Source organism: Carya illinoinensis, chromosome 15, assembly GCF_018687715.1.
Source record: "Carya illinoinensis cultivar Pawnee chromosome 15, C.illinoinensisPawnee_v1, whole genome shotgun sequence".
In the NCBI taxonomy this organism is placed as follows: domain Eukaryota; kingdom Viridiplantae; phylum Streptophyta; class Magnoliopsida; order Fagales; family Juglandaceae; genus Carya; species Carya illinoinensis.
This window is the reverse complement of record NC_056766.1, coordinates 30,575,677-30,647,765: the sequence shown is the minus strand read 5'-3', so window position 1 is coordinate 30,647,765 and position 72,089 is coordinate 30,575,677. Positions and strand designations below refer to the sequence as shown.

General features: G+C 34.3%; 1 protein-coding gene and 1 pseudogene across 1 annotated transcript; both read left to right on the top strand.

Annotated features, from left to right (window-relative positions):
• The first annotated feature begins 36,987 nt into the window (after window positions 1-36,987).
• LOC122295834 (protein SOB FIVE-LIKE 2-like) lies at window positions 36,988-38,554 on the top strand. Its single transcript, XM_043105087.1, has 2 exons — window positions 36,988-37,186; window positions 37,784-38,554. Exon 2 carries the CDS (start codon window positions 37,818-37,820, stop codon window positions 38,301-38,303), a length of 486 nt encoding a protein of 161 aa, XP_042961021.1. The 5' UTR covers window positions 36,988-37,186; window positions 37,784-37,817; the 3' UTR covers window positions 38,304-38,554.
• A 14,462-nt stretch (window positions 38,555-53,016) lies between these two features.
• On the top strand, window positions 53,017-61,083 carry LOC122295356 (annotated as a pseudogene).
• The last annotated feature ends 11,006 nt before the right edge of the window (window positions 61,084-72,089 follow it).

Sequence of the window (72,089 nt, the reverse complement as noted above, 5' to 3'; positions counted from 1 at the left end):
AGATTTATGTGTAGACCTAATACTACTTCTCCATATCCAAAAGCTACAGTATTTCTGATTCTTTATACTTTTGGACGGGGCAGATTTGTAAAGTAGGATGAGATACAAAATTTTTATCTTATCTCATCTCATTGTTACGATTTTTTAAAATTTCTATATAAATAATAATAAACAATTCAAGTTTTTTAAATTTCAATTCAATAATAATATTAAAAAATAATATTTTAAATTTTTATCTAAAATCAAAAATTTTCATCTCACTATCTAAACAATATTTTAAACTTAGTGAGATATGGATTGGGTGTTGTTATTTCTTAATCCTCAGCCGAATAAGGTCGCTTTCTACACGTACATTTTTTTAACCTATCCCATAATAATAATAATAAACTACCTTATATTCTTATATGTGTGTGACAAAAGATGTGGCCAAACTTTTGGCTTTAGGCCAAAAGATAGAGAGATTAGGTTTGAGAATTTATAAGAAACTCATCCTATCGGAACCTGTTGACTTTTGTCACGCAGAGTTGTTCAATTTAGGGGTTAAATGAAAGATGTCTAGCTCGTTTCACTAAATTTGTATAATTAGGTGAAAGATATATGCTAGCTAGGCAAAGAAAAGAAGCATATTATATATATATATATATATATATATATATATATATATATATATATATCAAAGAGAAAAGGAAAGATTATAAAGAGAACGTAATGGGGGGACACCTAACTGGAATGGAAGGAGAGCACGTGCTTTTGTATGAGATTGAAAATTCTACGTAGTACACTGATGTACTTTCATCCTATTATGATGAGTTGATGTTACCTATAAATCTTTAAATTTTTATTTTAAGAAAATAAAGGATGATTTAAGATTAATAAAATAAAAAATAATTTATATAAATTTCAAATAGACAACACTCAGTCAAGCCTTTCTATTTTAAAAAAGTACAAAAAAAAAATTTCTTTTAATGAAATCCACGTTTTACAAAGAACTTATGTGAATCTTATTTATTTAAAGGAAAAATCTATTTGTCATCTTCACACTTCACACACCACACTTATTTTAATTTTTTTTTTATTTTTTTATAATAAATATGTAGTGTGTGAATGATAAATAAAATAATTTAATTAATTTAATAAGAATAAAATAAAATAAAAAATAAAAAATAATATTTTAATATATAAAGTGTGTGGTGTAGGATGATATGTAGCATTTTTCATAATTAAAACTTGTACAATGCATTACTTAAAAAACTATTGGGTTTCTCTCTTTCTTCTCTAAGAGGTATTGTATGTAGGTGATACAACAATAAGTACATGATAACGAGAGTAACATATCACTTATATATGTACGTGATAACAAGCCCACATTTTAATGGACAATGTGGTTGATTTTCATCTTGAATATTTAAACCAATCTAGCTGATTTTGTTTTAAGTAATTATTGATATAAAAAAACTCAAACTACTTTACATTAATTAGTATAACTAGAGATGATGAATTTAGAACAAAGAGTCGCATTTCTTATATACTCGTGGCATGACCACAAATAGACACACACACACATACATACATACATACATACATATATATATATATATATATACGCGTAGGCGCCCCAACACAGACATCTATATCACGTTCTCTAAATATTCAGAAGCACATATCCAGGCAGCAGTAGCAACACAAGCCAGCACAACTGCCAAGAAAAAAACATAAAGAAATCATAATCATTTATCTCACAGAGAGAAAGTACCATCTCCTCCAGAAACCATCACCCCTGGACATGGTTTCCCCTTGAGGAGGGACGTCCTTTCCAGGATGTCCTTGTCGATCTTTCATCAGATTATGACCAGGTGGTTGAGTCTGATACGGACCCAGTTGGTAATTAGCAGGTGAAGGACATGGTTCTCCTGGAAATTTCAAACACCCTTAACATAATCATTTTTTATAAAGAAATATAAGAAGAGAAAATCGGAGGTACCTTGAACCTGGTTTTGATTCATTTGAGAGAGAGAGAGAGAGAGAGAGAGGGGTAATTGTTGATTTTTTTGCTATTTTTTAGCCTCACACGGATGGAAATTAAAGAAAAGCAAATGCCTCAAACTTATAAATAAGAAGTTTAGTCTTACTTTAAGTGTATCAATCAAATTTTTAGTTAATAATTTTTTATTTTAATTAAGTTTATTTTTATAAAATGAAAAGAGGTGTGAGTTAAATTTTTATTAATGGAAAAAGATTTGTGGATGTATTTGAGATGAGGAGAAAAATTATGTGATTGTAATAATTTTTCACATAATAAATTTTCTTCCTTGGATCTTGTAGTTTTTCTCTTATTTAAGAGTTTCCACGTAAATATCTTGTATTATTATTATTTATCTATTTTTCTTATTATTCATATAAAAGATAAATCCTATAGGGATGAATTTGAGAGATCTAAATTTTCAACAATTGGTATCAGAGCCACTAGGTTCTTTTTGTGGGGTGGAGTTTTTGTGTAGTAGTGTAAATACGTACAGTCTCATAAAGTTCTATCTAGGAGATTGAAAATTTTAAACATGTCCATTGTGACCATTCAATCTTTCCTGGGAACTTACTTAGTGAGGTATTATTCATTTCTACGGTAAATTCATCAAAATAATGTCAGGAAGTAGGGCTTCAAATCCTATCAAATTTAATGAGAGAATCAATTTTAACTTGTGACAAGTACAAGTCAAAGATATTTTGATTTAATCAGGATTAAACAAGACGTTGAAGGGCAGACTAACACCTAAAGTCAGCAGTAATACAAACAATTGGTGAAATGGCTAGTACAAGGAGCGGATTCAGCAAGTAGCTCCAAGTCAGTAAATAGAGATACTGATATTGATGCTAATGTTGTATATTTTTTCATGGAAAAATGAACATGTATATCCTTATGTGCTAATTCCTAAAATTGCCATGATAGAGGATGTGTTAATGTTAGTGGATATACAAGTTTATACACATGCATTGGTTTGGCATTGATATAGTGTATGTGGTGAAAATTCATGTCGATGCTGATAAATTTTCAGGAAAGCCAAATATAGAAGTTACATTATAATTTTCATCAAGATTGTTTTTCGACATGGACTGAAGTGAAATGTTTGAAATTGGTTTATTTTAAGTGGGTATGCTTTTATGGTGAAGTATAATAGTGAGAGTTATGAAGATCTTCATTGAAGTAAAACTTGGCTGTGGGACCAGTCAAAGTTGCAAGGTGGAGATTGTTGATTCTTTTGCTCATTTCTTAGTCCCACATGGATGGGAAGTAAAGGAAAGCAAATGCCTCAGGCTTATAAATAAGAGGCTTAACCTCTTAGTTTAAGTGCACTGGTTAAATGCTTAGCTAGTAACTTTTGACTCTAGTTAAAATTTCTCTGATATGCATTTTTGTAAAATGGGAAGATATGTGAGTTAAAGTTTTGTTAGTGGGGAAAGATTTGTGGGTGTGTTTGGGATGAGGAGAAAAATTGTGTGATTGTAATAATTTTTTATATAGTGAATTTTCTTCTCTAGGTCTGATAGTTTTTCTCCTGTTTAGGAGTTTTTACATAAATATTTTGTGTTGTTATTATTTCTCTATTTTTCTTATTATTCTTACAAATGGTAGATTCTAGAGAAGGTGAATTTGAAATGTTCAAATTTTCAACTATAATGCCAAGCTTAGGTTGACAGGATGAAGATTGTGTACAAATATAAAAGTGTTTGATGGTGGAGTGGTTGTAGCTAATTTGTTTAATGCGTTTTGCAAACCTTATTTTTTAGTAATTCTGAAGAACTAGCATCGCGCGTTTAAATCACAAAAAAATTAGCAACTGATATTCTTGAAGAAAATATCCCCCTCAAACTTTGATGCAATTTGTATGGCCATATATATTTTTATTATCAATCCATTCAACTCATGCATATATTCATATTGGGGTGGTTTATAAAATATTTCTCACTTTATTAAAACAGGTTGATTACTGACTAATACAATCGTATATCACAAGAAAACAAAATGGGCGGGTCTACACCCACTCTTGGGGCGCCTCCGCTAGACAAATTAAAAAATAAAATAAAATTATATTATTTTTTAACACTTTTAAATAATTTTTAAAAAAAATTTATAATATTACTAAACAATATTTTCTTAATCATTAAGTTAAAAAAAGAAAAAGAAAAAAAAAAATTTAGCGGGAGCTTGGAGCAGGATCCCTAGCTTTTTCCAAAACATATTCTATGCAATCGGCTGTAAGATAAATGAATATATTTTATCTTAGAAACTCATTCATGTCATAAGAGCATCCACATTGGCTTGGTCAAATTTTACATAATTTGACTAAAAAATCATTCACATTGGATTAGGCAAATCTAAAATAATTTGGACTTTTGCTATAGTGGTTAGTTAAAGATGGAAGACCAATATTCATTCATCAAACATTAAAATATTAATTTCTCATTCCAAACAAATAAATTAAATTAATTAATATAATTAACATTTAACATTTAGAATATAATTATTATTAACATTTAATAATATTTAATAATATTAATTGAATATAATATAATTATTATTAACATCTAACAATACTTTTTTTAATATTAATTTAATTAGAAGATAATTACTATTAGCATTTAATAATACTTTTTTGTAATATTAATATAATATAATATAATTATTATTATTATTAACATTTAATAATACATTTTTTAATATTAATTTAATTAGAATATAATTATTATTAACATTTAATACTACTTTTTTAAATATCAATTTAATTAGAATATAATTACTATTAACATTTAATAATACTTTTTTAATATTAATTTAATTAGAATATAATTGCTAGTAACATTTAATAATACTGTTTTGTAATATTAATTTAATATAATATAATTATTATTAACATTTAATAATACTTTTTCTAATATTAATTTAATTAGAATATAGTTATTATTAACATTTAATAATACTTTTTTAATATTGATTTAATTATAATATAATAATATTATTGTAATATAATATAATTATTATTATTAACAATTAATAATACTTTTTTTAATATTAATCTAATTAGAATATAATTATTATTAACATTTAATTGGTAGAATTACAAAATGTGAGAAAATAAATTAAATAAAAAATTTATTAATTTAATAATATTTTATTATCATATAGATAATGAATAGCTAATTCAATGTGGGGATTAAATTTTAATGGAGTAAGCAAATATAAAAAAGGGTTGTTATTGGCTAAATTTAAAGATGAATTTGGTCAAACCAATACCAATACTCTAAGATACTATTACTTGCATATACTGCCCTTGCATAATTTGTACTTTAGATTTTTACTTTTTACTTAGAAACCCTTATTAATTTTGCTCTTTAACTTAGTACTATTATTTACAGTTTTACCCTTAAAGTACTGGTATTATTTACAATTTCATCCCTAAACTCTATAAAATTATTAATATTTTGTTCTTGTTGTCAACCATTTGTTTTATAATTCATTTTTCCCTATTTCTTACCCATTCCTAGGCTTGTTTGACATCTCAAAACATCTTAGGATATGCTTGAGGAGTCAGATGATACGAGAATTTTGTAAATAATAATAAAATAATTTATAAATATTAGTGAGATAATTTGAGTTGAGTATTTTTTAAAGAGAAAAAAGTTGAATAAAAAATATTATAAATTTAAAATATTGTTAGAATATACTTTTATAATATTATTTTTATTTTAAGATTTAAAAAAGTTAAATTATTTTTAATTTAGTTTTTGTTTAAAAGTTTGAAAAAATTGTAATGATTAGTTTGAAAATGTTGTTATGATTAGTTCGTAAATGTTTGTATGTGAATTATGTTTGGAAATAAAATGAGAATTTTAGAATGAGACTTTTTTCCAAACAAGCTCTAATTCTCTTGATCCCAACTGAAAACTAATTAATGAGATTTACACTCAATTCTTCAATATTAATCTTCCCTTTTCACTACTTTCATTTCCACTATTCTCACATACATAACACAATTTTATTTAATTTCATCTCCTAGAAGTTAGAACATGATCGAAAATTACATTAACTAACTCCTTTTTATTACAATTTTAATGCTTCTTTCTCTTAAACATTAATTCATCAAGATAAATTTAATATATTAAATTTCAATCAAGTCCTATATATTTAACCCTAATGCCTACTTCCATGGTTTCTCTTCACTTAGCTGCTCTTGAATCTAGTTAATTTAAAAATTTATTAATTGGTTACACATAAATCTTACTCCTAAAATACTCTCTTGGACGAAATAATTAACCTAAAAGTAACGCTAAGTACATTACGTTTTTTGTTTAGTCTTCCATTTTAACATCCTAAATTCCATTGACAAGGAGTAGTAATAATACGTCTATACCCATTTTCTATAGAGTTTTGCTACATATAAGTACAATCGCGCACTAATATGTGTACTAACACTGATTTATTCATACTTAAAATTTAAATCAACACTATTTTCAATAAAATCTACTTTTTGACCAATCACATCACATTGGTGCACAGATTAGTGCACAATTTTATTTGCAACTATACTTTTCCTTCTTTCTATATCCTCACTAATCCTTTGAAGCCTCTAATTGGAGTACTATCAAATTATAATTTAACTAACATAATAGACTTTGATTTTTTTCACAAAATTCAATTTAATATATACTTGATATTTCTAACCTAAGGGATGTTTGGAGAATGAGATGAGATAAAAATATATATATATATATATATATATATATATATATATATTTGTAAATAATAGTAAGATGATTTTTGAATAGTAACAAGATAGTTTGAGTTAAATATTTAGGGAGTTTTAGAAAATGAGAGAAAAAATGATGAATAAAAAATATTATGAAATCAAAATATTATTAGAATATAATTTTTATTTTAAACTTTGAAAAGGTCGAGTTATTTTTTATTTAAAAATTTAGAAAAGTTGTAATGATTAGTTTGAAAAAATTGTAATGATTAATTTGAAAGTGTTGGAATTCAAATGATATTTAGGAAGGAAATGAGATAATATGGGATAAGATGGAAATTATTTCCAAACATCCCCTTAAACTTTAAACCTAATGTTTAAGCAGTAACTTGAACATCTAACTACTTGTTCTTATCAAATCGTCATCAATCTTCAATTATAAGCTCAATATCATAATTTAACTCCAAATCTAGGCATAGTTGTAATTACTTTGCATGTGGCGTCCTCGACCCCCACGTCTGATTTGGGAGAAGTTGGGACATTAGAGTGTTGGCCAATTGGCTCTCCCACTCTAACGTATTGTCCAAGTGTGTGCACGTACTCATACAATAAATGTGTGCAGTTATAAAAGCAATAGAAATAAAAAAAGATAGTCCAAAAGCTAAGTTACTAGAAAATTATATACAATCCCAACAAAGAAATCCTCCATATAGTTAATACAGTCATCTAGCTAGATAAATAACAAAAGTCCAATCAAACCTCAAAGGGAAAAATTTCCAAGTCGTCACTCCTCAGGTGGGGCCGGTCCTCTATAACCATCTTCGTCCTCTGTAACAAATTGGTCTACGATCCCATTGAATGATACTGCAGGTCGGAACACCATAGTGAGATTTTGCAATCTCAGCAAGTAAAATCATAGAGTTGACATCCAAAAATACTAACTTAGAAAAACATACAAACACATAGCCAACATTAGAAAGGGATTTCACAAAAGTTTCATTTGTCATTACCCAAAACTTTTACAAAGAAATCACTCAAGCCAAAATTGCATTGAGTGACACTCCCAGCCGGTCGAGTGTGAGTGTTATTTTTATACCCTTCAATCATAAGCGGCCACGTAGACATTTCAGTAAAAAGATTTTTGCACCCACATGCAGGTAATCTCTTTCACTCCCCTCCCTTCTTCTCCCCCCAAAAAACGTTCTGCTCCCCGTCTATCCCTCATATCTCTCCCTCTCTTCTTCTCTCTCTCTCTCTCTCTCTCTCTCTCATATTGGGCTGTAGGATATGCTCTTTGTGCAGTACATGAAACTGTGGCCATCATCAAAACTTATACACGAAATACAGCCAAATATATAACCAGCGCTTAACTCACAACAGAGAAGCTGTAGCTGTGCTTCGTCTGAATTGGTTGTGTCTGCTGGGTCAAAATCTTGAAAATGACTGAGCAAAGCTAGGAAGTTTGAGTGTGATTGTGGAGATGATATACTTATATTTTCTTTCGGTTTCAATTATTCTAAGCAGCAGATTTGAGCCAATTTGGTTTTAAGGGAGAGAAGGGATAATGGGATGTCTACCATTAGTGTGTGCCGAAAGCCATGTGGAATAATAATCTGTCGAAGTTCGATTCCCGAGAATAATTAGTAGAGTGGATTTTTCCTTCATGTGTAGAGCTTGTGATTTCCTTGGTCATTTGAAAAGGAAAAGGAAGTGAGAATTTGTAAATTATAAATCCGATGTTTATATAAGAGGAATAATGCCATTGATGTCATGTACAAGGATAATTAACTAGTAACATGAAGAAAAAATTCAGATGCAAGAAAGAATGGGAGGGGAAAGGAGAAGAATGCATGGGAGAGACGAAGGGAACTCGTCGTTTTTCTTTGGAGGAAGGGGGAAGAAGAATGCGTGGTAGATAGGGCAAGAGGAGGAATTTTGCTGCGTGCGGGTGCAGATGTTTGGTTCCTGCACCTCCTACGTGGCCAATTTGTATTGATGGGTGTAAAAAACATATCCTCACCCGACCGGCCTTGAGGTTTTCCCAATTGCATTTCCATTTAGAAAGCATTCATTTTATTACGGAAAGCACCATGCTCTCCCCTAGGTACCATCCGCACACTCTAGCTCCCTTCATCACACCACAGGTAACGACCGTGTATATGATTTCGTAATGATTGATGCCCAACTCCATGCCTAGCGTGTATGTGACTTGGCATCGTCTAAATCTCTCTAGCAGAGGAGCCACAGAGTCGTATCGAGAGCGTTTCTGTTTTAGTTGAGCCACTTGTCTTCCAGCAATAGCCCAGGTGACGTTACTTAGTTTTATACGATCCTAAGTGATCAGAGGAGCTCCACCAAGATAATGCACCATCTAGGCTCGGGGTCGTGATCCACATAAAGTCCATACAATCATTTTAATTATGCATGCATCATGATCTTCTCTAGAGACCATTTACACACTCTGGCTCCCTTTACCACACAACGGGTAATGACTTTGTATGTGACTTCGTAACGAATGATGACCAGCTCCTGTAAGCCTAGCGTGTAAGTTACTAGACGTCCTCTAACCTCCACCAATAGAGAGGCACGGAGTCGGCATGAGAGTATTACCATCTCGTCTGAGTCTATTGTGACCCAGTGACAACCTAGGGAATGTCACTTAGTTTTACACACTTTCAAGTGACTAGAAGAGATCCACCAAGATAATGCCTCATCTTCGCTTGGGGTTATGATACGCACTTTCAAGTGACTAGAAGAACTCCACCAAGATAATGTCCCATCTTCGCTTGGGGTCATGATACGCACACATTCGCAAAAGCCCATTTGCCTTTTTTACACCAAAAACACAGTTTTCAAGTTCACGACACTAATACCAGCAAAGCACAATAATAATAACAAATAGAATAATAAATATACAATTATGTAGTAGGCAATTATTATATAACATGGCATAATACAATACAACAAACAACACACAAATTTCACAATTTTCACGATTTCAAAGAATTGGGTTTTCCACAACTACATGCAATTCCCAATGCTCTGCCCGACCCTAGGCCGACAATCCATACCAACTACAGTTAGTTTCCTAACACTTCTTAGGCCCCTTGCCACTTGACCATTCATATATACATTGTAGCAAACACAAGGCCAATATTACCATCATTACTATTTCCAAGGTCAGTTCAAAAGTTTACTTACAATGCAAAAAGACAATTTTTGGATGATCAAGAGTGCTGCCTAAGGTATTCAGTGAGTGTGTGCATGTGCATGCCGTTGTGACAGTTAGTCAATTCTAAATGCTATCTAAACATTAACATATAAATAGAGTGACACATGACTTACAGTGATTGTGTCGGGAAGGGCAGAGTACAGCAGTGGTAGTGGCGGTGCACAATGGTGGAGGCAGATCTGGAAAAATTAATTGGGACCTTGTTAGGAACCTGTATAAGCTTCTACTGATGGTAAGGTGATAATATTGCAGATGTAATTTAATAAAGGAAGATCAAATGCCATAAGTTTCATTGAAATTGAAAATACAAGATAGAGATTGTTCGAGACAATCCATCACTAGAAAGTTACAAACAAAATATGAGATTCCAATACAATTCATGTGCCTATATTGTCTGACACTTTGACAGGAAATTCTAACCAACTATGAAAGAGATACAATAATAGCAAGGATTTTCAACTACTGTCACTAACAAAATGTAGCGTTTCCATAGCAAGAAAACACAACGTTTTACATTTCCACCACTGTGGCACCACAACATTAAGAAGAATGCCCTTAACGACAGAAGAGTGACCATTGTAAGGTTCACCTATCGTCTAAATAGATTTCCAATCATTATCATCATTCCAAACCTTAATGGTGTTATTGTAGCTGCAAAAGAACAAAATATCCATAGTCGGATGCCACTAAACCATCTTAACATCTTCAAGATGTCCTTGCAACATCGAAACATACTCGTACTCATTGCTAGGTTGCATTTCCCAAATGGCAGTGGTGGCATTGAAGCTCACAGTGGCCAATAGCTTCCCCAACAGTGACCTAGAATTTCCAATAGTAAGCTTGTCTTCCAGAACTACCTTGTAGGTCCAAGTAGTAGAGTGAGAGGGAGTGTGCTCCCAGGTTCATATGGCCTTGTTGCAGCTACAGGAGGCGAAGATGAAGACAAAAGGAGTCCTAGTGGCCGGATCCCATGCCAGGCTCCATACCCTGTCACCATGGCCTTCGAGAGTTTCGAGTAGCTTCAGGTCACTCATGGCCTACACGATGGCAACATTGATCACCTCATTCGAACATGGCATTGGGTGAACATAATTTGAATAGAGTGAAGCAGAGCAAACAAGGGCTTCAGAAGTAGAGCAAAGAAGAGAGGTGGGGAGGTTGAATAGAGTGAAGGAGAGCTCGGTTTTCATTGAATTTTGGGGAAACAAAGGGTAGATTTGGAATGGGAATTGAGAGGTGGAGGGAGACGTGTGGGGAGATGGGGTCTGATTTTGATAAGAGGAGTCGAGATAATAAAAATAAACACCCTCTGGGTCAAAGGTCCCATATTGGTATGATTCAATTGTGACTGTAGGGAATGGAATAAGGTAAGAGACACAAACAGTTATTTTGATGAAGCCCAAAGGGCGAGATCCCTTGCCATCAAGAACCGTTCTGGGTTTTCCCTACTATGATCAAAGCAGACGACCTTAGAGACTGAAGATAAATCTGTTAGTTCCTTTGGAAACTCTGAGATTTCACCATCACAAATTGGGCTTTCTTCTATAACCACAAAATTTTCTTTTCCTTACGTTGAATTTGCTAATTTCTTTGTTGGATTTGTAGCTAATTCCTTCTTTTCTGTTAATTTTTTTGAGCCACATTCGTCACTCCTCATATCAAGAAAGAGATACCCATCTTCAAACACCCTTGTTTCGCTCAGTGCAACATCATCTTCCGAGAGTAAGTCTTTGTACCTCAATTTTTGTTGCTCCAATGGATATATCTCTCTCCCTTAAGCATATTCAATATTTAGTTTCATGTAGTTAATGGTGTAGGAGGGTTCGACCAAGATCTTCAAATTTTTACCATCCACATACTTCACTGTGAGAATCATTTCTCTAGGTTCTCTAAATGTTTCACCATAGAGTGCCTGATGATAATTCTAAAAACAAATTTGTAGTTTGACATTACTCAACTCAGCCATGAGAATTGGTGGTTCTAGATACCACTTGTTAGGAACCTGTATAAGCTTCGATATTGACGGTAAGGCGATAATATTGCAGATGTAATAAGCTTCGATATTATCATGAAGGCGATAATATGTCATAAGTTTCATTGAAATTGAAAATACAAGATACTGATTAATAATAATAATAATAATAATAATAATAATAATAATAAACTACCTTAGATGTGTGTGACAAAAGATGTTGCCAAACTTTTGGCTTTAGGCCAAAAGATAGAGAGATTAGGTTTGAGAATTTATAAGAAACTCATCCTATCGGAACCTGTTGACTTTTGCGACCCAGAGTTGTTCAATTTAGGGGTTAAATGAAAGATGTCTAGCTCGTTTCACTAAATTTGTATAATTAGGGGAAAGATATGCTACCTAGGCAAAGAAAAGAAGCATATACATACATATATATATATATATATATATATATATATATATATATATATATCAAAGAGAAAAGGAAAGATTATTAAGAGAACGTAATGGGGGGACACCTAACTGGAATGGAAGGAGAGCACATGCTTTTGTATGAGATTGAAAATTCTACACAGTACACTCTCGATGTACTTTCATCCCATTATGATGAGATGATGATACCTATAAATCTTTCAACTTTTATTTTAAGAAAATAAAGGATGATTTAAGGTTAATAAAATAAAAAATGATTTGTTAAATTCTTAAATAAACAAAACTCATGCAAGCCTTTATAAAAAACCAGATCCTATTTTAAAAAAGTAAGAAAAATATATTTCTTTTAGTGAGATCCACGTTTTACAAAGGGCCTATGTGAATCTTGTTTATTTGAAAATTATACATTACATTATTTAGAAAACTATTGATTTCTCTTTTTCTTTTATAAGAGATGTCGTATGTAGGTGATACAACAATAAGTACATGATAACTAGAATAACATATCACTTCTATACGTACGTGATAACAAGCTAGCCCACATTTTAATGGACAATGTGGTTGCTCTTCATCTTGAATACTTTAAACCACACTAGCTGATTTTGTTTTAAGTAATTATTGATATATATAAAAAACACTCAAACTAGTTTACATTAATTAGTATAACTAGAAATGATGAATTTAGAACAAAGAGTCGCATTTCTTATATAGTCATGGGGCATGACCACAAACATATATATACGCGTGGGCGCCCCCACACAGACATATATATCATGTTCTCCAAATCTTTAGAAGCACATATCCAGGCAGCAGTAGCAACACAAGCCAGCACAACTGCCAAGAAAAAAACATAAAGAAATCATAATCATTTATCTCACAGAGAGAGAGAGAGAGAGAGAGAGAGAGAGTACCATCCCCTCCAGAAACCACCACCCCTGGACATGGTTTCCCCTCGAGGAGGGACGTCCTTTCCAGGATGTCCTTGTCGATCTTTCATCAGATTATGACCAGGTGGTTGAGTCTGATACGGACCCAGTTGGTAATTAGCAGGTGAAGGACATGGTTCTCCTGGAAATTTCAAACACCCTTAACATAATCATTTTTTTATAAAGAAATATAAGAAGAGAAAATCGAAGGTACCTTGAACCTGGTGTTGATTCATTTTCGAGAGAGAGAGAGAGAGAGAGAGAGAGGAGGGGGAGAGAGGGGGGGGGGGGGGGGGGGGGGGGGGGGTGGTTTATGCCAAGCTTAGGTTGACAGGGATGAAGACTGTGCACGGATATAAAAGAGTGTTTGATGGTGGAGTGGTTGTAGCGTAAATTTGTTTAATGCGTTTTGCAAAACTTATTTTTTAGTAATTCTGAAGGACTAGCATCGCGCGTTTTAATCACAAAAAAATTAGCAACTGATATTCTTGAGGAAAATAAACAAATCCCCCTCAAAACTTTGGCCATATATAGTTTTATTATCAATCCATTCAACTCATGCATATATTCATATTAGGGTGGTTTATAAAATACATCCCACCTTATTAAAACAGGTTGATCATTGATTAATACAAGGGTACCTCAGACGAAAACAAAACCGGTGTGTCTACACCCACCGTTAAGGGCTCCAGCTAGGTAAAAGTTTTTTATTTTTATTTTTATTATTATTATTTTTTATATTATTTTATTAACACTTTTAAATATTTTTAAAAAATAAAAAAATTCACAATATTGCTAAACAATATTTTCTTAATCACTAATTAAAAAAAAAATTGAAGTGGGAGCTTGGAGCGAGATACCTAACTTTTTCGAAAACATATTCTATGCAATCGGCTGTAAGATAAATGAATCTATTTAATCTTAGAAACTCATTCATGTCATAAGATACAATTACTTGCATGTGTACTGCCGTTGCATAATTTGTACTTTAGATTTAACCTTAGAAACCATTATTAATTTTGCTCTCTAACTTAGTACTATTATTTACAGTTTTACCCTTAAACTGTTATTATTTACAATTTCGTCCCTAAACTCTATAAAATTAATATTTTGTTCTTGTTTTCAACCATTTGTTTTGTAATTCCTTTTTCCCTATTTCTTACCCATTCCTAGCCTTGTTTGACATCTGAAAACATAATTCTCTTGATCACGACTGAAAACTAATTAATGGGTTTTACGTACACTAACCCCAATTCTTCAATATTAATCTTGCCTTTTCACTACTTTCATTTCCACTATTCTCACATAACACAGTTTTATTTAATTTCATCTCCTAGGACATGATCGAAAATTACATTACCTTACTCCTTTTTATTACAATTTTAATGCTTTTTTCTCTTTAACATTAATTCAATAAGATAAATTTAATATATTAAATTTCAATCAAGTCCTTTATATTTAACTCAAATGCCTAATTCCATGGTTTATCTTCACTTAGCAACTCTTCATGAAATTAGTTAATTTAAAAATTTACTAATTGGTTACAGATAAATATTACTCCTAAAATACTCTCTTGGACGAAATTAACCTAAAAGTAACGCTAACATTACGTTTTTTGTTTAGTCTTCCATTTTAACAGCCTAAATTCCATTGACAAGGAGTAGTACTACTACGTCTATACCCATTCTCTATATCCTCACTAATCCTTTGAAGCCTCTAATTGGAGTACTATCAAATTATAATTTAACTAACATAATAGACTTTGATTTTTTACGCAAAATTCAATTTAATATATACTTGATATTTCTAACTTAGGGGATGTTTGGAGAATGAGATGAGATAAAATATATATATATATATATATATATATATATATATATTTGTAAATAATAGTAAGATGATTTTTGAATAGTAACAAGATAGTTTGAGTTAAATATTTAGGGAGTTTTAGAAAATGAGAGAAAAAATGTTGAATAAAAAATATTATGAAATTAAAATATTGTTAGAATATAATTTTTTAATATAATTTTTATTTTAAACTTTGAAAAGTTTGAGTTATTTTTTATTTAGAAATTTAGGAAAGTTGTAATGATTATTTTGAAAAAGTTATAATGATTAATTTGAAAATGTTTGTATTTGAATGATATTTGGGAAGGAAATGAGATGAGATGAAATAAAATGAAAATTGTTTCCAAACATCTCCTTAAACTTTAAACCTAATGTTTCAGCAGTAACTCGAACATCTAACTACTTGTTCTTATCAAATCATCATCAATCTTCAATTATAAGCTCAATATCATAATTTAACTCCAAATCTAGGCATAGTTGTAATTACTTTGCATGTGGCATCCTCGACCCCCACGTCTGATTTGGGAGAAGTCGTGAGATTAGAGTGTTGGCCAATTGGCTCACCCACTCCAACGTATTGTCCAAGTGTGTGCACATACGCATACAAGAAATGTGTGCAGTTATAAAAGTAGAATAAATAAAAAAAGATAGTCCAAAACCTAAAGTACTAGAAAATTATATACAATCCCAACAAAGAAATCCTCCATATAGTTAATACAGTCATCTAGCTAGATAAATAACAAAAGCCCAATCAAACCTCAAAGGGAAAAATTTCCAAGTCGTCACTCCTCAAGTGAGGTAGGTCCTCCATAACCATATCCGTCCTCTGTAACAAATTAGTCTACGATCCCATTGAATGGAACTGCAGGTCGGAACACCATAGTGAGATTTTGCAATCTCAGCAAGTAAAATCATAGAGTTGACATCCATAATACTAACTTAGAAAACCATACAAACACATAGCCAACATTAGAAAGAGATTTAACAAAAGTTTCGTTTGTCATTACCCAAAAAGTTTACAAAGAAATCACTCAAGCCAAAATTGCATTTCCATTTAGAAAGTTTTCATTTTGTTATGGTATGCACCATGCTCTCCCCTAGGTACCATCAGCACACTCTAGCTCCCTTCATCACACCACAGGTAATGATTGTGTATATGATTTCGTAATGATTGATGCCCAACTCCGTGCCTAGCACTTATGTGACTAGGCATCGTCTAAATCTCTCTAGCAGAGGAGCCACATAGTTGTATCAAAAGCGTTTCTGTTTTAGTCGAGCCAATTGTCTCCCGACAATAGCCCAGGTAACATTACTTAGTTTTATACGATCCTGAGTGACCAGAGGAGCTCCACCAAGATAACGCACCATCTAGGCTCGGGGTCGTGATCCACATAAAGTCCATACAATCATTTTAATTACGCATGCATCATGATCTTCTCTAGATACTATCTGCACACTCTGGCTCCCTTTACCACACAATGGGTAATGACTGTGTATGTGATTTCGTAACGAATGATGACTAGCTCTAGTACGCCTAGCGTGTAAGTTACCAGACTTCCTCTAGCCTCCACCAACAGAGAGGCACAGAGTCGGCATGAGAGCGTTACCATCTCGTCTGAGTCTATTGTGACTCGGTGACAACCTAGGGGATGTCACTTAGTTTTACATACTTTCAATTGATTAGAAGAGCTCCACCGAGATAATTCTCCATCTTCGCTTGGGGTCATGATATGCACACATTCGCAAAATCCCATTTGCCTTTTTGACACCAAAAACACAGTTTTCAAGTTCACGACACTAATACCAGCAAAGCACAATAATAATAACAAATAGAATAATAAATATACAATTATGTAGTAGGCAATTATTATATAACATGGCATAATACAATACAACAAACAAAACACAATTTTCACAATTTTCACAATTTCAAAGAATTGGGTTTTCCACAACTACATGCAATTCCCAATGCTCTGCCTGCCCCTAGGCCGACAATTCATACCAACTACACTTAGTTTGCCAACACTTCTTAGGCCCCTTGCCCCTTGACCATTCATATACACACTGTAGCAAATACATGGCCAATATTACCATCATTACTATTTCCAAGGTCAGTTCAAAATTTTACTTACAATGCAAAAAGACAGTTTTTGGATGATCAAGAGCGCTGACTAAGGTATTCCGTGGGTGTGTGCATGTGTGTGCTGTTGTGAGAGGAAAAAACAGTTAGTCAATTCTAAATGCTATCTAAACGTTAACATATAAACAGAGTGACTCATGACTTACAGTGGTTGTGTCAGGAGGGGTAGAGTACGGCAGTGGTAGTGGCGGTGCACAATGGCGAAGGCAAATCTGGAAAAATTAATGGGGACCTTGTTCGGAACATAAGCTCAAGGGTGGAGGAAGGGAGACTCTTGGTGCCAGGAGGTGGCGCATCCCTTAGAGGAAGAGGGATCTTGGCTCAAGTTGCATGGATCTCACATGGGGGAAAGAGGCTGAGCAGAGGCAAGAGGGTATGTAGGTACTCTAACAAACACCAACGAGCTCTTGAGAGCGGCTGACTATGGCTAAACCATAGGAAAGAGATAGAATGAGAAGAGAGAAATGGAGAGAGGGAAAAGAGAGAACTGAGAGATGAAGGTAGAGATCAAGAGGAGCCCACCATGTCTAACATTGGATGGCGAGACGAGTGGCGACATAGGAGCTATGAGTGGTAGAGGTCGAGAATGCCGAGTGACAATGAATCTAAGTGGTTGGTTATGATCCATGGTAGATCTGCTCTTTCTTGAGGTTGAACGGTGCCGAATGGTGGTTGCAATGCCAAATCTCATGAGAGAGAGAGAGAGAGAGAGAGAGAGAGAGAGAGAGAGAGAGAGAGAGAGAGAGAGAGAGAGAGAGAGAGAGAGAGAGAGAGAGAGAGACGAAAGAGCTTGATGACGACAAAAGGTGGTTAGATGCAAACAGTGGCGATGGCAGCAAGGGATGGACAACGGAAACTTGGTGTTTAGGCTGGCACCCGAGATCCACAAAGGAAGAAGGAATTTGGGGAGGGGGGGCGAGGATGGAGTGGAGGAGCTAACGACGAAGAAGAGCTTTGGTGGTCGGATAGTGGTAGAGGTAGTAGCCGCAAGGTCACAGTGGCAGGAAGAAGAAAATGGGAGAAAATGAGGTTTGGGGGTGGTGCGACATAGGAAAAGGGAGGGGAGAAAACAAGAAGGAAGAGGAAAAAGGAAGTTAGGGTTTTCTATCCTAGGCCAAAATAGTTTTAGTGGGAGGGTTAGGCATTTCTCATTAGCTAATGGGCTCACACATGCATGGGTTGGGCCATTATCTTACCCCCACTCACACTAAAAAGAACCCACTTAAACCACATATTTGGGCTCCACCTCACTAAAAAGAAATTCATTTCCAGACTTGGGCTTCACATGATCTGGGCTTCACATTGCAAATATTAACAACATCAGTATATAACCTTAAATATATGAAAAAATCAAAACTTAGAAGCAGTTCCATATATGAAAAAATCAAAACTTAGAAGCAGTTCCATATATGAAAAAATCAAAACTTAGAAGCAGTTCCTTTCTATTATACCATAAATTTCAACCATAGGCATCAATTAGTTTGAAGAACTAGCCATCTTAACACTAACTAAATTTTAAGAAGATAATGCTTACTTAGGGGTTGTTTGGGAATAGGTTTCAACTCATTTCATTCCATCTCATCTCATCTTATCTCATTTCCTTCCCAAACATCATTGAAACACAAACACTTTTAATTTTTAATTTTCAACTTTGTCATCTAATAATATCCTAATCATTAAAACTTTTTCAAACTTCCAAACACACAAAAAATTCAACTTTTTCAAATTTCAAAACAAAAATAATACTAAAAAATTTATATTATAATAATATTTTAACTTTATAATATTTTTATTTAACTTTTTTCTCTCTTATTTCCTAAAACCTAATAAAATATCATAACTCAAATATAAAACTATTTCACTATTATTCACAGATTTTTAATCTCATCTCATTCCTCTTATTAGCATCCCCTAAGGTTCAAACTTTGAACTTCTACAACGTTCCTTGCTAAGATTGAGTAGTGGCTAGTTTAGTTGAAGCTTGAGTGTGATTGTGTGTAAAAAACTTGAAAGAAACTTGAGAGATTGCTAGAAGGGATTTTTGACTAGTGAAAATGGAAGTGAAGATAGGCTTTGTTGGAAGTGTAAAAGGTATTGACCGAAGTGAAGCATGTGGTGTCAAGCTATGAAAGTGCCTTAGGTGTCAAATCTTGCAACTAGTGGAGTATACATGCATGGCATATGCATGAGGTGCCTTTGAAGTTTTCATTTGTTTCCTCTTGAACTTCCAATGGTAGTGTGTGGGCAACCTAGTGGCATGACACTTGGCTACAACATAACCACCTTTTTTTTTTTTTTTTTTTTTTAATTCAAGTCTACATGACTCATGTTTCGTCCTTGCGCTTCATGGGCGGCCCTCCGGTGACCCTTGTTGCCGGCGGGAATGAGAGGGCTTTTATTTCTGGGTCTCATGTGAATGAGTTGGATGCTTTGTGGGTTGGAAAGATGGTTGAGCAGGAAAAGAGTTTTTCTGTGGCGGGTGATCGACGTTCTTTTGCATAGGCCCTTCAAAGGTCGTTGCCTCAATCCAAAATCGGTTACCATTGAGAAAACCTGAGAACATCAATGGGGAATTAGGTTTTGTTTTTTCAAAAGTTGAGATGGATAGGGTGGCTGAGGATCAGAAGTTTGCACTTGTTATGAAATTCTTATCGAAGAGACCATCCATTGATGTGTTGCGACTTAAGATGATTAAGACGTGGGGTTTAGTGAGATGCCGATGATTAGTTTTATAGATAAATATCATGTGTTGCTGCACCTAGCCAATGAGAAAGATTATTTGCATGCATGGGCGAGGGAGGGAAGACTTGTGGCTAGGTGTTGGTTTTGCTTATTCAATTGGTTGATAGATTTCAATGGCAAGAAAAACTATCCATTGCTTCTCAATTGATCTTCCTACTAGGTTTACTGTTATGTTCATATCGGTTGGATTGCCTTCAAATTCTTGCTACAAGATTTGGAAAGTTTCTTGAAACAGATAATGCCATGCTATATAGAACTTGCGCTACGTGGGCGAGAGTTTGTGTGGAAGTGGATCTATAGGAGGAGCCAGTTCATGGATTCTCATTGGTAGTAGGTCAAAAACATTAGGTTTGGCAAAAGGTGATGTATGAGAAGCGGGGTTTCTATTGGAAGAAGTGTTTCCGTCAGGGCCATACAAAGGTTGTTTGTATTTTGGGTGATGATCTCAAGGTTAAACTAGTTATTAAGAATGAGCTGATGGTTGAAGGGAAGAAAGGTGATGTCAAAACTTGGAATAAGGTGGGAAGGAAGGATAAGAAATCATATGAAGGTGCAAATGGGAATGTGGATGTGGATCCTCATATCATGTCTGATAATAAAGAGTTTGCCAAAGAGGTTATATCTGTCATGGTTAAAGGAAAACAGGTTGTAGAAGAAGGTAGTCCTCACTTGGTCCTCATTGATGAGAGCCTGCATGCAGGTGGATCTGGCAACAATCCTAAGGAAGTGGAGCTAGGTGAGAGGGTACAGGTTGAAGTGCAAAGGGAGTATAATGACTTGGTGGTGGATGTAGGTAATAAGGGAGGTAAAGAAGTTATAGATGTGGTTGAAGATTGTTTTGTGAATAAGTTGAATGGAAGAGTGCAAGGTGAGAAGTTGATGATTGAATCTGGATCACTTGGTAAGAACAAAGTGCTAGAGGATGGGGAGATTGTTGTAATTGTTTCCGAGGGAAGGGATTGTGCCTCTAATGTGCTACCTTGTCAAGAGGAGGATGCTTGGGGGTGTGATGAGGACTTGATTCCGCCCCGCAAGAACATGAGTCATCAGTTTAGCCTAGTGTCAGAAATGTTGGAACAAGAAAATTAGTTAGTGGTTGCTGCTATAGGGTTGGATCTAGAACAAGTTCAGTTGGCGCAAGAGAATGAGAGTAGACTCCATGGTTTGGCTTTAGATAAAGACTATGATTCGGACGGTACTCAACCCAGTATTTAGTTGTTAGAGTCATCCAGTAATGGAGTAAGGCAGTCCCAATGAGTTATTACCCGTCATGCAAAACTTAATTTATGATGTCAAAAATGACATAAAAAACTTACTTTTCTAAAAAACGCTTGAGGAATTTGGTTAGGAAATATTCGATTTCTATGCTGGCCATTTCGGAACCGTTCATGAAGGGGGACTCTATGTTTCATTTGGCAAAATATTTAGATTTTTCTAATTATTGTTCAAATGAAGCTATGGTAGGTAAAGTGTGGGTAATGTGGAATGAGTAAGATGATTTTGAAGTGCTGAGTTTGTTGAATCAAATGATCGCGTGATGGGTGGTCTTAAATGGGATTAAAGTGCTTGTTACTTTTGCATATGCAAAATGTTATTTTTATGAACGTAGGGTTCTTTGGATTGATTTGGAAACTTTACAAGCAGGTTTGAATCCTTGGCTTATTGTGGGGGATTTTAATATTATATAAGAGGACGAGGAACATATTGGGAGGCAACCTAGATCTTTGGCGGCCATGGAGGAGTTTAATATTTGTTTGAACAATTGTGGTGTTGTTGATTTAAAATTTCATGGTGGGTGTATGTCTTGATTTAGTGGGCATGATGGTCCAACTAGGAGATGGGTAAAGTTGGACAGGGCTTTAGTGAATGTGCCGTTTATTAATATGTTTCAATCTTCTAGTATGGAATACTTGGCGAGGAAGACGTCAGATCACAAACCAATATTGCTACATTTCTCAAATCCTTCATCAAGATACGGGCTACCTCTTTTCAATATCAAAATATGTGGAGTTCTCATGAAAATTTTTATTCTTTTATAAAACAGATTTGGAAGAAACCTATTCCTGGCTCGGGCATGTGTAAGTTGGTTTCTAAGCTCAAAAAGGCAAAACTTGCATTAAAGAGGTGGAATATCGAGGTCTTTGGCTGGGTGGATCTTACTATCAAGGAGTTAGATAATTGAATGACAGACCTAGAGGAGTAGTTACAACAGGGTCATAATAATGAGGTGGAGACAATATTCTTGGTTACAAAATGTGAGCGAGACTTTTGGAAAAAAAGGGAGGAAACCCATGTTTCTCAGATTGCGAAGAAGCGATAGTTGGTGGAGGGTGATCAAAACTCCAAGTTTTTTCATGCAGCTATTAATAAAAAATGGAGTTCTTCAATGATTGATTCTATGATCTTGGAGGATCATATGGTATTGGCATCTCCTGAGGCGATTCATGAGGGTGCAGTTAGGGATTTTTAACAATTTCTCTCTGAACAAGATACTAGAGTATTAACTGATTTAAGCCAGCTTATTTCTATGGAGATCTCGGATGGAGAAAATTAGTGTGTTGTCAAAGAACCTACGAAAATGGAGTTGAAAGTGGTACTAAATTCTTTCCCACATGATAATAGTCCAAAATGTGATGGCTTTGGTTCAGGTTTTTACAAATCTTGTTGGGACTTTGTTAAAGAAGATTTGTTGGAAGCTGCAAAGAAGTTTTTCAGTAGGGCACCTCTCCCCAGATTTTTCACCCATTCTTATTTTTTTCTAATTCCTAAGGTGAAGGATCCAAGAATCTTTGAAAAGTTTAGGCCAATTAGCTTGTGTTCAATAGCCTACAAAATTTATTCAAAGATTATTGTAGGTCAATTGTCGCATTGCCTGAATAGAATTATTTCTCCAGAGCAAGGAACTTTTATTCCTGGTAGAATCATCTTTCAAAATATTACTCTGGTGCAAGAAATGGTCCACTCAATTAACAGAAAGAGCAAAGAAGGAAATGTTGTTTTAAAAGTGGATATGGTTAAGGCTTAAGATTGCGTTGACTAGAGATTTTTGCTTTGGGTCTTGGATGGTTTTGGCTTATCCAGTCGTGTATGCAACCTAATAGTAGAATGTGTTAAGACCCCATGGTTCTCGATCATGATGAATGGTATGTATAGGGGATTTTTCAAGTCTCAACGGGGCCTTCGGCAAGGTGATCCTCTTTCTCCTTATTTTTTTATTTTGATGGAAGAAATTCTTTCTAAACTATTAAAAAAAGTTTTGAGGAAGGTAGGATTGATGACTTTTATCATTCGAGGGGTGCTCCTTTAATCTCTCATTTATTATATGTGGATGATTTGCTTGTTTTTGCTAACGGAGAAAGGAGATCTTTGAAAATGCTTAAAGACATTGGAATTGTATGAAAGTTGGTCTGGCCAATTAATTAACAAGAAAAAATCCGCTCTCTTCTTATCCAATAAGGTTAGTTCCAAAAGTAGGGGGCTCTTTCGATTGAAGGGTTTTGGGGGAAGGAAAATTCCCAACAATGTACCTAGGAGCACCTTTGATTCCTGGCCGCCTTACTGCTAGAATGCTAGAAGTGTTAGTTTCAAAAATTCAAAATAAGGTGGCAAGTTGGAGGAGGAGGTTGCTGTCTCAAGGAGGTCGACTCATCCTTATTTGGCATGTTTTATCATGCATGGCGACACATACCCTAGCAGTTCTCTTAGTTCCTTTGGTGGTGATTAGGAAGATAAATTCAAATCTCTCGTCTTTCCTATGAGGGGAGAGTAATGGCAAGGCAAAAATGAAATGGCGCGCTTGGTCAAAGGTTTGCAAACCTGTAGATGAAAGGTGGGGTTTGTGTAAGGGACTTGTAAGACAAAATATGTCAAGTCAGAGCATATGGCTTTAGCTAGCTCTACTCCTACAGGTTCTAGGTTTTGGAAGACAATCCTGATGGTTTTCCTAGCAGTATATGAGAATGTGTATGTGAAAGTTAGACAAGGAAAAACTTCATTCTGGTTTGACAAGTGGTTAAGTAGTGGTCCTCTTGGTGAATTCTATTTCAGGATCCAATATCCTAAGTTAAAAATTCAAGACTACTGAGAGTCTAAGAACTGGGATACTAATGTGCTAAAAGAATTGGTCGATGTCCCCAAAACGGATGAAATTTTGATGTCGTCTATAAAGTCTAAAGTAGGGCCTAATGTGTTTATTTAGAAGCCTAACATCTTTGAAAAATTTTCAACTGTCTCGACATGGGAGATGATCAGAATTAAAGGGGAGAAGTGCCCATGGATGGAGTGGGTCTGGCACAAACTACTTCCTAAGAAAGTTTCCTTGTGTATGTGGAAAGCCATTTTACATTGTCTACCTATAGATGAGAGAGTGTGGAAACTTGGAATTCCTATAGTTTCAGGTTGCAACTATTGTGTGAATAAAAAAGAAGAGTCCCTCAGTCATGTGCTGAGTACGAGATCCATCTCAAGTATGATTTGGAAGAGAGCTGCAGCAGTCTTTGGAATTCTAAATTTTGATGTAGAACCATGGAGGGTGAAAATTAACAGATGGAACAGAGGTGCTAAAAAATAATTGCAAAAAGGTATGATAATTGGCTTGCTACTTGCTGTAATTTCTTGGAGATTATGGCTTCGATGCTGTAAAGCCCGCATGGAGGATAAGCACCTTTCCCACCCAACTTCCATCATCCACGCTTTAGCTCTCTCTTCCCTAGTCGTGTAAAACCCATTCGGGTTGTGCAAATTCTACGCCATCGTGTGCCGTCCAAAGGCGCCACCATCACCATAGTAACTTCCCCTCTTGACAGCCATCATCCTCTACCAATCTCAGCCCCTAACTCGCCTCTATTCTCTCCCATGAAGTCCACCAAGGCCCACGATTTTCTTTCCTTCCCTTCACTGTCGCCTAGCCACTACACTAGCACCATTAGCTTCCCCTCTCCTAGCCTCCACACCTTAGCGGTGCCTCCACCTTCCCTCTCTCTCCCATGACCTCTCTTCCTCAAAGTTGGCCAATCTCCTCCGTGCGCCACCACCCACGGCCACCATCGACTCCACTGACCTCCATAAGCCCCTCCATAGCCAACCCAAGCCTCTCGTAGCTCCTCTTCAATTTCTTAGTTTTGTGACCCACGTCCGTTGTTTGGAAAACACTACTTTGTCGTTGCTCCACCACTTTTACGCTAACACATTTTCTACAATCTATTTGGTTGTGTCGATCCTTGGGTCTGAGCAGTTTGGATTTTTGAGTCAGATTGGATGTTGGGCATATTTGAAGTGTTTGGCGATGTTTGGATATTTTATATGTCATGTTGGTGTCATGACATTCATCATATATTCATGCATACTCATGTGTTGTAAATAAAAACCGGAATTTTATGTGAGAAAGGATTTTGGGTATGTTTGTAATGAATGAATTGAAAGGAATGGAAGAGAGAAAAAAAAATGAAACTGTAGGTATGGTGGTAGGTAAGGACAGTGGTAGAGTCCTGCCTATGATTCTCGCCTACAATGCTAGCTGTAGGAATGGAGGTAAGCAGGAACGGTACTAGAGTCCTGCCTACGGTGCATGCAGTAGAGATGGTGGTAAGTCTCATATGTGATTCCTGCCTATAATGCTTGCAGTTGGGATGGTGATAAGCAGGGATAGTAGTAGAGTTTTGCCTGCGATTCCTGCCTACAGTGACTGATAAATGGATATGTTGGGCAATTTTCTAAAAAAAAATGGTGGTTTATGATTAAATGGATACGAGGACCATTTTCTGAGAAAATAGAGGGTTTATATTTTAGAAAATGACGGATGATATTTAATGTCATATTTTGGGTCAAATGAGATTTTTAGCATATGTTGGAAAAATGATCATTTTTGGGCAAAATGATGGTTTTGGGCACATGCATGTTTCATCATGTGCATGCATACATGTTGGTTGCATTAATGTATTTTTATCTCGTGGGTTATTTGGTTGGTTACTTATTAAGATTTACAATCTCACGTGGTATTTGCACCATACGGTTCTGTTTTATGGAATTGTAGGTTTTGATGCAGAAGAAGATGTCGAGTCTGAAAGATCGGCTCTACCAGAGGAGTGACATGTGGTCACTCTTGGACCATGGGATATGTTCCCTTTTTGGCTATATAATTTTGGCTTGTATTATATTTTTGTTGGATAACTGTAAACCTATTAAGGATCTTTTACTTTTGTGGTTCTGTATTTGAAAATTTTGGTACTTAGTTGACTATCCTTTATTTATCTGCTGTAATTTTTGTTGTACACTTTTTGTATGTACATACTTTTAGCACTTATCGTTGGGGTGCGTTAACCATGTTATCATTATCCAGATATCACGATTCCCGTGTTTCTATACGTGGGAGTCGGAGGCGTCATAATTAGAGGAGGAGTTATAAGGTCTTCATTTTTATATAAAGCACAATTTAGATAAGGTAATCAGGTGGTAGAATTTTTGGCTTGTCAAGGTGAGGGAGGCAACACAAGAAGATATTTTGTAGGTGATGTGCTACTGATTAAAATGAGAGGTCTCATTCGAATGGATAAGTTGAGAATTCCAAACCTTCATCTGTAAATGTCGTCATTTAGTTTTCTTTGGTTTTGTTCTTTTGGATATGTTGTTTTGTCATATAGGCCTGTTTAGGTTGGTGGTCTTGGTTTATTCGATTTGATGCCTGTGATGGTTTAATAGTTTATTTGCAATATCATAAGTGAGAGTTTATTAATAAAATTTCGGAGGGGTCATTCTTGGAATGTGGTTCTAACTCTTTTTTTAAAAAATAAAAATAAAAAATAAGACTTACTCATCTATAATTGTTTGACTTTATTCATATTGGAAAATAACAATTTTCCTAGACTTTTCTCTTTCCCAATTTTCTCTGATGCTTTCGTTTACACATGATTCATGATAATCGTTTAAATTTTCTCTCAATTATTACATCCACCGACCAAAAAGTATGAATCTAGATATGAAAAGCTTAAAAAAGGGAGAGATAGAAAAATTGATTTATTCTCAAAAGCAGCACTTGATAACTTTTTTATTAATAGTAGCCAAAATATAAAGCCAAGGTGAGGAATTAATAACTAAACAACCAACCATGTCATTAGAGTTAGAAGATCATCACATTGAAATCATAAAGCCAAATGAAATTGGCAACCAAATCCACAATATTAATACTTCTAATCCAATAATGTTTCATGAACAACACAAAGAAGATGTAGAAAAATATGATTAAAGTTTAGATCCAGGTCAACGGAAAAATACTGATACAAAAGTTAGAGATCTATTAGATATGAAGATATAGATTCCCCAATATGAAAGTAATAGACATTTCTGATCTATAATATATTATGAGAAATACTCTAACCACAAAGAGATTCTATAAAAAATAATCTTATAAACTGATATAATTTGATGTGATTTATCAAATCATAAAGTTATTTTTATTGTAAAGTAGATCTAACAGATTAGATAAAATCATGTCAGTTTATAAGATTAATTTTATGTAATTTCTTTGTAGATGAAGCAATACTCATATATTATATCCTAAAATTACCTAATGGAGAAAAACACGACAAAAAAGGTTAGCATATTCAAAAGATTTAGATAAAGTGTAGTGTTTTTGTTGCAAACTATTTAGTCAAAAGTATAGAGTACAAGTCAATTAGTCAATGAAGGAACTAGAGTTTGGAAAAATCTTGGTTTTAAACTTAAAAAGTCATGAAACAACTCACGAACATATCACTAACATGAGTAGTTGCGTTAATTTAGAAACGAGATTGTCAAAGAATAAGACAATTGATAAAGACATTCAAGAACAAATTAACATAGAGAAATATCACCGGAAAAAAAGTCTTATTAATAATTATTGCCGTTGTGAAAAATCTTGCAAAAAATAACTAATTTGCATTCACGGAAAGAACGGCACTACAGCCACCGAAAGAATGTCCCAATAAAATCCCGACAAGTGTATTTCTCTTTTTTTTTTTTCATTATTTTTTAATTATCATGAACATTTTTTTAAAAAAATAAAATAATTACATCTTTAAAAAATATTTTTTTAATTATTAAGTGAAAAAAAGGTGTTGGGATCCATGTTGGTACCCAACTCTCGATAGATATAACATTTTTCTTCATGGAAAAAATGAAAAGATTTATCAAGATAATAACGGGAATTTGTTAAGTTTAATTGAAATGATCGCAGTATTTGATCTAATCATGTAAGAACATATTCAACATGGTGAGATTCACAATCATTATCTAGGGCACAACATACAAAATTAATTAATACAAATGCTACCATCTAAAACTAAAACTATAATTATTAAAAAAATTAAACAATCAAAATATTTTCAATTATACTTGATCACACTCCTGGCGCAAGCCATCAAGACCAAATGATTCTCATATTACTAACTCTAAATACATAATAACTCCAATACAAATCCAAGAATATTGTTTGGAATTTCTAGAAGTAGACGACACATTTGGCAAAGGCCTTTTTAGTGAACTTGTGGCGCCGTCGACCCCATGTGTGATTTGGTATAAGTCATGACACCAGATTGATTGCCACTCGGGTCACACACCTAATCGCTAAATGCACATTGTGTGTGGACATGCAATATGTGTATAGTTTAATATAAGTAGCGGAAAAATAATAAGGTAGTCTAAAAACTAGGTATCAGAAAATTTAAAGTTTACAACCCAACAAGAAATGATTCATAAAGTTAATATAGTTATCCAGCTTATCAAAATAAGAATAAAAAATGTACGTCCCTCAAATACAACAAAAATAAACATCGAGTCATCACTCCTCAAGTGGGGTCGGTCCATTATGCCGAAACTCATCCTCTGCATCAAAGTCTACGATTCCATGGGTGGGAATACTACAATGAAATCTCGCAATCTCAGAAAAGGGGGGGAGGGGGATGCCTTAGGCTACGCCCTCCCCTTTGGTCCCTTGGAGAGGTAATTTGTTAGACAACTAAAAAGCCAATCTGCACTTCGCCATGATGGGGGTTGATGTAAATAGTTCGGCCAGCTAGGAGGTAGGACCTAGTCTCCTCCTTGAGGGAGGTCAGGCCACCATGGGGGCTGGACCTGTCGATCAACATTCACAGGGAGGTAAATTATTTGAGTGGTTTGTGACTGGACACACTTCCTCCCGTTGACACCATGGGGAAGGTAAGTGTTGGGTTAGGTTGGCGCTGATCTCACTCTTCGTCATGGTGGAGGTTGAGGTAAGTTATTTAGGCAACTAAGAGGCTGGACCCGCTCTCCTCCTTGTGGAGGTGGGGCTGCCGTGGGGGCTGGACTTACGTATCGACCCTCATAAGGAGGTGGTTGTTTGGAAAGTTTAGGAGTGGACCCATTCTCGCCTGTTAATGCTCATGAGGAGGGTAAGTTTTCAGGCAGCCAAGGGCTGGCCTGCACTTTGCCACAAGAGGAATAAAGTAGCTTTAGGCATTACACTCATCCCTTTGGTACCTGTGGGGAAGGTAAGTGTCGGACAGCTGAGCAGTCGATTTGCCTTTGCCGTGATAGGGGTGGGGTAGGTTATTCAGGTAGCTGAGAGGCTAGACCCCTTGACCTCCGTGAGGGAGATCGGGCCACCACGAGGGTTGGTCCCCCCCATCGTCCCTCACGAGGAGGTAGGCTATTTGAGTAGGTTGAGATTGGACCCGCTCCTGCTCATTGACATCACAGGGAATGTAAGTGTTGGATCATGTTGGTGTTGATCCCACTCTTCATCGTGGTGGACGTCGGGATAAGTTGTTGGGTAAACGAGAAGTTAGACCCGCTCTCCTTTGTAGGGAAATTAGGCTGCCACGTGGATTGGACCTGGCTATCGACTCTCACAGGGAGGTAGGTTTTTTGGACAATTTGAGACTAGAACTGCTATCGTCTATTGACGCTCATAAGGAAGGTAAGTTGTCAGGTAGCCGAGGGCAGGCCCGCACTTCGCCATGGGAGGGATAAAGTAGTCTTAAACATTACACTCATCCCTTTGGTGCCCCATAGGGAGGTAAGTAGTTGTTGGAGATTTCGCTGATAGAGATTTTCAATGGTAGATACTACGTTGATGGAGATAGGGAGTTTGTACATTTTATACCTAAAAAGTCACACTTGCATTAGTAGAGTTTACACTGTTGACATAGAAATATAAGTTACAAATCATAGAATTTTTATCAACAAAATTTTTGTAGGCGCTCAGTATTCTGGGAATGTGGTGGCACATTCCCTTAAAAGTCTCGAAGCTAATAGGAGCTTGGGCGGTTGTTGACGATGATCACATAGAGGCCTCCCCATTGAGGGCTGAGCTTCCCTCCATCTATATCGATATGCACCCCCACTCCCCCTTCGGCTTGGCAAGAGGAATCGTCGATGAAGACTTGTTGACGCTTCAGGTGAGGAACATATCTGACTCCTTTCTTGCAGCACAAGCTTGAAGGGATCACTTCCTGTGGCTTGTTTGGCTTCACCTTCTTAAGCGGCCGAGGGGAAGACCACGCTTACCCGCACCAACTCTGGGCTTCAGTTCTTGCACATAGTACTCTCGTGCCAGGACCTTTTCTCCTCGAATTTCTACCATTCCCTGAGAGGTCGGGAACTTCATCTTCAAGTGGTAGGTGGATGTCACTACTCCCAGGCTATTAAGGGTTGGTCAACAAATTATCACCATGATAGAGGTCATGTAGAGGACACTGCTCGCCAAAACAGATAACGTGATGGTCCCAAGCGGCTAAATCGTTTCTTTGAAGAAGCCCTTCAGTGGCATGGGAGCCGGTTGAAGTCGGGAGACATCTATTCCCATTCGAGTAAAGGCCTCCAAGAAGAGGATGTTCACAAAGCTACCACTGTCAATTAGGATTCTCCTTGTGATGAAGTTGGCAACCAACATAGTCACCACGAGGGCTTCGTAGTATGGGTGGAGGACCCCCTCCTCGTCACCTTCTCCAAAGGAGATTACGAGAGTTAACCTTTTTTGTACTTGGCACGGCGGTACTCAGCTGAGTACACTTCTTGATATTGAGCCTCCCTAGCATGCGCCTTCTATCTAGATGAGGTCGTGCCTCTGCTAGTGAATCCTCCTACAATGTTCTTGATTTCCCCTCACTAGGGTCTTTCCTGTCATGGCGACTCAGGGCAGCCACGTGGGGGCCTTCGCTCGGCCTCCCTTTGCCTCAGGCTTTCATTCCTCCTTAGCCTGTTACCCCTCTTGGCACTCATTTCTCAGGATCTCCTCTACCATTTGCTTTCTAGCCTACAGGCAGGAGGATATCTTGGCCTTCGCCAATCCGCTTGCTCACTTCTCCCTTTCAAGAAAAGGCAATTTTTGGTATTGTGGGTGGTGGTCTGATGGTAGGTGTAATAGCAGCGACTGGTAATCTTGTGGTCATCATCTTGGGTGGGCTCATAGTCATCCTTTTGAATGGTGAGTGGTGACCGGTCAAATTGAAGTCCCAGGCCCTCCGTGGGGTCTTCTTCCCTCTTATTGTTGCACGATCCTCTCTCCGCCTTCTTGTGAGTCTTACTTTTGGTCAAGGCCTTCATTTTCTTGTCTGCACGCTCTAGTTCTTTCCTCTTCGACTCGATCAGGGTACGGAGTGTGTCATCAACATTGATGAGGTTGTTGGCTTAATCTATGAACTGCTGCAATGTGGCAAGAGTCCTCCTTGCCAGCTTTGCCATTAATTAGGACCAAGGCCATATTCCTCCTAGGAGTGCTGCTAGAGTTATCTTCACATCCTGGTCATTCGTCATCATGCAATCCTTGTTGAACCTGGACAAGTACGCTTTCAGGCTCTCACCTTCTTCTTATTTAATGGTGAGGAGGTATGTCGTAGGGTGCCTTCTTCTCTTGCTTGCCATAACTCCATGAGGAATAGGCGGGCCAGCTCCCCTTAATTGTCTTTGGACCTGAGTGCCAAGGACCTGAACCATACCCTAGTCGGCCCCTTCAAAGTCAATGGGAAAGCTCTACAAGCCACCTCCCCTTGGAAGTCATGTAGGGTCATGTGAGTCTTGAAGGTTTCCAAGTGCTCGAATGGGTCTCTAGTCCCGTCATACATCTCCATAAGAGGTTTCCAAGTGCACAACCATCACCTCCTCACTGTAGGTAGGCTCATGCTGGTGAGTAGTTGGTCTACTGATGACTATGCGCCCATCTTTCTCGCCATTCTCTCGTATTTTATTTTGAGGTTAGGCAACTCGTTTTGCATGTTCTTCATTTCTTCTTCCGTGTTAGCTTCCTGTTTGGCATTTCTGGACCCTACATAATCATTATTGCTGGAATTAGAGTCATTTTCTGGCTTGTTAGTGGTTTCCCTATGTGTCTTGTTCTCCTTTTGAAGGGCCTCCACTTCAGTAGTCAGTTTTTGTACCAGTTGTTCCATAGCCATGAGCCTTATTTATCGATTTAGCTTATTCTTGTCCCCAAGTCGTTTGAGAATTGGTTTTTGCAGGCATACGAAGGACACATGAAGTCTATATTTATCCCATAGACGGCATCACTGTTAACGTCATGTTTCGTACGCGTTTTGAGTTAGGCTCTTGACGACTTGGGTCTTCAGCCTTGCACCTGCACACTTAGAGAAAACATAGAGAGTCTCCGATGCTTAAATTAGTATCACCTTAGTAGTTTGTACGAGAGAGTAGAAGAATCATAGAGTGTTCTTTATACCTAGGGATCCACTTTATACCAGGTTTCTGGGGTGAATCACTCATACCCCATGGCAGGAGTATATGTCCCATCAACTGTTCTTTTAGTCATATTTTTTTAATGAGACGTGGCTTTTAGGGTGGCGCAATTAATGTGGCATGGTTTTCTTTCCCTTCTATGATGTGGGTGCACACCGTCAAGCTCATTCTCCCTTGTTGTTAGAAGATCAAGAACTTCCCCTGTATATCCTACGCATTTGCCTGTACACCGTTTCCTGAGGCTAAGCGTCGTAAAGGAGTGCCAATGTGACGTATCCCCTCATTCCTTGTATTTTGGAACTTCCCACGTGATTGTGGCCATGGGCCGACCTCAGCTTTGAGGCTAGGGGTTCTCAATGGGCCAATAGGCCATCTAGCCAGGTCGAGCTCTCCTTAATCTAGGCTTGTCTTTTCGGCCTTTGGCCCAAGGGGAGAAATCCCCTTACACATGTCATTAGAGTTAGAAGATTACATTAAAATCATAAACCCCAATGAAATTGACAACCAAATCCATAATAATACTTCTAATCCAATAATGTTTCGCGAAGAACACAGAAGATGTAGAAAAATATGATAAAAATTTAGATCCAGGTTAATGGAAAAATATTGATACAAAACTTCGAGATCTATTAGTGGAAAGAGGTCCAATTAGATATGATGATATAGATTTTCCCAAATATGAAATTAATAGACAATATATACTAAAATTACCTAATGGAGAAAAACAAGATAAAAAATGGTTGGCATATTCAAAAGATTTAGATAAAGTGTACACTGTTTTTGTTGCAAACTATTTAGTCCAAAGTATAGTACGTGTCAATTAGTTAACGAAGGAACTAGAGTTTGGAAAAATCTTGGTTTTAAACTTAAAAAGTCATGAAACAACTCACGAGCACATCACTAAAATGAATAGTTGGGTTGATTTAGAAACAAGATTGTCAAAGAATAAGACAATTGATAAAGACATTCAGAAACAAATTAACATGACAGAGAAAGATCACTGGAAAAAAGTCTTGATTACACTCCAGGTGCAAGCCATCAAGACCGAATGAGTCTCATATTACTAACTGTAAATACATAATGACTCCAATGCAAATCGAAGAATATTTTTTGGAATTTCTAGAAGTAGATCATGGCACCTTTGGCAAAGACCTTTTTAGTGAACTTACAATCACAATTAATTAAAAAAAACATGAACTAGATATTAATAATATAAGAGAACAAGGATACAATTCTTCAATTTTCATCCCTATTCACTTTGATTTCCACCTATTGTAACATAGCACATGTTTATGGAATTTCATCTACTAGGCCCTAGGGCATGGCATGAGTACACTTGCTCTAATTCATCACAATAAACTGAAAATCTTAAAAGTTTCGATCACTTCCTATTTAACCCTAATGCTTTTCATGGTTTCTCTTCACTTACCAACTCTTGAGAGTAGTTAATGTAAAACATAACTTAATCACACAATCATGCTCCTAATAGGTAAAATACTCTTGGAATATGAAACGGCCTACCCCTCAAAACTTTCGATTTTGACAATCACCTCCACATACAACCAAAACTTTGCAATCATTACAAGAAAATTACTTATTTGTAGTTAGTTATTTTCTTTTTAAATTACTATAGTCTATTTATTATCAAAATGAGTATATTCTTGTCACAAATAACTCGTTATAAATATTAATTTTTTTTGTAGTGAATATATCTCTCCATCATAAAAATTTGACATAAATACACTTGATAAAAATTAAAAAAATGTAAAAACAATTATAAATGGGTAAAATTTTAAAAGTAGTTTTTTAAAATAAAGCCTGAATCTTTGTTTTTTCAAAAAATTTAAAGAAAATAATTTTTTTTTTTAAATAACTGTTGCCAAAGAATCGTTCATTTAAAGATTAATTTTTGAATTTAATAAGGATATCCACTTTTAGGAATTTTTAATTAGAGAGACAGAGAGAGAGAGAGAAAGAGAGAGAGAGAGAGATTCTTCTGGAAAACAAATAGATGCATTATCATGTCAAACTGATGAGGTTTAAGTGGTTGTTTGATTTCTAATCTTATCCTAAATGAGTAGGTTAATGTAGGAATACCATTTGTTACATGACTGGCTAATTAGTCACAGTGATGGTAACTCCCAAAGAGAATGTGGCTAAAAATGGGAAGTATTAGGTGTTTCTCAATGGATTAAGATGCCCAAAAAAACAAGATGCGCAAAAAAACTAAGTAAAAAACTGTGGCAAGCTGGATAAAGTTGCCGTTACTGTTTTTGTCTCTCTCTTTTTCAACAGATCATTCCCTTTATAATCATACGTGTGCTAGAGCCAACAAAGTCATGCCAAGGGTATATTGAATGCTAGCTGTATGATATGCTTGTTGAGCCTTGTTGTCAAAGCTAGCCAGGCAGAAAAAGAGATTCCTTTTTAAATTAAAAATTAATATATGAAAGAAAGATATTTTCAGTTGCGAAAACGAATTCAAAGATTGGGAAGAGTAGGTGAAATGGGGTGCAATTTCAACTTAACCATATTATCCTAGTCCTATATGATGATTAACATGAGAATAATAAGACCTAAAAAAGCATCAATCATCATTGATTTCATTTAAATTAATTAACTAGCATAATTATATATAATCCAAAATCAGTGCAGGCTTTGGTACATGTCATAATGTGGAGTGTCAGAGATAATCAACATAAAATATATCATTAGAACACTCTATTTTCTGAATTTTGCTACTACCCAAATTAATGTCGAGAAATATTTGCTTAAGACCCTGATAATAGGTTTCGAACATTTCTCTTACATTTTATTTATTTATTTATTTATTTTTCATTTTTAGTAATTAAGTAAGTACTTTTTCTTTTATTGATATTGTGAATTTTATTTTATTTTTAAAAATATTTAAGAGTATTTTTAAAAATACAAAAAAATAAATAAATAAAAGAAGAAAAAGACAAAAATTTTTACACTTGTCGGTACTCAAATTTGGATCAAGTCGGTGATTGCAGAGCCACTCATGATTAATGTGAGACCTGTAATAGTTATTGAAATAAAAAAAATTACTATTTTTTTTTAATGTATTTGATGCAGTGTTTACACGTCAATAATGTGTAAATTGACAAAAAAAAATTCTTCTTTATTTAAATGCTCCCACGTGAATCTTGCCAAAAATAATTATAGATAATCTCAAATCACAGGGTAATTAAAAATGGAGAAATGAAATCTCTACAGCTTTGAAATATTGTCCAATATTTGTAAGTGCACACTTTGAATCTTAACGTGGAGCCTGGAGCCTGGAGCCTGGAGCAAAAGCAAGAAGCCAGCAATAATAATGCATGGGCCTCACCCTGTCCTATAAGTTCCAAAGTATGTGGTGGGGCGGAATTAAACACTGGGGAACAGCAAAAAACATGCCTAAAAACAATGGGACAGCGCATGGATAGAACGTTGTAGTCATATAATTAAACAATTATCTTCATTTTGTTCTTTGCCCTTATCAAGTAAGAGAGTCCCTCTAGAAGAGTACTTGATTCACAACTGTGAGATTACATCATGCACTGTTTTATTTTCCCTTTGGTCGGTGTATCAGCGTGAAGAAGTTACCACAAAAGTCAAGAAAAAAAAAGTGTGAAAGAACTAGAAGTTAAAACTTGTGGGACACTTGCCCTTGAATGCCTGGAATGCTTTGCAAGTTTGCAACGTGAGAAATGCATTCAAGTCCTGAGAAACTGCCTAAAACCAGTTGCGGTTTAGGAGATGTGAGATGTGAGAGATGTTCTTTTATCTTTTTATATATAATTGAAGTAAAAAGTCACTTCGCAATTTAATAGAGAAGTAAATTCTGCGTGTCCCTGACCAAAGCCATGAATGCATTGCACCATGTGAAAGACATCGAAATCCTGATCGGGAAGGCCCTAAAACTATCATGCATTTTAAGAGATTTGAAAGATGTCAGTTTCACAAGTTAATAGAGAAGTAAATTCTGGAAGTTAAATGTCCGATCACTATTATTTCACTCCCATCAGAATTTCTCCTTGGAAAAAACAATGTACCGTTCAAATAAGCCAAAAGAACCTACGTTACTTTGTTCAGCACAAGCCATCCTTTTCGTTCATTGAATTTCTACCATACCGAGTCAGTGACTCATATTCCACCTCATCCATTAAGCTTAATAGTTTATTTATATGTATGTGTGTGTGTGTGAAATAAGCTGAACTGCAACTAATTTATGGAGTTGTACGTGTGTATAAGAGCAAATAAATAAGTTGCAAAGAAAATCCTTGTTCGTACACACAGTAGCACAAAAGACATGAACCTGCTTTCTCAGGAAACAGGCACCAGCAAATTGGACGACAGAAAAGCAGTAGCAGGAGCAGGAAGATATTTGACAAGTCCCTTTCAAATGCATAAACTCCAGTTGGGTTCCATGCATTTTTATCAAAGGTAAAGGCCCTACTGGTTTTTGGGTGACAGCTCTACGTATTAAAGATGTGAAAGCTAAATCGGGTAGTAAAGAGATCTTCTTGTGTCCTACTTAAAAACATGGGTCCTATATTCTCCCTATTAATTCTGTAGACCGAGCCAATCTGTCTTTTGCAATTAAAGCTAGCTCCCCTTTTTTATTAATGAACAATGCAGACAGAAGTAAAGATGATTGCATCTTCTATAATATAAAACCACACCATGTCCTTTAAAAATTCAAGTTTACTTCTGTATTTGTGCCTTCTTTAAGGTGGATTTCATTTTATTTATTGACAGCTTCTAGCTGTCTTCTACTCAGTGAGATCAGAGAATTTATGGTTATTTTACACTTCCAGGGGGTGTGGTGAGAGTTGTATCCTGGCTATTAAATAGACTCTGCTTTCGTGTAGCTTTCATAGTGTTAGATAATTGTATATATCTCTTGTTTGTGTTGAAAGCTGTTTCACTCACAGATAACAAAACGCATTAGGGGTTTTCTCAGGTAACTGAGAAAAAAAGGCTCAGTAATTTGCTGCTTATTAAATTCCACTTCTGTTTTATTTGGGTGTTACCCACCAGTTTCTAGATCTTCTTCTTGCTTGCTACTATAGCAATGGAGTCTTCCCAAGTTTTTGGAGCTGCAGAAGAATGTCACAGCAGTGAATCTGGGTGGACAATGTATATTGGCTCCCCCATATATGGTGATGATGATGATGGAAGTGGTGATAACGGGGACAGTGATGATGAAAATGATGGGGATGGCGATAATGATGATGATGATGATGAAAATGATGCTAATCATGATGATGATAGTGATGATTCAATGGCTTCTGATGCTTCTTCTGGCCCAAGTCATCAAGGACATCCATGTGGGAGCGGAAAGGGTGGACATGGCTTGGCTGCTTTCAAGCAAGAGGACGAGGAAAATTATCACAACTATCGCTTGGACAAGAAAGCCAACAAACAACAACAAAAGGAGAAACAGATCAGAGCCCAAAAGATGAAGGAAGAAAAGGAAGAGAAGCTGTTGAGGGCAAAAATAGCTAATGCTTCAGCTCAGAGTACTGGTGCAAAGGTAAGAAAAAAATTCTGGATGTGAGAAAGGAAATGAATGTTTTCTCGACTTCTTGAGCTTGTTTCGTAGGTCATGAGAGTAGCATGAGCTGAAGAGTATCAAATTCAGCTACAACTAGGATATCACCATGTTTCTATTTTTAAAGCTTATTTAGTACTAAGAATTAATCGAGGACTACTAAAATGTTTGTCGTATAGACAGCAGCATGAATGGATGTATAAGAATAATTCTTATGAATGTCTTAATATGGGTTTAATACCCAGCTATATGCACCATATGCACGTGTGGGGGAAACGACACCATGATGCAGCACGCACTTTGTTCTTATTTCATGTGCTCAAACTGTAGACAAACAGAAGAGCTTCAACCTGTCAATATGCATGCCAATACATATTCTCCAAACTATTGATCTTAATTTGAAGTATGATAGATCTTGCAGAGACAAAATTTCTGCAAAATTTCGACTGACCTTTCGGTAATGAAACTGGAAATTCATGTTCGAAAGCTTGTTCATTTAACTCTAAGCAAAACATCTTTAGGGTCACGAGAGCCTAAATATATAACCCAGATGGAAGACTTACTTAGTGCTATAAGTTAAAAAAAAAAAAAAAAAAAAAAAAACAAAAAAAAAAAAACAAAAAAAAAAAAAAAAAACAAAAAACAAAAACAAAAACAAAAATAAAAACATTTACGTGTGCACTGTATTTGAACAAAATCTACGGTAAAAAGTTCATCAGAAATGAAAGGACTGCAAATACATAAATATATATATATATACACATACACACACCCACAAACACGACACACATACAGAAGACAATGCTCAGTACTGCAGCTGTTGAACAGCCTTGTCCGCGTTCGACATGGGGCCACGTCGATGCTTATGCCCTGCAGGCTTATCTTAATGCACGTCCGAGGCAGAGAGGACCCTACTGGTCCTTAGAGAGAGAGGTTTCTGTCGTTTTATCTATTCTGTTTCGGTTCTCATGCCATGCAAAGTGAGAGAAGGTATGCCAAAAGTCCACAACACTCTCCTTGCAGAGATGACATATGCAATCTGTGGATATTTTGTCATTGCTACAGCCAACATGTTTTTTCTACAGTAGTAATTATGGTACGAGTTTGGCCAAGATCAAAGTGGACTTATCAATAGGCATATTATTTTATGAGAATTAATTCATAGATAGACTTAGTTTGACTTAGTACGAACGTAAGGTTTAAATTTTTATTTTATTTGATTGTAAAATAGATATATCGATCAAGTAACCTCAATTTAATTATCATGATATTGCTTTTGTAAAACTCCTTTATAAATCTAGCACTTCTTATTAAGAGAATTATAAATGAACGGTAAGATCAATTAAAGTGAATAAATGATAAGGTATCATCTATTTAATTAGGTATTGTTTGGTTAATGAGTTGAGATAAGATGAGATGAAATAAAAGTTGAATAAAATAAAAGTTGAATGTATTTTTATTTTGAGGTTTGTTTGGTTTGTTACTTACTTACGGTACAGTAGATTTTGATGCAAAGGACGAGGAGGCTGAGTCCGATGAGGCAGCTTCCCCTGAGGAGTGATCGAGGATCACTCATGAATTGTGATTTATTTCCTGTTTTGGTTATTGTTTTTTATTTTTATTATATTTATGCTGGTTAATTGTAATATTTATGGTACAATTGCTTTAAGCAAGTTTGTATTTAAACAAAGTTCTGGTATTTAGTTGAAAGGCTTTTATTACCCACTGCATTATTTTGTTATACACGTGTTGCATGCACACACACTTGACACTTGACGATTGGATGCATTACCCGTATTGTTATCATCCTGACGTCTTGATTTCTACATTTCCATACGTGGGAATTGAGAGCGCCACAGGTGGTGTCAAAGCAGTTCGGTTCTGGGTAAAATCACATGTCCCACAGGTACCAGAATATTTTAAAGGTTTAATTTGAAATTATTTATTTATTTGATTTGAATTTTTTTATTTAATTTAATTTGATTTTATTCGATTTGAAATTATTTTATTAAATTTGAATTTGTTTTACTTACTTTGATTAATTTATTGCTTATTTTATTGTGTTATTTTATTTTGTTGGTTTTATTTTATTTTATTCTATGTTAATTTGTTATATTTTAATTTTATTTTTTTTTTAGAGTTTTAAGTGGGGTTAAGGATTATGCTATGGTAGGAAGATGCTAAGATCAAGAAGGCTAATTGGTGAACCTAAGGATGAATTGCCGAGAGGCGATGGGAATTACGCCGTGGCAAGGGCTTTAAATCGAATGACTGAATTTCTTTAGCAAAATTTACGACCACACCAAGGAGAGCAGAGTAGAGCGATGCAAGTTAGATACACCTATGAGCGCTTTTTAGCGCATAGAACCCTGGCTTTCACGGATGGAGAAGATCCACTTCAGGCTGGAAAGTGGATTAAAGATTTGGAGAGGACATTTGAAGTTTGTGGTTGCACTGAGTCGCAACAAGTGTTATATGCAAGTTACTTGCTGCAAGGTGATGCGGCTGATTGGTGGGAGACCAAGAGGGAACTTTTGGTGATGGAGTTGGAGTCTTTTGTTGCTGTGTCCTGATAGCGCTTCAAGAAGGAATTTAATGACCTTTTATTTCCCACTTCTGTGAGATGGCAAAAGGCATGAGAATTTAGTAGCCTGGTCCAAGGAAATATGACTGTTGAACAATATGCCCAGAGATTTATGGAGCTCGAGCGATTTGCTACTCACCTCATTGCCATGGAAGATATGCAGGTTGAGCATTTTCAAGAGGGTCTACGACTGGATATACGCAGACTGCTAGTTTGTCATCAGATTACAAATTTTCAGAAGTTAGTTAATTTAGCCACCCTTGCAGATCAGAAGAGGCTGAATGTTGATGGTGAAGGAAGCAGTTCTAAGTCACCATAGAAGTTTAATAGAGGATAGGAATCCAATCGCTGGCAGCCTCCAGTGTGCGTATGGGAGGCCAGTTCCAGTTTGTGACAGATGTAATAGAGCTCACGGAGGCAAGTGCCGTTTAGGTAGGAACCAATGTTTTGAATGCGTTCAGACGGGGCACTTTGCTCGTGAGTGCCGTAGTCAAGTTCAAGGAAGTCGTGGAGCTCGTCACGGTAGTAGAACTAATCAGAGGCAATTAGTTCAGGCTCGAGTGTACGCAGTGACTCCTAGTAATGTTGGCGGCGAGGTTCAGGAGGGTTAGGATGCTAGAGCCATGGCAGGTATGGGTCTAACCTAATCTTGTGTAACGAATGCCTTGTGTGGTTTATTCTCGTGTTTTGGAAAAATTGTGCAAGTTGTACCCATATCTGTTGGGTATTGTTGGTTATGTGATTTCCTTAAGCATGTTCTGGGTTGTTTATGGTAACTGCCTTAGCGTTATTATTCGACCTTGCAAATTTAGAGGACAAAATTTATTTTTAATGAGGGGAGGGTGTGATATCCCCTTTTTACATGTATTTTTATAGAATGAGTATTTTAATTTAATTAAAATATTGATTCTTTTGTTTTAAATTTATCGAATTTTAGTTAGATTTATTTTGTTATGAAATTTATTTTGAGTTGCTTTCTTAATATTAATTATTGTTTTGTGTTTAAATTGCTCTTTAATTTAATTTAGTTTATTTTTGAATTTTAAATTTTGTTGTTAGTTTTTAACAATTATTTATTTTATTTTAGCTAGATATTGTGTTTAAATTATTTTATTGGATTTATTACTTTTAAAATTATTTTCATTTGATCAGTTTTTGAACCCTAGTTGTGAGGATTGTACCTCATCTCTTTTCCCATTTTCTTTTTCTCTTTTCCTTTTTTTCTTTTTCCTCTTTCCTTTTTTTTTCCTTCTTTTTCTTTCCTTTTCCTCCCAGTTTCTCTCTCCCCACGTGACTCTCTCTCTCTCTCTCTCTCTCTCTCTCTCTCTCTCTCTCTCTCTCTCTCTCTCTCTCTCTCTCTCTCTCTCTCTCTCTCTCTCTCTCTCTCTCTCTCTCTCTCTCTCTCGTATGTTTTTTTCATCCCGCCCAAGCTGTCGCCGTTTGCCATTGTGCACTACACCACTCCCACCGTTCGACTCCCCTCCGGCCGGTGAACACCCCGACCAAATCTCAGCCCCAACCGAGCCACCGTTAGACACTGTGAGTTCCTCCAAGCTGCACGGTTTTTCCTCCATTCCGCTGCCGTCGTTCCACCTCCATCTACCATCTCTTCACCACTTTATCACCGACCTCTTGCCGACCTAACTCACCCATTTCCAACTCTTATCTGTCGCTAGAACAACCCCCACGAACTCAACTCCGTTTTGACCTTTTTTTCACTTTCATCACCATTTTCGTTGCCACCCACGACCAACCACCACTTCCACTAGTTTCATAAACACCTCTAAGTCATTCTCTATCAATCCCAAGTCTTGATTCGTCCCCATTCAAAAGTGAGTATTTTATAACCCACGGCCATAATGCTTTTACGCTGTTACGCTGCTTTTTCGCCACCTTTTGCAGCCCATTGATCCTTCAAAAATTATTATATAGAGCTGTAAGTATTTTTCAAACTTTCTTTAAGATTTAAATGTATTTTTTCTTTAGCAATAATTTATAATTGGTTGGTTATGCTGGACTAAGTCCAAGGAGTCGGGGGTCAGATGGATTTGGAGATGGAGTTGTTTGTTGGCTTAGATGATGTTGGATATTTGAGTCTTGTCATTTGCATTGCATGGTTCACGCATGTACATGTGTTGGGTATTGAAAACTGGGTTTTCGTAGAATTGCATGCGTGTTAATGTGCATATTTGGAAACTAGATTTTTTTATACGAGAAAGGATTTTTAAATGTGTTTGATATGAACTGAATGAACGGTATGATAGAGAGTCATTGTAGGGATGGTAAACAAGGACGGTGGTAGAGCCCCGCCTGTAATTCCCGCCTACAGTGCACGTGTAGGGATGGTGGTAGAGTCCCGCCTGCGATTGCCACCTACGGTGCACACGTAGAGATGGTGGTAGAGTCCTAACTGTGATTTCCGCCTACGATGCTCTGATGGTTGGTTATTAGGCCATTTTCTGGAAAAATGGAAAATGATGAGTGTTTTATTGGATTGGATTTTTGGGCCAAAATGAGATTTTGGCGTGCGTGAAAAATGTGAATTTTTGGGACATATGCATATGGCATCATGTTCATGCATTTGATTATTGCATGAATGTATTTTTATCTTGAGGTTTGTTTGGTTTGTTACTTACCTGCGATAACGTCATAGATTTTGATACAGAGGACAAGGAGGCTGAGCTTGAGAAGGCGGCTCGTGGATTGTGATTTATTTCCTATTTTGGTTATTGTTTTTTATTTGTATTATATTTATGCTGGTTAATTGTAATATTTTTTGTACGCTTGTTTTAAGCGAGTTTGTATTTAAACAAAGTTCTGGTACTTAGTTGAAAAACTTTTATTACCTGCAGCGTTGTTTTGTTGTATACGTGTTGCATGCACACACACTTGACACTTAGCGATAGAATGCGTGACCCGTATTGTTATCATCCCGATGCCTCAATTTCCACGTGTCCGTACGTGAAAATTGGGGGTGTCACATTGCGTAGCTTAAATTTGTACAAATAATTTATCTAAACTCATGCATGTTGTTAAATTAAGTCCTTAATTCAGTATTGAATTGAATGTTGATATCCATTATTCAATCGTTAAAAAAATACCCGATGAGTATCTTTTATAATATATGGTTAATTGATGCCATAGGTTTTGTGTTGTGTCAGTTCTGGATTATTACTACCAAAAATGGTACAATTACCGGCTACCATATCTTAGTTTTTGAATTAGCATTCGCTACAATTATCCGATAGTGGCAGGAGTGCAATGATCGATGGAGGATGCTTTTTATTTATTTTTTAAGTACCAACAAGCTAGTTCTTAAGAACCTCTTTGGAATTTGAATTCAATTGAGATCAATTCAGTTTAATCTAATTTTAAATTGAGTCCATTTAAATACTTAATTTTCAAATTATTAAATTAATTTATCTCAATTTAAAATCTCTTTATATATGGGATTTATAACATTTTTTAACTCAACACTTCTTTATATATAAGACTTACAATCTTTTTCTTCTCGTAAATATATCTAAACTTATCTTAACGTTCAAATACATTTAAACTCATTTTAAGTGTGTATCATAAAATTTATTCTACCATCTCAACTCATTACTATTTATAAAAAACTCAATTCATCTCAACTCAGCTTAACATCCAAACAGAGCTTAAGAGTCCACACTCTCGACAAGCCAATTTTTGGGACAATAAAGTCTGTCTCACATTTTTGACTAGGCCCATATAACCCACATAATGGATTTGGAAAGGCCCAACTCTGTAGTCAAACTGCATTAGTGGCTGAGATAGATGGATTGATTATGTGTGTGTGTGTATATATATATATATAGACCGCCATTCGTGGTTTCCATATAGAGAAGTACTGATACTACCAGGGCCAATCCATGTAAGAAAAGGCCCTGCATCCACCATCCAGCATCCAGTGGTATTAAACAGACGGTTTTATTCCTATTCTTATTCCGATTACGTATGTCGATATAAGTAGTGTCATACAATCATGTCTATATCCTGTTCCTATTTGTTCAAATTTAAACTTTTGTAACTAAGATATATGATCAATTTTATTTAATTTGTATGTACATTTTGTCGAGGAATTATTCCATATTGATTGTAAACAAGATTTTGGACATGTTTATAAGAAACGAACAATCATCTCTTATTGAAATGATTTTATGAGATAAGTTAACGTCATGAATTTCTTATTAAATTATGCATGATAATCTTTTAATGTTATAAATAATGGCAATCAACCAATATTCATTGCTACACGGCAATATGGGAAGCTGAGGGGCACGGCAATTGGGTGGAGATCAAGGTGATTGACCCCCCACATGACATACTACATAATGAGAATTTTTATTGTCAAAGAATTTTTTAGGTAAATAATAATTGGGTGATGATTAATTATTTTTGTAAGTTAAACGAGGAAGAAGTTTTATATTTATCTAAATAAATTAATATAGGATCAAGATCAACATGCATCATGCATGCATGGGTAAATAATTGTGGGCGAAATATAACCTATATATATATATATATATATATATATTGTAAGTATATGATGCCAAATCATACCTGTAAAGACATGTCTTACCATCGATCATGATCATTAACTTGTAAGTTGTTATGTAAGTGGTACTGTGTACCTGTGACAATCCGATGCTTAAGTTAGTAATAAATGAATGATGATAATTCAATAATGCTTAATCAGATTATTTGAAGGTTACATGTTATCTCTATATATAGGCATAAAGAATATTGGATAACATTAGCAAATCAACAATGTATAATGCTTAATTATTAAAAGGTTTATCCTTAATATATCAGAATTATCTAATCACCACGTCATCCATATTCAGAAGCTAGGTATCTCCCTAATAATCAGGGCAGTGAGGACGTGTTACATTTAACAACTCTTTGACTAGTTATCCTTTAGGGATAATGTGCCTTGGGCCCTTATATTGGGCCAGACCAATATTAATTGCTCCAATACCTTTAATACATCATTTAAGAGGTCTTGGGGTCATGCCATTAGAGGCGTAATTTGTGGTAATTATTTTTTAATATTACGATAATCATGAAAATCCAAATAATCTATTCGTATCAAATAAATTTAATTGATAGCCGTTTGTTTATTTTTTGTTATTTATTTATTTTTTTCTATTTATGTTTTCTCTTCAACTCATTTCTATCTATAAGGCTTAGCCCAATTTGATCCATAACCGTTTGGGTTTGAATTGAAAAATCAGGACATTAAACAAAACGGGCTGCCTTCCACGGACCACTTACTGACACTCTGGATGACCGTACAATCTCTTCAATATTTCTTGTTATTTCAGTAACCGCAATAGCGTCGGTACCAACCCTAAGTCCTACTAAATACTTCCCAATTAAGGTGTAAATCGATGCAGTTAGGTTAGGGTGTTTTTGGTCCATTACTTTTTTGCTCGGATCAAATAACCATACGAATCAGACCAAACCAGTGTCTATCGGTTGAGTCTATTTCATCTTTTTTTTTTTTAATAAATTAATAAAAAATTATTTAAATTACTAAATTTAAAATCAAGTGAATTATTAATATGAATTATGTAACCAACTTATTAAAAAAATATTTAATTATAATAATATTTATGATATTGATAGTTACTGTTTACTAACTTACTTTTTAGGATGCATAACTATTAATAATGTCATACACTTTATATATAGTTAATTAATATTAAGTAATTTCATTATACATAGATTATTTATGCTTGCTTGCAACTTAGGTATTTAAAAAGATAATTACCTAATTACTTTAATTAAGTGTAAATAGTAGAGTATTAATAAATGTATGATGTATTAACTATTTACATATAATGATATAAATTATCACATGATTTATGATTTATTATTAATTGATAGCATATATTATTTATATTCTACACAGTCAATGATAATAAATTAGATTAAAATAATATCATTAACTTATATAATTACTATATAAAAATAATTGATAGACCCCAAGACTTGATAGAATTTCTTCGATCTACAATTTGTGGAACTAAAATCAACTGGTACAACTTTCGGTTCGGTCCAGTCAATTTTATCAATCCAGCCGGAAAACTATACAACCATATTCCCAATTTACATATTTTAGGTCAATATTCTTGTTTATGTTGTAAAATTTAATCAAAAATGATAGTTTGTCGCCTCAATGTTACCGCTCCAAATGACGACTCATCAATTTAATTTTTTTTAATTTTTATTTATTTAATGATCAAGGAAATGACTTTTAGAAATTATCCTCAAGGCACCCTTTTTTAGACGTAGGAAAATAAAGAACATGAAAATATGATAAATGACTTAATGAAATGCATTGACGAATTTAATAATTCTAAGTGTTGGTACATGAATGTGATTCAATTCTAAGAATGTAGCTATCAAGTTCATATATGCATTTATAACAATTAAACTTCATTATTACAATTACACAAAAATGAAGAAGGAATCTATTATCTAGAATTTACACAAAAATGTTAAAATAGTTTATGGTTTGTACTGTTAGATTAATTTATGGATTTTAGTTTTTAACTTTTTACTTCTTAAGTTTTTATCTTTGATCAAATCAATTCCTCCATTAATAGATAGTTAGAATTCCATCAAAATGCCACATCATCACTAATAATTTACCATCACTCACCATCTAAAAATTTAAAAATATATATTAACACTAACATTTGTGTAATTGAAAAATATTAAAAAAGAAAACTTAGTTGTGCTTTGGAGGACCCATGAATCTTAAAATTGGGCATAAAACTCAAGAATTTTGTTATGATATATGTTAAATCATGGAAAATGCTTTGGCCACCGTTGGTGGCTTCTGCTGGGGGCCACCGCTGGCCTTTTTTTTCTTTTTTTTAATGATTAAGAAAAAATTATTTAATATTATTATAAATTTTTTATATTTTTTTAAAATATTTAAAAATATTAAAAAATGATTTGAAAAAATAAAATTTGCCTAGCCAACGGTAGCTCTAGCACCATCCTTAAATCATACATCAGTCTTAAAAACTTATACTAATTTAATAAGAGAAAAAATAAATTATATAATTTAATTTATATTCTAACATATAAATCTATACAATAAAAAAAATATGTGAATTCCATGCAGCACACCACCGGAAAATCCAAAATCAGAGGTTAATCCATGAATGATGAATGAATGACACCTAGAAAGCGAGACGACCCTTGATGCACACAAAGAGTTGGGACAATCCATGATACAAGACTCATAATGCATTGTCTACTACTAAAGGTAGAGCCCACTCTCAATCAATAGAGATTCTACAGGGAAATACCATTTATTTTTTCAGGCACCCTTTTTTTGTTGGCGTATGGTTGAGCAATGACAACCACCAGGAGTGCCTTCCCCCCACCCATCATCTGATTTGGATTTTGGAGTCATTCAGAAAAATCTTAGCGTTCTTTTTTTACAAGATTCAGTGGTGACTCACCACGAAATGAATTGAAAGAAACTTCATCGATTCAAACTATCTATAGAAAGAAGACAAGTATTGATCAATCAAGTGACAAGCATGCTCATTTTTTTTTAAGTCTAAGTTAAAAACTTATACCTTTCTTACTTGTGCTTGTTACGTAACCCATGTGTTTTATTGATCTTTTAGTAATCTTTTGGCTAGATAAGCGTAGTTTGATGAATCTATTTATTTTTTGTTAGATCCATAATATCTCGTCTATGGGAACCCGGCAACTTGGAAGACACTTTGACGGTTGATTGACCTAGCCAACTGTTTGAGGCAGCTATTGATCAGTTCATATATTGGCATCAGCTAAATTTGAGGTTGGGTATTGCTACGTAATTATTTAAAAATAAATAAATAAAATATTAAATTTTTATGAAAAATAATAATATTTAAATAATAAACTATATATATTTTTTCAAAACGATTACATAGAATTCATACATTTCACGATTAAGAAGAAATATTAATATTATTATTGTTTTAAGATTTAAAAAAATTAAAAAAAATTAAATTATTTATTATATTTTATATAAAAATTATAAAACTAAAATGTAAATTTAAAATTTAAAATGAGAAATTTTATTGGCAAAACGATATGGGGATTTGGCATTTGAAATATTAAAATATTAAGATGAGAATTTTGAATTTTAAGATAAAATATTAAAATTTTATTTTTATTGTTTTAGGATTTAGAAAAGTTAAAAAAAAAAGTTAAATTATTTATTATATTTTAATAAAAATTTAAAAAAATTATAATGATGAGATGAAAATTTTGATAAGCCAAATCAAACCGAACCGTTCAGTTTGGTAATAAAAAAATTTCATATCAAACTCAAAATTCTAATCCTCATATAAAATATAATAAATAATTTAAATTTTTTTTAATTTTTTAAATATTAAAATAATAATAATCATCTGAAACTCAAAATTTTTATTTTACTTATCAAACTCAAAACCTTAATCCCCTTACGCTAAATCCTTAAATCCAATTAGCCATCATCACTCGTTCGGCTGACCGCTTACTACCCGCACAAGCCTCGATTCAATTATTACTCAGGAATCAAAAGTACAGCAGTAGGTATCAATTATTGTTTTCCACCCATATTGCTTTTAGAGTAATGTTATATATAGTCATTTTTATATATTTTTTGCGCACTCCACTGATATGATTAGCTGGATTAATTTTTTTTTAATACACAACCAATCATATCACTGAAGTGCACAAAAAAGTTCGTAAAAATAACTGCACGTAAAATTTTCCTTACTTTTAACCCTTCTTTACCCTCTTATGAGGACTCCTTTTTGTCCCGACACCGACCTCTTTTTCTTCTTTGTTTTTGTTGGCGGGCCTCTTGCCTTTCTTTACGAAATAGGTGGAATAATTAATGTCCCAAGTCATAGTCTTTCTTTGATCGTCACAACCTTTATTCCATTTCCAACACCAACGTTGAAACCGAGTCTTCGTTCGTCACAGGGGTTTCTTAGTCGGAAACGGATAAATTGTTAAAAACATTAATTCCCGTAAAAATAAATAAATAAATAAATAAAAATAATAAACTATATTTTTTTCAAAATAATTATGTAAAATTTATATACTTCATAATTATATATAAAATTACTCAACCGCTTAAAGTAATTGCAAGGAGCTTGCTATATGCAACTTAGGTAATTGTGTGAGGCTTCCACCCAGCTCATATGAGCCCCCAACATTGAAAAATTGATGTTTGCTTCTTAAAATATTTGACAATTATTACATATTATCGTGAAAATAAATTAAGAAAAATAATATAATTACTATTCCACTACAACTTATCTACTATTTCTTTTATATTTGATTTTTTTTTATTTTACTTAATAATTAAAGAAATAATTATTAGTAAAGTTATATTTTTTTTTAATTTTTTTTTAATAATTAAAAATGTTAAAAAATATATTTAAAAATAATATAAAAATAAAAAAATATTGAATTACTACTACATCACTGTCCATAAATTAATATAGGTGATAATAAAGAAAAAAAAGCATTTTAAATTTTATTTTTAATATGATATGTATGACATCATCGTACTCAAGCTGTCCATTCGAACCCTAAATTCAGATGGCACGTAAGCTATGGTAGAAAAGTCAAAAAGAAAAAATATAAATCAACCCAACGACTGGAAAAGTACTAAAATAGAAAAGTTGTCGGTAAGGCTGTAATTAAGTTGAGTCGAATTGATTTTTAGCTTGCAGAGCTCGATTCGATTCAAAAGATTCGAATTTGAGATTGAGTTTAAATTTAAAAATTTTTTTAAATTTTTGTTCCAACTCGACTCAATAAGTTGAAATTTTAACTTGAACTCGAGCTCAAGCTCGTCCTACAAATGAGTTCGAGTCGAACCGAATTCGAATTTGAGCTTGAATTTTTTTTAATAAGATTTAATAATTAATAAATTAAATAAATAAAAAAGAACTAATATTAAATTTATACAACTAACAAGTATAACCTCTATTAAATTATAAAATTTTAAAAAAATTAAATAATTAATATCTAATTAGTTGATATTTATCCAAAATAATAATATATTATATGCCTACATATATTATTAATACATACACCTAATATGATAGTATATATCTATTTCATATATGACTCCCACATACTAGTATATGAAATTATTAAATTTTATCAACTAATTATTATATAAATTATAAAATATACGTATGAAGTATATTCACTATATAGACATAAATAATTAGAATACATATTATTATATATTTAATTATAAAAGTGGTATGCTTATATTATTAGCTAATACATATATACATGCAAAGGTGTATGTATATATTTATCAATATATAAATGAGTTTTAATTGAGTCGACTCGAGCATAAACGAGTGAGTCTAAACGAGCCTTAGCCTAGTCAAGTCGAGTTTTGTCGGGTATGTGTCATTTACAAATCGAGCAAGTATCTGTTTTCCCGAACGAGTTTTTATTTTTTATTTTCACGAGTCGAGTTTGATTCGAATTTAACCGAGCAAGTACCGAGTGGGCTATCGAACAGACTGGTTCATTTATAACCCTAGTTGTCGGTAGAATGGGTTAATCGATTCAGTTTGATTCGATTTTATATATTTTTTAGAACTATATATCGATTTGAAAATTTGAGAATTCATATCTAATCATTCGTTCTCAAAATCGAAACTTTCGCCTTTTTCGATTTTGGTTCAGTTCAGTATGATTTTTTTTTTAATTTTATAAACTATTTATATTAATAATAATATGATATTTATATATATTAAATTATTAATTTATTTATATTATATTATAAATATATTATTTTATAATAATTAACACGTATTAGTATAATATAATTTTAAATTTAACTATAATTTATATAAGTTCTAGATTTTTTATATGAGTATATATGATAAAAATATATATATATTATAATTTATTATGTCAAAAATGTATTTATCTTTAATATTTTTGTTTATATTTAAGGTTAAAATTTATATATTATATCAAAAATCATAAGATTAATTTTATATTGTATTGTATGTTATACTAATTTTATGTTATAAGATTAATAGACTTTGATAATACAAATTATACAATTAGATATATATACATATATATATATATATATATAAATATAATATAATATACAATTAGAATTTCAGTTTAAACTGATTTTCATATTTTAAGAATCAATAATACCTATTTAGGACCGATTTCATTTCTTATTAACCGATAGTGCACCACTGCTCAAAAACTAGAGAATCTTCCCTTTATTTTTTTTTATTTTTTAACGCCAAGATACCGATGCAATTTGTTTCGTCTCTATATTTTCAGTGCGGCCCTTATTTAGGGAATTACTAATATTACAAGGCTATTCCAGTAAAATGCTGGGTAGAGGGTCCTTTCTACTGTTAAAAATTGTGGAAGGGTAAAATAGTGGAAATGCAAAGAATATGCCGATTCTTTTCTTTTATTTTCTTTTTTTTTAATTTTTTGGTTTTATGGTTTGGTTTCGTTTGGTAAATGAAAATTTTGAATTTAAAGAAGAAATATTAAAATAATATATTTTAATATTATTATTGTTTTAAGATTTAAAAAAATTAAGAAAAAGTTGAATTATTTATTATATTTATATAAAAATTTTAAAAATTATAAAGATAAAATAAAAATTTAAAATTTAAAATGAGAAATTTTATTGGCAAAATCGGGATTTGGGATTTGATATATTAAAATAGTAAGATGAAAATTTTAAATTTTAAGATAAAATATTTTGAAATTTAAAAAAGTTAAAAAAAATTAAATTATTTATTATATTTTATATAAAAATTTAAAAATTTTATATTGATGGGATAAAAATTTTAAATTTAAAATAAAAATTTTGATAGACGAAACCGAACCTTAATCTCTCCTTACGCTAAATCCTTGAACCCAATTAGCCATCATCACTCGTTCGGCTGACCGCTTACTACCCCCACAAGGCTCGATTCAATTATTACTCAGGAATCAAAAGTACAGCAGTCGGTATCAATTATTGTTTTCCACCAATATTGCTTTTAAACCTTTCTTGACTCTCTTATGAGGGCTCCTTTTTGTCCCGATTCCCACCTCTTTTTCTTCTTTGTTATTTTTGGTCTCCTGCCTTTCCCTATGAAATAGGTAGAATCATTAATTTCCTAAGTCATAGTCTTTCTGTGATCATCACCACCTTTATTCCATTTTCAGATATCCATAAACACTGAAAAATAGTAATCTTTAGCAGAAAATTCATGGAAGTTCTTCTCTCTCGTAAGTTTCTTTGCCAATTCTATCTTTTCTTATCTCTCCATATCACCTCACTTCTGCTCCTCTCTTCAGCTTACTCTATTCCTAATAATTACTTTATCAACTGTGGAGCACACTCCAACACCAACGTTCATACCCGAGTCTTTGTCCGTGATAGGGGTTTCTTAGTCGAAAAGGGAGAAATTGTTAAAAACAACAACTCATCGGCAAGCATTTCCCCTCTCTATCAAGTAGCAAGGATTTTCATACACCAGGCTTCATATAAGTTCAACATCAACCAAACTGGTACATATATAGTACGCCTTCATTTCTTTGTTTTCATGTCACTGTATACTGATCGGCCTATTCCTCGGTTCAATGTTTCGGTTTCTGAGTTTTCACTTTTGACAAACTATAGCTTCCGAAACATTACTAGTTCTCCAAAGATTGAGGAATTCTTGCTCACCATCCCAAAAGGTGAATTTAAAATTTACTTCATACCATACGAGCCATCTTCGGCTTTCGTGAATGCCATAGAAGTCTTTCTTGGCCCCGAGAGCTTCATCCCTGATAACGCCCCCCACATTACATCTCAAGGAGCTAAGAGTAACTACAGTGGTTTGAGCTCTAAGGTTTTGCATAAAATCCATAGGATCGACGTTGGAGGTTCTGCATTCAAGCTTGATGAGTTATGGAGGAATTGGGATTCAGATGATAAATACTTGTACCCAAAAGATGGCACGTATCAGTACTACAAAGGCGAAATGCCTTATGATCCAGACAAAAGGATCCCCAAGTATATTGCCCCAGCTTTTGTGTATCAGACGGTCAGACGATTGAATATAAGTAGCAACTCCAGTTTACCAAAGGTAACTTGGAGTTTTCCTGTCAATAAGAATTCTAACAACTTTCTTCGGGTCCATGTCTCCGACATAACAAGTGTAACACCTAACGACTGGCGGTTCAATCTCTATATTAATAGAAATTTCAGTAAGGAGATGAGTCCTTACGGTATAACTGATCAAAGGATCGGTGCGGTTCCATTTTACATCGATTTTGTGGTTGATTCGGACAGTTTGGGATTTGTGAATGCTAGTATTGGCCCAATGGAGGGCTCTCATAATGCTCTTTTAACTGGGCTGGAGATTCTGGAGGTAGTGAATGAGTTGGGCTTCATTCCTCTCAGGGAAATTGAAGTAGGGAAAAAGAAACTTTCCCCTACTATAATTGTTCCTGCATGTAGTGGGGCATTTTTCATTTTAGTAATATTGGTGGCGTTGGGTTTGAAATTCAAGAAACCAATGCATGATCAGATTTTGGAAGTGCCTCTTTATGGATGGTTTAGTTCGAATAGCGAGTTGACTCAAAGAGGTCCTAATGCTTCCCTTCCCGATCCTAGTCTAAACCTTAGTTTAAGGGTACATTTTTTTGAAATATTGGGTGCAACGAAGAATTTCAATGCCAAGCTATTGATTGGGGAGGGTGGATTTGGGAAAGTCTACAAAGGAACTCTTAAAAATGGCACCAAAGTGCTGTGAAACGAAGTGATCCACGACATGGGCAAGGTCTAGAGGAATTCCATACGGAGATCATGGTGTTGTCTCAGATTCGTCATCGCCATCTTGTTTCTTTGATTGGATATTGCGATGAACAGCGTGAGATGATACTAGTTTATGAGTTCATGGAAAATGGGACTCTGAGAGATCACCTCTATCATTTAGATGACAATTCTAAGAGGTCAACTTCAGTGTCTGAATTATCTTGGGAGCAAAGATTAAAAATCTGCATTGGTGTAGCAAAGGGCCTACACTATCTACACACTGGCCAGACTGGAGGAATCATTCATCGTGACATAAAGTCAACAAACATTCTGCTTGATGAAAATTATGTGGCAAAAGTTGCCGACTTCGGCATTTCGAGATCCGGCCTTCCTGATTCGAACAACTTCACCATGGGTGTAAAGGGTAGCTTTGGTTATCTTGATCCAGAATACCTTACAACCCTACAGTTGACAGAGAAATCTGATGTATACTCATTTGGTGTTGTACTTCTTGAAGTTCTCTGTGCTAGACCGGCTATCATACAATCATCTCAGCCGGATGAGGTGAACTTAGCAGAATGGGGGATGTTGTGGCAAAAGAAAGGCCAACTCGAGAAGATTATTGATCCAGTGCTTGTTGGTAACATTAAGTCAAGTTCATTGAGAATATTTGGTGATACTGCAGAAAAGTGTTTGAAGGTATTTAGTATTGAGAGGCCAACTATGCAGGATGTGTTATATTACCTAAATTATGCACTGAAACTTCAAGAAACTGGGATGCCCAGAGAGCCATTTGAGGACAGCATGACAACTACCATAACTTCATTGGAGTTGCAATTTCCGGTTGTTTTGAACTTTTCTGTACATGAAGATGATGATGCACCCATTAGTCAAGTATAATATAGAGGTTAGTACTGTTAAAGAGGTTAGCACTTCATTTAGAGGGGATGATTTTAACACCCTGGCTTAGCACGAAGACTACGTTCCAATATATTTTCTTTGTTTATGGTTAATATGTTTGGAAAGCCCACTTGAGATTTACCGAGTGTTTTTTTAATAGACCATGGGTCGAAAATTTATTTTGGCAAAATACATATTTTATTGGACTTAATAATTAGGTTAAAATATATAGACCAAGGGGGCCCTTTCTAATTAGCAGTGGCCTAAGAAATTTTACAAAATAGCCCAAGCCCAGTTATTCGACATCCTGAACTTGCATGTAAGTTGCATGCATGTTCTCTCTCTCTCTCTCTCTCTCTCTCTCTCTCTCTCTCTCTCTCTCTCTCTCTCTCTCTCTCTCTCTCTCTCTCTCTCTCTCGGTTCCAACTATCTATATATACCTAGCAACTGCTAGGGTTGCCATCGACCCTCCAGTGCTGCCAAACTTCACACTGCTGCCAAGCTCCTTTGTGCGAACCACCCAAACCTCGACCCACCAACAGTCGCTGCCACCCAGCCGCCACCTCGCAATAGCAACCTAAACAGAAACCACCCCCGCCCCAAAGCCCATCGACCCAGACCAAAAAGACAATGCCACTGGCACCACCTCCTTCGCTTCCAATTGCAACCACCACGTTGCTTCCATTTCCTCCCCAAATTACAAGCCTCCATCTCACATAACAACCCTCTCACCACCGTAAACCACCTCAAAACATATATCTCCTCCTCCCAAAATTCCCATGAACCAGTCACTCTCCATGCACGGTCAATGGTTTTCAGTCACCACATTGTAGCCTCCACCCTCTCAACCATCATGCAATGTCAAAACAGAAACATTATTCTTACTCCTCCCCTCAACCTATCAATCTTTTAGGTGAATAACTCCCCCTACAAATAAATTAATTCTCAAATAAACCAACAACAATTATAAAAACTAGTGAGACAAACAATAAAAAAATAGAAATTGCACACTTCAACACATATTCGCTTCTTACTGATTGGATACAATTATAATACCAAATGGTAGGATGGTAATTTGCTAATCATCGAACAATAGTAGTCAATACTTGAGTTATCTGCAAAGGCCATTCGTTGTAAAGGATGAGGCACATTGCCACCTTTTTCTCTTGTTAAAGCCAAGACAAGTCTTTTAGGTGGGAGTAGTGTAGAGAGTTTGCAATTTCGGATTGAATGAAGAATGCTAAGATGCATTGTGTAAGCCATTAGTCAAGCCTTGCTTATCTGTTTAAATGGATTGTTATGGAACATACGCTTCAGCCTTCAACCATATGACCTTTTTATATGGATCCTTGGTGGCTATAATCTCTTTGTGAGGATATCAAGGCTCAATCATGCATGAATTTCAAAGAATCTAGTATATATAATTAATAGAGGAGAAATAATAGTTGCAGTTATAAATGTGCAATCACTTTGTGATTACTTTGATGTCGGATCATACCTGTAAAGGACATGTCCCACCACCAATCATGATCATTAACTTGCAAGTCATTACATAAGTGATATTGTGTGCCTGTGACAATTCTGATGCTTAAATCAGTAATAAATGATAAATGATAATTTAACAATGGTTAATCAGATCATTTGAAGGTTACCTGATGTATTTATATATAGACTTGGAGAATATTGGATGAGTACCATTAGCAGATCAATAATGTATAATACTTTGGCATTGAAAGGCTTATCTCTGATGTATCAGAATTATCTAATCACCACGTCATTCATATTCAGAAGATGAGATGTCTCCCTTAATAATCAGGGCGGCTAGGGCCTATGTTACATTTAATGACTCTTGAGTAATTATCCTTTAGGGATAATGTGCCTTGGGCCCTTATATTGGGCCAAACCAATATTAACTGCTTCAATACATTTATTACTTCATTTAATATGTCTTGGGGTCATGCCATTAGAGGCGTAATTTGTGGTAATTATTTTTCAATATTACAATAATCAGGAAAACCCAAATAATCTATTCGAATCAAAGAAATTTAATTGATAGCCGTTTGTTTATTTCTTGTTATTGATTTATTTTTTTCTATTTATGTTTTCTCTTCAGCTCATTTCTATCTATTCGGCTTAGCCCATTCTGATCCATAGCCTTTTGGGTTTGAATTGAAAAATAAAACATTAAACAGAACGAGTTGCCTTCCGCGGGCCACTACTGACACTCTAAATGACCGTACAATCTCTTCAACACTTCTTTGTTATTTCGGTAACCGCAATGGCGATGGTACGCACCAACTTCAAATACCCATAGAGATCAAACTAGACCGGTATCTATCGGTCGAGTCTGATTTGTTCGATTTGATTCAATTATTTTGTTTTATTTTTTAAATTGAATTAATAAAAAATTATTAAAATTAAAATCGAGTGAATTATTAATATAGATTATATAACTAATTCATTAAAAAAATATTTAACTATAATTATATTTATAACGTTGATAGTTATTACAAACTAACTTATTCTTTAATATACATAATTTTTAATAATGCCATATATTTTATATATAGTTAATGAATATAAAATAATTTCATCGTACATAGATTATTTATCTTTACTTGCAACTTAGGTATTTGCTTTTTATACGTAAGACTTATAATGCATTAGAGCCCAATCTCAATCAATAGAGATTCTACTGGGAAATACCATTTGCTTTTTCAGACCCCTTTTTTTCGTTGTCATATGGATGACAATAACCAAAAGTGGCTTCCCCCCACACCCATCTTCTGATTTGGATTTTGGAGTCATTGACCAAAATCTTGATTCCATTAAGTGGTGCAATTTCAGTATGGTACACCGGCCTGTAGCCTTTCAATCCATTGGGCCTCTGTACAGGCGTCATTCGGTATTGTTGGGCTCATATGGTAAGATAAAAGAACCTCTCCTCATATCTTTCTTAAGAAAAATGCTAATTTGCACACGGCATGGGGTACCCGCCGCGTACACGCGTCCACGTGGCGTGTTTAATGAAACGGTGCGTCACGTTTCATTTTGACTTCCTTCGATTTTTCATTTGTGTATTTCCCCCTTTCCTCATCCTGCCTTCTCCCCTTCACGTATAGAAGCTGGATGAAATTAGGGCAGGCATTAGGTCGTAGCAGAAGGGAAAATCGAAGCTAGATGAAGGACGGCTGAGACTCAGGTGTGATATTTCTCCTTCTTTGCACTCAAAATCGTTTTCATCTTCAGTATAATATTTCTCTCATCTACTTTTCATTTGAAACGCAGCACGCCCTTTTGTGTACCCACGGCACAAACTCGGCTTCGGGAGCAAGCTTCCCCACAGACGACGAAGACTGGTTATTCTGATCTATTGTTTTGCATATTCTTCGCATAGTGTTCTGATATTGGAACTGTTAGTTATGAATCTGTCCAAGCCGTGCACCATTGGTAGTGTTTCTTCAACCACCACTTTATTCACATGCCCTAAACCCGAAAACTCTCATTTATAGTTTTTATTGAACACTAGATTTCGAAATGCCCAAAATATACAACATAAAAATTGTTCCTAATTTCGAAATTTGGAACCCTAACCCTAACATGTAGTCCAATTGATGGGTACAGTTATCCTCCCACTCACAATTCATGTAAAATGCAGATAAAAAATATAATCATAATTAATATCATATCTATCTTTACGGAATTCAATTTAATTACTATATAGTGATGTGTATTTACATCAACACTACTACCATAAATATATGAAGACTGAAGACTGCCTTCTCAACAAAATAAAAATTAATAAATAACTAAATTTCAGGATCGGAACTTGGCAATTTATAGGGGAGAAAGTTGTGGCTCTGAATACTGAAAATAACTTGCAAGTCAAAACTTGATAAAGATGAATATTGTGGAAACAAGAGTTGAATGCATGAACTTATACAGATTTCCAATTTTCCATTCCTTTTTAGTTAACACATGAACCAAGCTTGCATGGGGTCTAGATGCAGGAAATATATGCTGCTTAATTCCTAGTGCTAAACATGATCATGAAGAACATTAAAAAAAAACACAATGGCACAAATTATGTCAATTAGTTTCTGGTCTCAAAATTAATTTCCTCCAACTATCTGTCTCTGTCTCTCTCACACACACACACACATATATAAGATCTTCTAAATGAAACATAACCCAAGTTTCATTTAGAAATGTCATGAATTTTTTGTAAAATAATTTTTATTTTTTCCCAACTAGTAAGATTGTGAAGCCCATTTCAGAAAGATGCATGGCATTAAAATCATTTTTCATCTTAGTTACATGTAAAGCCTTTTGCTATTAACTGGAAATTTCTAGCTTTTAGCTTCCATAAGTCTTACTTCGTAAGTGTTAAAGAGATACATATTAGGAAAGTTTATTTCATAGATGCATGACCTTAATCAATTAATCATAAGGGCAGGGGGTGTTCTATTTTTCTGACAACATTTTTTGTAGCATTGGATTAATATAAGAATATGTCATCATCCACGACAACGTCTTCTTCCTCTTTTTCCAAACAAAATCTGGGTCATCCATTATGCTTCTATGAGATTGAAGCCCAACTGAGATTCTCAAATACTCAAAATAATCCAGGATGACCCTTTTTAAGTTGTCCAAAGTACAATAAAGAGGTAACTAAATTCAGCTTTTAGTTAAATTATTTGTTTGATGTTCATCTAACATTTTTGGAAGAAATGTGTATAAAATCACAGGGCTTACCATATTGTAAGTATTTCAAATGGGTAAAGGGCTATGAATACAAGATGTCAGACCGTCCAGAAACTCACACTGAATTTTGCAGCAAGGAGAAAGAGCTGAAGAAGTTAGTCAATGATATTGAAAAGATCATTATTGATTTGCGTAAAAGAGTAGACGAATTTGAGTTCGTACTATCCAATAGAAATGAGGAGTTATTGAAGGAGTTGGTAGCTGTTGTACGTGAAGCTGAAGTTAGACGTGCACGCACATTAGTCTGTGGGTTTTGGGCTTTAGCATTTGTTGAAGCATATTACTTGGTGGTGCATAAGTAATTTCATACTAGTGTTAGAATTTAGTTGCTGCTGTGTATGTAATGTTTATTATATGTTAGTGAAACTTGTGAATCACGTACAAGGGAACTTGAAACGTCTACCCTTACCATGCCCATGCATTTTTTGAACTGTTTTGCTCGTTGGAATGGAAATGATACATGGGATGGATGGGATGTTTTAGTTATGGCAAAGTAACTAGTTATTTTGTATATAGTAATGATTCATGGGATGGATGTTTTAGTTTTGTGAAACATCCCAAGTTATTTTGTATTGGGAAAAGATAGAATCCTTGGGTGTTTTAGTGATGTAAATGTTGAAGTTATTTTGTATTGGGAAATGATTCATGCGGCCAGTGGGAATTTAATATAGAAACATGCAATATTTTTGGTTTTGGTAATTTATATGGATGAAAACGCCACTTGTATTTTAGAACAAGTTCCATGCATCCTGGAAAGAATAACAAGGCTGGAAATATTGGTGCAACAATAATAACCTCTTTTTTCATTCACTAACTTAGTGAATAGACAATTCATGTGGTGCAAAACTCTAATCCGTTAACGTGTACAAAATACAACGATTCATGAGGACCTTTTACCACTACAATCTAACTGAATGTGCATTCCCTACACGTAGCTAGCTATTTCTCCTCATCACCTTGCACCTTCAATACACAACCCTGTGGGAATTTGTGTGGGATGAGCATGCTGTATAATGCTGGCCGTGGTGGGGTCATGAATCAGTACCTACACAACACAATCCAAATTACAACTTAGAAAAATTACATAAATAAATTGTCACAATAATAATCACTATAATGTGTTATTTAATAACTACTTAGTTTGTTCTAATATTGTAAGTATTTCACAGGCAAAAATAGACATTATAAGTACCCAGGATAGTCTGAATGTCTACTTTACCCAAATAAATATTTTAGTGCAACGACAAGACTGAATGCCTATAGGCAAGAGTAGACATATTTCTCGCCAACACTAGTAAGTGAAATTAAGTACAATAGGCATGAACCCCTTGATATAGGGTACAAAATGTCCTCATAAATTTTGTATAAAAGCTGGCTCCCAAGCACGAAAAATTCTTTATGAAATTTGCTATTCTCCAACCATTACTAATGCTAACACCTTGTATATGTAAATGGACGTTATTTTAATTTTTATAACCACAACACGAGCCACGATCCCAATACAACTACCCCTTTCTCTTCCTGCTAAACCTATCTACACTTTAACAACATGAACTTCTCCTTTCCTGGAGCAACTGCACGAATGATCATGTATAATTCTAGAGAACATGCATGGGTCCAACAATCTGCATGATACTAAACAGCAGAGCATGATCATAATTAAAGCGAACATGGACCCAAAGCGAACATGCATGGGTCCATGAACCTGCAAGATGTTGTTGAAGTACTTGCTGATGTTTTGGAGATTTATATGCTTGAAAAATTGATATTATGAATATATATTATTATTAGCTTATGCTTCCTTTCATATCTCATTTCTCAAAATCCCATAAATATTTTAATTCAAACTATTTCCCTAATATTTATAAATAATCTCATTATTATTAACAAATTTCTCATCTCATCTAATTTACTATCAATTAAATTAATTTCATACAGTACTTTAAATTAAGTACATGCATATTAAACACAGAAAAATACAGTGGCCAAAGCATGCTAAGTACCAACTTCACTTGTTACCAATAATATCATTAAAAATAACCTACCATCCAACCCAAAGAACATCTGCAAGGAGTAATATGTGTTCCTTAGTGAACCATCCATATTACATCAATATTACTAATTCTTAAATAAATGTAGAAATATTACCATTTCTTGACTCCCGATCAATGATTCTTGGTGCTGGGTTCGACATTTTTCAAGAATTGAGCTGTCTTCAACAAGCTGGTCATCATAGCATAACAAATGTTTAAAATTGACCAAAAAACTAATTTTTCTCAAATAACCTAGCACATTAAACAATACTTAGATCTACAAGCTCATATACATGCAATAATCCAACATCACACATATCTTTATCTGACGAGCCAAATAAATTCCTGCAAGTGTCTGGCAATGGTGTATCTCCTCCATCTCTCTAAAATAAAATAAGTAACATAACACATTAAATATTCAATGCATTAATAACTTATAAAACCAAATAAAAAAGTATATTTATTTGTAAGTATCATAGTGAAGTACCTATTTACATTTTCCCTTGACTGTTGCATTCTTCGCCTTCGCTTTAACTTTCCGCATCTCTTTTTACATGGTTGATGCTCTCCTTAGAGATGGTGGTCTGCCTTTCCCTCTTACTACCAACGGACTGCGTACTTTCTGTGAACTCGCACATGTAGCTGTCTCTGGTATCGAAGGAACAATATTGGAACCCGTGCATGTTCTTGATGGAGGTTCTTGGTTGTCACTATATAACTTAATCATTGAATACAACTTTTGTGTTGCATCCTCAGTATGTTTTTTTGAACTCGCAGCAGGAGTAATCATCTTATAACATATATTCAACAGAGTAGAATATCTGTTAGCATCTGGTCACTGAGCCCCTTCGTCATAGCTGCTGTCGATTAACGTGTACCTCCTCTTAATGTCCTTCCTCCATCTGTCTAAAATATATTGATTTGGCAAAACTTTTATACTATTACATTTAAATACAACCAAAATATGCCTGCACAATATACCCCTCATCTGAAATAGCCCATACGAACACTTTGTAACTGTATCCACATCACTAAAGTCCATTGAATATGTAACTAGCTTAGTGAAGTCTTTCACATGAACTTCATCCTTTACAAGATACGTCTTTACACCACCATCTTTCTTAAGTAATTCTAGAGCCAAATCTATTAGACATTGCAGTTCTCACTGGACTTCTCTGAATTTTGCATTCGTGTATAATTCTTAAAATTTCTTTTCGATCGGAGATCTAGATATGCAGGGAATGGTCATGCTAAATGAGTGAAAGTCAGCGTTATTTTCATTCTCAATTTTCTTCTTCAATGTGTTGTCAAACTGGTCGACAAACTCTTTCAAGTTTGTCTTCGCGTGAACATAACCATAAAAAAAAGCATTCATACTCTCGCTCCACTACGTTGTACTCATCCCTGCCCAAAAAGAATCTTTCAAGAATGCAGGTACCCAATGCTCACGCTCAGTGTATAAACTTTTTAGCCAAGCATTCTCCTCCAACTTGTAAGTGCTGATTAATTGCTCCCAAGAGCTTTCAAACTCTTCAAGATTTTGGGTGTCATACACACATTTCATCAAAGCATTTTTCATCCCACTTTTGTAGGCAGAATAGGAGAAAAGTTTTTCAGGGACTTTTTTTCAGTATATGCCACAAACAAAATCGATGTCGACTCTGTGGAAAGACAATAGCAATAGCATTCTTCATTGCTCTGTCCTGATCTGTGATAATAGGTCTAGGAGCTATACTATCCATACATTATAACCAAGTCTTGAATAACCACACAAACGTTGCCGTATCCTCACTGGATATCAATCTTGCTCCCAAAAGAATTGACTGGCCATGGTGGTTTACACCAACAAATGGTGCAAATGGCATCCCATATCTATTCGTCAGATATGTGGTTGTCGAATGTAACCACATCACCGAAATCTTCATAGGCTGCCCTACTACAGGGGTCTGCCCAGAAAACATTCTTTAACCTCCCGTCGTCATCTAAATCTATTGACGCAAAGAACCCAAGATTCTTGTATTGCATCCGTAAAAAGTATTTCTGAAGCACTCCAACACCACCAGTGCCAAGTCGTAAATGTCTTGCTTTATTGATGTAATTCCGACAATCCTTTTCTAAAAACTGGAAGTTTTCGAAACCTCCCGCGCCAACGACAAGAGATATGAAGCTCTTATTCATTCGAATTCCGGCCAAATAATTTATATCTAAGACTCTTTTTACAGAGTCACTAACTTCTCTGTTACATCGAAAGAAATGAGATTTTTTTAAACTGAGGCCGTGGTTATGAATGTTATTAACTGTTGTCAACTGATACTTTCCATCTATTTTTAAAAATTAATCTTCAACTTACACTCTGTTTTTCCTGTTGGCCGTAGCTTGGCAACATTCAACGTTCCATTACGGGCTTTCCCACCAAGGGCACAGCCGAGGGTGGTATATCTGACAATCCCATCATCTCCCTTCTCAGTACTTCTTGTCATCACCTCAAACCCAATATTCTTAGCATACTACTTGTAATAAGTCATTACTTCTTCAAAAGAATTAAACTCCATCTTCTACTTCGGCTCCTCAATCGTGTCACCACCAACCTCATCATCTAACTGACCTGTCTCGGCAATTCCATCCTTAGTTTCCATAGAATATGGTCTATCTTTATTGCTTTCTTCAACTCTAGCGGAGGTAGATGGGCAATTAGTTTCAGCCCAATTGGGAGACAAGTCTTCTATATCACCTCTTTCGCTTGGGGCGGATGCAGTAGTCATAACAGGAGTAGGGTAACCATCATTGGGCTAAAAAGAAGAAGTTAAATATTTAAAAAAGTACATGACATTAATCTTAAAAATAAAACCAAAAATTTACAAAAATTCAACAATACAATTGTATCACCTCTTGAATATTGCATGAATATTGGTAGCCATCTGGTTGTTGCATTAGAGGTGACTACGTAGGAAGTTCCCCATAGTAACCGTGCATGTGCATGTAAATTCTGAAGTTTAGAGAAGTTGACAGTATGCCCTAACATGTTATTAAACAAGTTATTCATGTACTGTTTTGCTTAGATATCAACCCAACATAGTCATACATATTTTTAAAAAATATAACACACCGTGGTTGGGAGATTTGAGCTAGATGGTGTTAGTAGAAATGAGTGTTCTTCCCCTTTTTCCATGATGAGAAGAGATGAATTGTATAATTCCACAAACGTAGATAAAACTTGCCTTATAAGTAGTACATCTTTAATGAAAAACTCTAAAATAAACACAACTTAACTATAGAGGGGCAATCAACCAAGAAAGCATGGTCCCAATATGTTCAAGAAGCAGCTACAGTCATTAATTACATGAATCAAGTTTATTGCATACAACATGCTCCTTGAGTAAACAGTTGCCAAATTCATTTCTGTGTAAGTTAGGCACCAATAATTTCAATTTTATTCCATAAACAGGAAAAAAAAAAACTGAGTGATGAATCAAAATCTAGACATACAAACCATATTTGCAACAACCACTTCTATCATATATAGCTCATTTGATATACATACGTTCAATATTAAGAAACATTAATCAAAGCAAGAAAGAAAATAAACAACCAAACATTCCTCAAAGTAGTAAGAACAACTACAAGACAATCATAGATGTCATATTCACTCGATTTTATGCATGTTTGATTTGCAACAAGTTTAAATCATTATCATCACGACTTCCAGGGCTGAGAGATCTTAAAATTGTTCTTGTGACCATAGCAGCATCAAAATCTTCAGAAACACAAGCCAAAGCTTCAAGATCAAACAAACTTTCAACTATTTTGTCATTGTATATTAACTGCGCAAGTGTTGTCTTTCCAATAGCCCCCATCCCAAGTATGGGATCACAGAAGCTTGAGTATCATAGTGATACTATCACTTGATTCTCGAGCCTGCAATAAATCAAGTATTGCCATTTTATCCATGTCCCTGCCAAAAACACGAGCTTCATTCACTACAGAAGTTGAGGTCAATACTGTCCCTCTTATTTTTTTCATGCTAAAAAAAATGCTTTAGAAATTATATATACGTTTCGATCGGTTTTGTAATTTTTTTATTTGTCTCTCTGCAAAAGTGATGAAAAACAACTAACAAGATTTGCAAAATCAAATAATTGTTCTGGATGTTGTTAGTGGTTATAGGATCAAAAACTTCAAGTGATGTTTAACAAGTCAAGTATATATGATGGATATATAGTTTATAGAATCTGACTTTTTTACTGATTATGACTAAGTTGTGATGTATATTTTTTAACCCAAAGGTAAAAAAGTGACCAAGAAAAGTAAGTTAACCCAAAGAAGAATAAAATTTGTAATTTTTTTAATTTTTAATAAAGTGAAAGAAACTTGACAAAACAGAATAACCTTTTCGAAAGTTATGCAACAGACCCACTACATTGTTCTTGCCCACACGAAAATCGGTACCTAAACTTTACTTAAAGACTTTCAGAACTTATGCACATTACATTGTTCTTGCCCACACGAACAGCACCACCAGGACTATATAGTTAACGATTTTCAGAAGTTATGCAAAAAAATATTAAACCAAGTTAATAATCTTGCTTGCAAGAGGAAGATTAAACAGAATACCTGAACAATCTAGTGCCTTTCCGGAATCGACTGTGTCAGCGACGTTAGTGTGGTACAATTTGGGTTTTGGCGCTCGTGGAGTATATCGGAGGTTCTGGGTTTCAAATCTCCTAAAACGAATTCCATTTTTTTTTTAATATATCGACTGACACGGGTACCCATCGTCGAGTACCTGTAGCAGTGTTGCTTTCTTAAACCTCCCCCCCCCCCCAAAAAAAAAAAGACCATTCCGTGGGTAAATGAATACATATATATATATTTAATATTTTTTAAAAAATAATGCAAGAATAATTAAGTTCATTAAAATGAATGAAAAAAGGGGTATTTTATAGAAGTCCAAATGCATTGTAATTCTAATGTTTGACCAATCATTTTAATTATAGTCATGGTTAATTAAAATAAGAAAAACTATTTTTTGTCATCCGTTTAAATTTTCGGCATGATTAGTATTTTAATTATAGTCATATGAGCCCCCAACATTGAAAAATTGATGTTTGCTTCTTAAAATCGAAAAGAAAAATCAGGTCAATTACTAAACCAAGGTAGGCACGAAAAAAAATAGAAAATACAGAAAAAGAAAAAAAAAAGTTATCTAATCCTAAAAATAAGAAAAATGCTATTCAGTAATCCAAGTTTACCGCTTAGGTGGACTGCTTAACAAGACAATGCCACGTGGTACTGCTAGGCTACATTTAAAAAAAACAAAAAATAAGAATGTTCAACTTTTTTTTTTTTTTTTTTTTTTTTAAAGTAATAATAATGACTATAAAGGGAAATGCTATACATCATCTCACACATAAAACAAAACCCATCAACCATAGGCTGTGATATTTCTTTGGCTCAATAGAATAGAAATGAAATTATGATTTTAGAAATAAGGGCGATTTATCAAAACTTCTGATATTTTTGTTGTTAGGTAATAAATTGAATATACGGTATGTTTTAAAGATAAGTAATGTTACGTATAATTACTTTTATGTATTCTTTACGTATTTCATTAATATAATTAATTAGATTAATTTTTTTAATACATCTTTATATATATAAAGTGGCTATCTAACGGAATTTTATTGGTTTAACGGTTTTTGTTGTTTTACCGTTAAAATTAACGCCGTTAGTTACATGAATAAATTAAAGTGGCTCTCTCTTCTTAAAAGTTCTTAATTTTTTAATCTCTCTCTCCCCAATTACTTATGAATAAATTCATAATTATTAAAATTCATGCAGCATGCATGATCCTGTAACCTATGCATTGATGATCATTTATTTATGAGGTATATTAGATATCTATATATATATATATATATATATATTCTATTATATATATCTATATAAATTATATAAATATATATTCTATATTCTATTATATATATATGATCTTTTATATAAATTATAATTTATATATCAATTTATTTATGTGATTTAAAATTTTTATTCATTCCTTATATAAACAAAGAGAAATGTAAAATAATTAAGTTTAAATATATTTACCAACTACATTTACGAATACAATTATCCTAATAAAATATTATTTATTTATCAATTTAAATTCATTATGAAACATTAAAATCAAATAATAATATCTTATAAAAACCTTAGTATTTTATTTCTTTATAAAAATTATGTTACTTTTTAAAAATAATCGCTTTATTAAATTAAGAAAACGTGCTATGCACGTTCCTTTACTGTTAACAGTTTATCTCCTGTGCTGCACATGTTTGTTTCAAGATTCTTTTTTTTTTTTTTTATAAATTCTAAATGCTTTAAAACTGATTTAAGTCTATTTTACTATTTGATGTTAGAATTTATATATTTTTTTTCTAAAAATATTACATTATTATTCAAAATTTTTTCCTTAATAAAAATAATATTTCTATACACTGGACGAACGTCCCTTGGACGTTGCCCAACTACTAGTAATTAATTATATCACTAAAATGTATAAAAGAATATATAAAAATAACTGCATATAAAATTTTTATTTAAAGATTCATTAAGATATTTGATAATCATTTGTTGAATTATTGCTTGTCTTCATGATAATAAATTGAAATTGATTATAATAACTTTTTAAAATTCTATTTTTAATATTATTTGACTGTATAACCCATCCATTTGAACCATAAATTCAGATGGCACGTAAAAATAAGCTTTGTTAGAAAAGTCAAATATATATATATATATATATATATAGGAAAAGTATGACATTATACGTACTCAACCCAACGAATGGAGAAAAAGTGGAAAAAATAAAAGTTATCCGGTAATAGGGATCTAATCGATCCGATTTTGTATATTTTTTAAAATCAAATTGATATATATTCAGATTGATTCATTATCGGAATTGAAATTTTTGATTTTTTTTATTTTATTTCAGTATGATCTGATTTTTCTAGTTTTATGAATTAATATTTATATTAATAATAATATAATGTTTAGATATAATAAACTATTAATCTATTTATATTATAGTATTTATATATTATTTTATAATAATTAACACGTATTTATTATATGAGTAAATATCATAAAAGAATATATATATATATATATATTATAGTTTATTATATCAAAAATTTATTTATCCTTAATATTAATGTTTATATTTAAAACTAAAATTTATGTATTATATCAAATGTGATATTAAAAATTATAAGATTAATTATATTTTGTATCGCATGTTATATCATATATTATATTAATTTTATATTATAAGATTAATAAATTTGGATAATATGATTAGAATTTTATATTATATTAATTAAAAATTTAGCATAAAATACATAATATAATATAAAAAATTATAAATATATACAAATCCAATTCGGTTTAAACAGTTTTCAATAAAAAAACCGGTACCGTATTGATTTAACATTGATTTCGTTTCTTAATAACCGGTACTACCGAACTGCTTAAAAACTAAACTAAATCTACCAATTCGATTAGGTTCAATCAGTTTTTTGATTTCCCTTTTTTTTTTTTTTTTTACATCCATATCGTTTTTTTTTTTTAAGATTTTACAGCCATATCTTGTTCGATCTCTATATTTTCATTGCGGCCTTTGTTTAGGGAATTGCTAATATTAAAAGGCTATTTCAGTAAAATGGTGGGTAGAGGGTCCTTCGTACTGTTAAAAATTGGGGAAGGGCAAACTAATGGAAATGCAAACCACCCGCCAATTCTTTTCATTTTTTATTTTTTAATCTTTTGTGTTTTTAATTTAATAATCTTTCATTTTAGGTCTAGTTTAGTAATTAAATATCAAACTACCTCATCTCATCTAATCATTATAATTTTTTAAATATTTTTACACAAAATATAATAAATAATATTTCAATTTTTTTCAATTTCAAAACAGAATTAATATTAAAAAAATTATTTTAATACTAAAAACATATAATATTAAAAAAAAAATTTAATTACAAGTACAACTGCATATTAATATGTACATCAATTTAATATGATAAGTCAAAATATAGATTTTATTAAAAATAATATTAATTTAAATTTTAAATATGAAAGAATCAATATTAATATATATATATATTAATATGTAATTTTATTTATATGTAACAAAACTCTATATTAACGGTCCCTTTCTCTCGGTTTGAGAGGTGAGGTGTTTCCCCTCTACTGTTCTTTCAGAACGTAGAGACTAACCTCTTGGACTTTGTTCGAAGAGGGTATTACGGCTCAGGTTAGCGTTGGCTCAGAGAATGGACACGGCAGAAGAATTATCAAGCATGTACGAGGGATTAAGGCTCACGGAGGAGGAGAAGCAAGAAGTCATTGTCCCAAAAGAAGAAGTTTTACTATCTATAGAAAAAAGTAAGAAGTGCATAACAATCCTAGTAGTAGCAGATAAAGGAGTAAACAGAGGAGCATTCCGTGCGACTATGAGCAAGGCATGGAAAGTGGAAGGTCAGGTGGTCTTCAAGGATCTAGGATTCAATAGAAGCCTTGTCGAGTTCCAAAATCCCATAGAAAAAGAGCGTGTACTAGCGGGAAGACCCTGGTCCTTTGACAGGGCCCTAGTGTGCTTGTTCAACTGTGAAGGATGTCTGGCTCCAAAGGACATTAACTTCAAGTTTGAACCCTTTTGGATTCAACTTCACGAGTTACCGTTTGCTGGAATGAATAAAACCATGGGAGAAAGGCTGGGATTGGCAGTGGGTCTAGTCCTGGCAGTGGATGTTGATGCGAGTGGAATGGCATGGGGAAACTTTCTCAGGGTTAGAGTTTTAGTTGATATAACCAAACCTCTTTTACGAGGTAGGTTTATTAACATGGATGGGAACCGGTACTGGATCCCTTTCAAGTATGAAAGACTACCCACTTTCTGTTTCCAATGCGGGACCATAAAGCATGCTGGCCTCTCTTGTCCAAACCCTCTTCCAGGAGGAAAACGACGTGAAGAAGTGGAGTTGCAGTATGGAACGTGGCTCAGGGCAAGCTCCCAGCAGAGAAATGCTTCCTTTTTTGGCAAGAAGGGCGGAGACTCTGAAAGTCCAGGAAGTTGGCGCCAAAACAAGCCAGGGGACAATAGGACTGACTGGGATGGGACGGGGCCCAGCAAGCAGGGTGAAACTGGAGCAGGCCTCGAGCTAACTGAGATGGGGACTTCTGACAATGTGCAACTGAGTGGCATTTTACTAGGGAAAGGAAATAAGTACAAATCTGACTGTCAACCGTATATCCCGTTTCAGGCAAGTAGTGGGAACCTACAACCTCCCCTAGTGGCTGCAGAACAGTCGAAAGAGGATGAGATTTCAAACCAAGTTGCTTCTAATCAAGGCCTCAGTATGGCACAAGGAAACTATCCTATTTCAAGTCCGGTCAGGGACAACCCACAGGTCAGCTCCCCATCACATAACTCACCCATTAAAGTAAGATCTTGTAGGCCATGTAAAGGCCCTACGTGGAAGAGAAGAGCAAGAAGTTTTAACTCAATGGGTGTTCATGACCCTACTGATTCACTGGGCTTTAGTGACACAGTTATGACTGACTCTAATGGCTTGAAACAAAAGAAAAGGTTGGGGGTGGAGTTGCAGGAACCTATTATG

Excerpts from the sequence above, each read along its gene's own strand:
- LOC122295834 (XM_043105087.1), top strand. The coding sequence starts at position 37,818 with ATGGAGTCTTCCCAAGTTTTTGGAGCTGCAGAAGAATGTCACAGCAGT.